Source organism: Staurois parvus, unplaced genomic scaffold, assembly GCF_062004578.1.
Source record: "Staurois parvus isolate SC_StPar_1 unplaced genomic scaffold, SC_StPar_1.0 ptg000689l, whole genome shotgun sequence".
Classification (NCBI taxonomy): Eukaryota; Metazoa; Chordata; class Amphibia; order Anura; family Ranidae; genus Staurois; species Staurois parvus.
Genome location: NW_028318485.1, coordinates 82,574 through 154,662, shown reverse-complemented (window position 1 = coordinate 154,662; position 72,089 = coordinate 82,574). Strand labels below are relative to the sequence as shown.

General features: G+C 42.2%; 2 pseudogenes; one reads left to right on the top strand and one right to left on the bottom strand.

The window, feature by feature from the left end:
• Positions 1–25,452: 25,452 nt before the first annotated feature.
• On the top strand, positions 25,453–40,660 carry LOC149446792 (uncharacterized; annotated as a pseudogene).
• A 21,549-nt stretch (positions 40,661–62,209) lies between these two features.
• On the bottom strand, positions 62,210–63,307 carry LOC149446791 (uncharacterized; annotated as a pseudogene).
• Positions 63,308–72,089: the final 8,782 nt, after the last annotated feature.

Here is a 72,089-nt window from a genome sequence, read left to right as displayed (position 1 = left end):
AGAAACAAGCCATTGGAGACTTAGGGGTTTGTACTTGGATTTATTCACTGTCTTATATGACTACTTCGCCTTAATGTTATTGTGTATTGCTGTTGTGGTCATGTTTTATATTTTGATTATGAAGGTCTAGAGTAGCGTGGTTTATTTATGAAATTAGCTTTTATTTAAAGTTAGGGTTGGCACATCCCACTGGTTGTGTTTTTTTTTTTTTTAACCACTTGAGCTCCTGAGGATTTACCCCCCTTAATGACCAGGCCTTTTTTTTGCTGTTTGGCGCTGCACTAATTCAAATGATAATTGCGTGGTCATGCAATGCTGTACCCAAACAAAATTTACGTCCTTTTTTTCACACAAATAGAGCTTTCTTTTGATGGTATTTTATCACCTGTGTGCTTTTTATTTTTTGCGCTATAAACAAAAAAAAAAAAAAAATTTTTAAAAAACTATATTTTCTACTTTCAGCTATAAAAAATATATCGTAAACTCAAAGTTAGTCATAAATTTAAGTCAAAATGTATTCTGCTACATGTTTTTGGTTAAAAAAATCCCAATAAGTGTATATTGATTGCTTTGTGTGAAAGTTATAGAGTCTACAAACTATGGTATAGATACTGCAATTTATGCCTTTTTTTGCTATACAGCACTGCACTAATTCAAATGATAATTGCGCGGTCATGCAATGCTGCACCCAAACAAAATTTACGTCCTTTTTTCACACAAATAGAGCTTTCTTTTGGTGGTATTTTATCACCTGTGCGCTTTTTATTTTTTGCGCTATAAACAAAAAAACCACAAAATTTTTTTAAAAAAACAATATATTCTACTTTCAGCTATAAAAAATATATCGTAAACTCAAAGTTAGTCATTAATTTAAGCTAAAATGTATTCTGCTACATGTTTTTGGTAAAAAAAATCCCGTGCATTAGCGGGCAAACTGGCGCTATATGGGAGGGGCGCTAACACTATCGGATGTCACCAGTGACACTGATACAGTGATCAGTAAAAATCTGTTCACTGTAATCAATGACACTGGTGACAAGGCAGTGAAGGGGTTAACTGGGTGGGGGGCGATCAAGGGGTTAAATTGGATTACTGGTGTACTGGAGGGCAAACTGGCGCTATCTGGGAGGGGCGCTAACACTATTGGAAGTCGCCAGCGACACTGATATAGTGATCAGTAAAAATCTGTTCACTGATCAATGACACTGGTGACAGGGCAGTGAAGGGGTTTACTTGGGGGGGAGGGGGCGATCAAGGGGTTAGACGGAATTACTGGTGTATTAGCGGGAAATCTGGCGCTATCTGGGAGGGACGCTAACACTATCGGAAGTCGCCAGCGACACTGATACAGTGATCAGTAAAAATCGGTTCACTGAACAGTGACACTGGTGACAGGGCAGTGAAGGGGTTAACTGGGGGGGATTAAGGGGTTAAACGGGATTACTGGTGTACTGGCGGGCAAACTGGCGCTATCTGGGAGGGGCGCTAACACTATCCGAAGTCGCCAGCGACACTGATACAGTGATCAGTAAAAATCGATTCACTGATCAGTGACACTGGTGACAGGGCAGTGAAGGGGTTAACTGGGGGGGGGGCAATCAGGGGGTTAAATGTGTCCTAGGTGTGTTCTAACTGTGGGTATGTGCTGTTTTACTCACTGTTTGTATGTCTTCTTCTCTGTCTGGAACGGAATGTGTCCAGGCAGAGAAGAATGACATCATATCCTGTCCTGTGTAAATGTCAACACAGGACAGGATAGGACAGGGACCGATCATCTGATTTCAGCCAGACATCACTGGCTGAAATCGAATGATTGATCCCTCCTGGATCAAATGGTGTCACCCGCGGGTCGGCGGGAGCACGCGCGTGCGCCCCCTGCCTGCGAAAACGTCCGGAGCGCGGAACCCGTTTTAAAATGTGGTTTTGCGCCCCAGTGCCGCCCTGCACGCGTATATATACAGTGGCAGGGCGGCAAGCGGTTAAGAGGGACATGCTCAGCTGATGTTGGCAGCAGTAAACCAAGCATGAGAAAGGAACATCCAGAACAGTCCAAGCAGGTTTTGCCTGGATGGTAATTCAGCAAGGAAGAAAACAAAAACCAGTTGTAGTGCGGTGTACAGCAAGTCCGTTGTATAGCACGGAACAAAATATCTGCCTGATCTGAGCCACTCATCAAACTCTAGCCAGTTTCTGATACTTTCTCTCCCTGATGGGTTCCCCAATACAGACAGGTAGCTCTTGTAAATTTCATCAAGTGTTCTGTCAGCACTAAGCCTTTTTCCATATTAGTTGGGACTCACAACAAACAGAATGAGGGCCCATTCACACCAAACATTATATCTGTGCAGGTTTCCCGCACCGCAAGGGAACATGCTACCCTTGTTAGACATGCGCAGGTGCCATTAATTGTTAATGGCACCCAAAATGTATCTAGGAAAGTCGAACCTGCCATTGTTTTTGCTCATTCTCGTGTGTTTGACAGCCCATTGGTATGAATGGGCTGTCACCCATGCATGGGAATGTGCAAGAACACGCATGTTCTAAGGTGAACCAGGTCTGAAGGACAGCACTGGACATCAATCAACTCACATGTATAAATTCCTGTGGACAAAAGACCACAAAGTCATTGTGGGATTTTGAAGGTATCACACAAGCTAACAATTAAAATTATAAAGTTTATTTTACATCCAAATAATTGTAAAATCAGTATCTCTTTACATATTCAGTAAAATGTTTTTCCACATTATAGTGGGTTTACTCATTGTGGAAAAAATAGGGATGTGGCATTAATAGGACAAACCTCCTTTTGTTTCTCTATAAATTCCTGTGGACAGCTGAGACTAATAATGAGATCAGGTTAACCACTTCCAGTCTGGACACTTTTACCCCCTTCCTGACCAGGGCAATTTTCAGCTTTCAGCGCTATCACACTTTAAATGACAATTGCGCGGTAATGCAACACTGTAGCCAAATGAATTTTTTATCATTTTTTTGAGACAGATAAAGCTTTATTTTGTTGGTATTTATTCACCGCTGGAATTTTTATTTTTTTTGCTATGTAAAAGGAAAAGTCCCAAAAGTTTGAAAAAAAGTGTTTTTTTTTATAAAATTTTGCAAATAAATAATATTCCATTATAAATCTTGGCCAAAATGTTTTCCGTTATCTTTTTAGTAAAAAAAAAAAAATCCAAATTAGTTTATAACCAAAAATTATAATTTTTAAACATTTTTTTTTTACATTTTTATTTTATTTTTTTATATCACTATTTTTTTTTTTTTTTTACATACTGTCACCCTAGCAGTACAGTGTCACCATGGTGACACTGTACTACTTGTGGGGGGTGATGAGGAATTTTTTTTTTTACACTGATTGCTTTTACACCCATATAGGCTGTAAAAGCAATCATTTCTCTTTCTCTCTGTCTGCATTCTTGCACTCATTGAGAAGCACTGAGTGAGCTGTGATTGGTCACAGCTTGTCACATGGTACAAGGCTGTTGTGAATAGTCTTGTACCATGTGACCTCTGTGATCATTCACAGATTTCACACGTAGTAAGCAATGATGTCACAAGTGACATCTTGCTTACTACTTTGCATGTGATCACTGATTGGCCAATCAGTGATCACATGATCGAGACCTCGTACAGAGGTCCCGTCCGACGATCGGTGTTTCACTGTGTCCGGAGGACACAGCGGGCACCGGATCGCGGTGCTGCGCGCTCCCAGGGAGCGCGCACAAGCAGGGTGCAGGGAGGCTGTTTATAAATGGCCACCCGACCCTGCACTGCCACCGTCCTGCCGTTTATATGCAACGGCCGGTCGGGAAGTGGTTAAAGCCCCATACACGATCAGAAAATCGCATGAAAAATTCTGCTTTCAAAGCGATCGTACGATAATCTGATAGTTAGTAGACAGCAATCGTCTGACATTTTTGAAGTGATAAGTATGAAAATGTTTCTCGTGCAATACCAGATCATAGGATTTTCATTTAACCAGTACAGTTTTCATCTGAAAACACAATACAAATACATTACAATACATGACATCACTTCTGAATTTTTATTCTGTCGTACAAGAATTTTCGTAACTTTACTAACCTCTTCACTTTCGATATAAGGCTAGCATGCAAAAAAAGGACAAATCATTTGTTCAATATTCTCAACATGTATACGGGCTTAACAGGTAAGATGTGGAAGAAGAGGGGAGAGAGAGAGGGAAGGGGAAAGGGGTAGTAAGAAAGAGAGGAATAGGCAATGACAGAGGAAGGGGCAGTGAGAGAGTAAAATACAGGAGAGATGCCGCACAATTTTATTGATAAAAAAATTTACTCAACAAAGCATATAAGCAATCTCAAAACGCATACACAAGAGCAAGTGAGCAATGGTTTTGGCCATGTCCACCATGTTTCAAGTTGAGCAGTTTAACACCAATACATGTAATCGGATATCGTATGTACTTTCCAGCGCCTCAGGATATGCACAGCCAAAAGGGAAGCCAAGGGTACCAGGACAGCGACAACCAGAGGAAATGTTCCAGGGGTGCAGCCCTCCTCAGACGAGGAAATCAGCCACTGGATAGAGAGAAAACAGGTGGCGCACACACCTAGTGCATTATCCAAGGTTTATTGTAGGAATGGAATAATAAAAACATACTCACAGACGAAGCATGTATCTAAAAAGCATAGAAAAATGACAATGGCCACAACAGCGGGCAAGGTGTTCTCACTGTCATTGCGGTCAAATGTCTGACGCGTTTCGGGGACGAATTCCTTTCCTCAGAGCTGATGACCAACCTCTGATGCTGATGTATGGTGTATGGACAGAGAGAGCCTCACTGTTGATGCCTCTTGTTGATGTTTTCTCTCTAACCAATACATGTAAGTATTCTCATCACCTATAACTGCACGGAACAGGGAAAACATCCACAACATTGCCAAGTAACCAGCATAAAAAACAATGTCCATTAGAATGCTATAAGCTCAATTCAGAAAGCTTTAACAAAAAGGTTAGGCACTCTAGTTTAACCCACACAACTGTAATTTTCACATCTCTCTCACTTTTTTGGAAAAAAATATACTTATTCTAGTGAGCTTTGTGAATTGAGACTACTGGAACCAAAAAGAAACACAATATAAAAATCAAGAGGTTTCTACAGTCCCTCAGTGTGATCAAGAGAGAAATAAACAAAAAGATCTGACAGGTCTTGCAGAGGCTATGTAATCTGTAATAAACATAAAATAGAACAATCGTAATGTCTTAGATCAGTGGTTCTCAACCTTCCTAATGCCGTGACCCTTTAATAAAGTTCACCCAACCATAAAATTATTTACCCAGTAATTATAATTCATGAGTGTCGTTTTACCTCCAATACTGCTGCTTTCAACACAGTAGCTGCTTTTAACAGCTGCTTTCAACACAGCAGCTGCTTTCTACACAGTAGCTGCTCTTTACACATCAGAAATATGTGTTTTCTGATGGTCTTAGGGGACCCCTGTGAAAGGGTCGTTCGACCCCCAAAGGGGTCGCGACCCACAGGTTGAGAACCACTGTCCTAGATTGTAAGCTCGAAAGAGCAGGCCCTCTCGAACCCCTCATGTATTGTATTGTTACTGTATTGTCTCATGTTCTGTCCCCCACTATACTGTACAGCGCTGAGCAAACCTTTCTGGCGCTATATAAATACTGTATAATAATAATAATGTAGAAAAATCACATATCCGGTCATCTACCCACCCTTAATCTACCCTCATCCATTCATAGAACACATGAAAGATTACAAGGTTTTTTTGTAAATAGATGAGGGGAGAGGAAGGGAAGTCAATGAAACATACAGTATATTTATATCATACTGAGTTTCAGGCTGAGATGCATGGGGGTGCCATTCAGAATGAATGGCAGCCCCAAGCATCTCGCAAGAGCAGTGCGATTCAGCTGCGGGTGTGATACCTTCAGAATTCAACCATTTATATCATACACATATATAAATAAAAGCTTTCCATGACCATATTGGGTCAATGACATCACCCAGGCTTGCCAGCATTGTATTCACATTACCACAGCGCCCTGGATCCTTCATTTAGCTACATGGTCCTATGGACATAATGCATCAAACCACACAGCACTGAACACATATAACCATTTTTTGAGGGGAAGGGGGGTTCTATTTTTTTATTTTACCCAAAGGAAAATTATTATGAACAGAAGGGAAATTATGAACAGAAGTTTCCTTTTCATTCACGTTATCTGTATTTATGGCCCTGGTCTGTGTATTGTGACCATTGGAACAGACAGCTTGTCTGCTCACACTTGTTTCTGATTTGATTGATTAGTATATTGTGCATACATATATAGTCCAACATTCTGAATATTTGCTCATTTTGGGGGTGATTGACTAAAGGCAAACAGATTGTTCACTTTACAATAGAAGTTGTAAGAGAATTATCACAAATGTTTAGTGAATGAGGTGAAGCGGTTTTTATTTTTCTTGCTCATGACTGCGTATTCTTTACAAAGTTCAAATACACCACATTCATTTTGCTCTGGAAAAAATCCCCTTGCACAGTACAGCTTCTCTGGGAAAGTAAACAGACTATTTGCATTCAGTAATGCCTGATTCATACTGTGGGGTTGATTTACTAAAGGCAAATAGACTGTGCAGTTACATTCTGCAAGTGACGTGGCTCCAGAGCCTAGTAAATGAGGTAAAGATTCACTTTGCAATGAATATCCAATCATGTACAAGGAAAATAAAAAAAAACAGGATTTTTGCTTGCAAACGATTGGATGATGGAAGTCAGCAGAGCTTCTGCTCATTTACTAGGCCCTGGAGCAATTGCTCTTGCAGGTTGAAATTAAACTTTGCAAAGTGCACAGTCTATTTGCCTTTAGTAAATCAACCCCTGTGTGTTACTATTGCGGGAATCACAGCCATGATTACCCGCAGCTGAATCGCACTGATCTTGCGAGATGCTTGGGGCTGCCATTCATTCTGAATGACTCCCCCATGCATCTCAGCCTGCAACGCAATCAGTTGAGGGAACTGTGGGGAAACTGCACGGTCAAAAAGACCCTGCAGAGGTACGGAATTTTTAAAAAGGTACATGCACCTTTTTTTGGGTTTCACAAGGCACAGCAGCCCATTCAAATGAATGAACTGCTGTGCCTGAGCAAATGTGGGCCGCAAGGCCTACTCTAGTATGAACCAGACCCTAATCAACATTGATTCTGTCTCAGTTGTGTCATCAATGAGGGCTGCAGCCCGGAATTGGCAGCTGCCAACCCTTAATCCACTATTAGGAGCTTTGGCAAAGACCAGGTATACTCAGGTCCTCACAATGGGTCATTCTCACTTACTGGACACAATCTCCTCTGTGTTTCCTCTGTATCTGTATATTATAGTTGGCTAGCCTCTGCCTATTTCCATGGTTCTGACTCCTACTCTTGGTTGACTTCTTCTTTTGACATTTTTCCATCAGCACCTTGGATTATCTATTGGCTTTTAAATGTGAACAGACGTATGTTTTCTCTCAATATTACAGCAGCAATTGCACAACCCTATAACCAGTGCTGTAACATGGGGCAAATAAAGCATTGCACCCATAAATCCCTGCTTCTCTTCCACCAGTACAATATTGAACCCCCCAAGTGCATAAATAAGAAAATACTAATGTAATGAAACTAAAATGCATTTAATTCTACTGTAATCAAATTTATTTAACTATTTGCCAACCGCAGATAGCCGAATGACGGCTACACTGCAGCCGGCCAGTTTTGGGAGGGCGTCATATGACGTCCTCCCAGAACGCGCTCTCCAGTGCACCCCCGGGGCACGCCTCCTGGCGATCTCTGTGAACGCTGTGTCCTACGGACACAGCTGATCACGTGATGTGGTAAAAGGCCAATCACAGCGGCCTTTTCCCACGTGATCAGCCATGTCCAATGACACGCTGATCATCGGGAAATGCAATTGCCGGTTCTCGGCTGCACTTTCCTCACGCTGTCAGAGCATGAGGCAAGTACTGCCAAGAACCGGCAGTTGTCAGAGTGGGGATCGGCACCGATCATCAGGGCACTGATGATCGGTGCCCAGCAGTGCCACCCACCAGTTCCGCCCACCTGTGCCCAGCAGTGCGCCCACCTGTGCCACCCACCTGTGGCCACACACCTGTGCCCAGAAGTGCCACCCACCTGTGGCCACCCACCTGTGCCCAGAAGTGCCACCCACCTGTGCCCACCTGTGGCCACCCACCTGTGCCCAGAAGTGCCACCCACCTGTGGCCACCCACCTGTGCCCACCAGTGCCACCCACCAGTGCTCATCAGTGCAGCTCAGCAGTGCTGCCAGTCAGTTCCACCAGTCAGTGTCAGTTGTGTCAGTCAGTGCCCAGAAGTTGCGCCAGTCAATGCCTAGCATTGCTGCCAGTCAGTGCCCAGCAGTGATGCCAGTCAGTGCCGCCTATCAGTGCTGCCTATCAGTGCCCATCAGTGCTGCCTATCAGTGCCCATCAGTGCTGCCTATTAGTGCCCATCAGTGCTGTCTCATCAACGCACATCAGTGAAGGAGAAAAATTACCTGCTTGAAAAATTTTATAATAGAAACAAAGAAACTTTTTTTTTTTCAACTTTTTGCAATTTTTTTGTTTATAGCGCAAAAAGTAAAGTGCCCAGCGGTGATTAAATACCACCAAAAGAAAGCTCTATTTGTGAAAAAAAAATGATAAAAATTTCATATGGGTACAATCTTGCATGACCACACAATTGTCAATCATTTTTTTTTACTGGATATGTTTTATAGCAAAAAGTCAAAAATATGATTTTTATTTTTTTTCAAAATTGTCAGTCTTTTTTTGTTTATAGCGCAAAAAATAAAGACCTCACAGGTGATCAAATACCACCAAAAGAAAGCTGTGGGGAAAAGAGGATGGAAATTTAATTTGGAGGCAGCGTTGCATAACCGTGCAATTGTCAGTTAACCTCCCTAGCGGTATTCCCGAGTGTAGCTCGGGGTAAAGTTTCTGTACCAAAAGCGGTAACCCCGAGCTACACTCGGGCTTACCATGTGGCGCTGCATAGGGAGTCCCTGCAGAGCTTATCTTGTCCTTTGCTCCCGCGATGTGTCGCCTGCAGTGTCCCCGGCCATCTCCTCCGGCCGATGCCGGCATCCGGCTTCTGTGTTCCGGTCCCTGTGATGTCGGTACGTACGGGCGCCGCCGGCGGGAAATTTGAAAATGTAAAAAAAAATTCATTTTTTTCAAAATGAATTTTACATAGTAAAACATTGCTCTTTCAAACCATTTCACATACATTTTTTCCCGAGTGCTTTGTCCTGTCCCCTGCCTGCATTTTTACTGTTCTTTCTGCCTAGAAACTGAGAAACGTCCATGGCGTCCAAAAAGCGTCCCTTTAGGTCAAAAGCGGGTTTAGATCAGCTAGAGAACAGCGATAGTAAATCAGAACCACTTGCAGAATTGAGTGATAATGATTTGTGGGGGAAATTCGTCATCAGACACTGAAAACAATTTTGCGACTTTGCTTAGTGATGTGCGAACTTGGCGCTCTATTTCAAATTTCAATGTTTTTGGTTTGATTATATTATTGAATTAAATGTATTATTATTATATTATTATTTTTTATGATTATTTATTAAATTATAATTTATGATTTTGTGTTTCAAATTTTATCCTACCCGGGATGTTTAATAGACTCTTGTTCGGACAGATTTCAGTGAGTTATTCCTAAAAATTACAGCCTACAATAAAAAAACTACATATTTCCATCCAAAATAATGGTACCGCTTTCAGCACCAAAAATCTGAAATAATCATACCGCCAGGGAGGTTAAAGTGACACAGCGTCGTATCGCCAAAAATGGTCTGGTCAGGAAGGAGAATAAATCCTCTGGAGGGCAAGTGGTTAAAGAAAAAATGTGATTGTTAATATTTGACTATAAACAAGTTCCTTGTACTAATACCCCTTTATCTAGGAGGAAGCTGTATGCAGAGACCATGAAACATGTCAGCATAAAAAGTGAAGCTCTTTCAGCCTTCATTATCACTGGAGAAATCCCATGTAAGATCCAGAATGCAATGAAAAATGCTTGTGTATAGGAACATATATAGAATAATGGAGGAAATAAGTGCTGTACAAATGAGGGATAGATTTTTTTTTAAATGTCTTATATTGTTTACATTTTTGGATAATAAAATACATTTGCTGTTAACCTCTATGTATACAAGAAGCAAGTGACTCTTACAAATCCCAGTACAAAATATTTTGGATAATGACAAGTTGAACTTTATTTAGGAGTGACTGAGGAGTGCATAAAAATACTGTTAGCCTCCTAGCGCTGAAATAAACTTTTAATAACCACTTGAAATATTCACAACATAGGAATAACATTTTATTCATTCCAGAAACATGTTCAAGAAAACAACTGTGTTCCAAGGAACAAATTGAAATACCACCAAAAGAAAGCTCTATTTGTGAGAAAAAAATGATCAAAATTTCATATGGGTACAATGTTGCATGACCGTGCAATTGTCAATCAAAGTGCGGCAGCGCTGAAAGCTGAAAATTGGCCTGGTAAATAAGGGGGTATAAGTGCCTGGTAGGCAAGTGGTTAACATGTATTATTAAATTCTCACACTGATTGCTTGGCTGGACAATTTTGATCAGTGTATGGCAAGCTAAAGAAACCAATGAGCAGGAGAGCAGGCATCTGAACTCCCAAGATTAAAGATCAGTGGCACAGACAACTGAATAGTAATGGTGTCTTTACACAAACATTTGTGTTGAGTTTTATAAAATTACAGAACTATTTTAAGGTAGTAGGAAAAAGAATTCCAAGTACGCACCTAAAATTTGTTAAAACGTGAAATTAGAAATCTGTTTTCTTTTTGCAATAACCAGAAACTAGGGTCATTATCAGCTGCTTAACATCTCATCACAAAATAATATTTTCTCTGGTCTTTCAGGGCAGTAAGTTTCCAGTGACCATCACTAAGGACTATATTATAGCCAAACTAAAACATACTTGTCATAGCAAACACATATACACATCTAATCAAGTTTACAATGATAAAAAGTATATAGATACTGTACCTGGAATTGTTTAGTGTAGATATATCAGCAGTCCCTTGTTCTTCTGACCTGTCTGTGATTCTTCCAACTGACTGAGCTCTGTCTCACTTTAAATACAATTTACCCCTACTCACCAACATGGGGTGGATTTAGATTTGCTAAGACGTACGACCATCTGTCCACCAACTGAAGCTCCGCAGAGGATGGGTGATGCAACAGGACAATGACCCAAAGCATACAAGTAATTCAACAAAACAATGGCTGCAACAGCACAGAATACGCCTTCTGGAGTGGCCCAGTCAGAGTCCTGACCTCAACCCCATTGAAATGCTGTGGCATGACCTTAAGAGAGCGATTCACACCAGACATCCCAAGAATATTGCTACACTGAAACAGTTTTGTGAAGAGGAGTGGTCCAAAATGACTCCAGATCGTTGTGCAGGTCTGATCTGCAACTACAGGAAACGTTTGGTTGAGGAGGGTCAACCAGTTATTAAGTCCAAAGGTTCACATACTTTTTCCTCCCTGCACTGTGAATGTTTACATGTTATGTGCAATTAAACCATGGCAACATCTAATGTTTGTGTAGTATTATGTTCAGCAGACTGTGTTCTTCTATTGTTGTGACTTAGATGAGGTTCAGAGTACATTTTATGCCCAATTCATGCAAAACTCCACGTAATCCCAAGGGGTTCACATACTTTTTCTTGCAACTGTATAAGTACAGTTCTAGATTAGTTTCTAACAGATACCCCCAAAATTAAAGAACAAAATCAAATGAGACAAACTACTTTATACAATTCAGCAAGCTTCAGCTCTTACCTTGATATTACAGTTGTATCTTACACCATTACTAATCAAGATTTTCAAGTTTTATTTTTTGCAACGATTGCTTGGGGACAGCATGCCAAGTGTCCCTTTAACAACCAAATACACATCTTCTGGTTATTACACACAGTTACTCTTACGTTGGCCATAGAAGGATAGAAATTCAACCCGTTCAGCAAGGAGCAGCCAAATTTCCATCCATCTATGTCCAATCCCACTTGAGAGAAGTTGATCTAATGACCGATTTATCTCAAATGGGACTGTTGGAAAACTTTAATTCATTCATGGCCACCAGCCAATCAGCTGCAATATTGATTCATGTATTCTAACTGTGGAGAATTCACAGCTATCCAAATACAATAGTACAGTGGGGAGGATTCCCCTATCCACTTCACTTGTGTGGATAGAGGAATCCCTTTGTTTTTGTTTTTTTCAATCAGCCTACCAACTGATAAAAAAAGGTCTGTGTATGGCCAGACTTAATATTTTCAGTGATTACCGAGCATCTCCGATAGGGAGGAGGACTGTTTTGTTTACTGTCTTCCCTGTCAGCTCAGGCACGCTGCTCTGGATGGCTGTCTTACAGAGATACACCAACACATCGCCCCCTAGTAAAACACTCCCTGTACACAGTTAATCCTTTGATTACTGCTCATGGTAACTAATTCCTTCCCAGTGCCATTAGTAAAGTGTCAGTACTTTTTTCTTTTTTAGCACTGAGCACTGTTTTGGTGTCACTGGGGATGTCAGTGACACTAAGTCAGTTCCCCCCAGTGTCAGAATGTCCGCTACATTCCCGCTATACGTCGCTGATTGCTGCCATTACTGTCAGGGATGCGGGTGTGACCAGAAGTGTGTGGACTGACACAGGGAAACGTAGGCTTCAGATATAGTAAATAATATAATTTATTGAGACTAACAATACAAACATAAACGCAGTGCACCAAACCCCAAGCTAACACAAATACATACAACAAGGTGAAACAAACCCAAACCTAAACTGATACAGATACACAGGTACATACACATATAGAGCACAACGTAGTCAGGCAGGCCGGGTCGATAACTATCGGGCAGGTAAGTACAGGAGGAGCAGGCGGAGAGAATAATCAGGGTCACAAGCCAGGGATCAAACAGGAGAAGTCAGCAGAGGTCAGGATCAGGCAGGGTCGGCAACAAGTCAGGCAGAAACAGGAACAGGAATGCAGGTTACAAGATACAGGGGCCCATGGAAAAACACACACCAAGGCCCTGACTGTGAGTCTGGCCATTCCTTAAATACAACCCCTGCAATCAGCTTCAGGTGTTTTGGCTGACTGCAGGGGTGAGTCTCTGATTGCTGAAAGCACCCGCTGGCCAGCCCTGGTACTGCAGCCCACAAGGCAGGTGAGTCCCACCGTTATTGGCAAGTCCATTCCTGACAATTACTAGTAGAAAAAAAAATTCCAGTATCTATACCGCCATTTGTAAATGCTATAACTTTCACGTAAACCAATTAATTTACACATATTGAGATTTTTTTAGCAAAGACATTTAGCAGAATACATTTTGACCTAAATTTATGACGAAATTTGATATTTGACATTTTTTTACTGGACATGTTTAGTAGCAAAAAGTCCAAAATAATAAAAATACACAGGTGATCAAATACCACTGAAAGAAAGCTCAATTCGTGGAAAAAAAAGGACTTAAATTTAATTTGGGTGCAGCGTTACATGACCGCGCAATTGTCAGTTAAAGTAAAGCAGCGCCGTAACGCAAAAAATGGCCTGGTCTGGAAGGGGAGTAAATCTTCAGAAGGGTAAGTGGTCAATTTAACTTAGTTGTTTTTAATACGCCACATGTGTGTTGTGAAAGCATTCCAGTCACCTTTTTTCTTTTCTTTTGCTATATATGCTGTAGGCACCACAGTGATTTGGCATATTTCTATGGTTTAAATCAGGAGTCTCCAAACTTTCAAAACATAGGGCCATTTTACTATCTCTCACACTTTAGGAGGGCCGGACTGTCATGGTCATGATTAGAAAATGTCATGGTGTCAGTAGACATAATTCCCTCATCTTTGGAGTCAGTGGACGGAACTGTGCCCCCTTCATTGGTGTCTGTGGAAGGAATAGTGCCCCCTTCATTGGTGTCAGTGGGAGGAATAGTGCCCCATCATTGGTGTCAATAGAAGGACTTGTGCCCCATCGTTGTTGTCAATGAAAGGAATTGTGCCCCATCGTTGTTCTCAATGGAAGGCATTGTGCCCCATCGTTGTTGTCAATGGAAGGAATTGTGCCCCATTGTTGTCAATGGAAGGAATTGTGTCCCATCGTTGTTGTCAATGGAAGGAATTGTGCCCCATCATTGGTATCAGTGGGAGGAATCGTTCCCCATCATTGGTGTCTGTGGGAGGAATTGTGCCCCATTGTTGTCAATGGAAGGAATTGTGCCCCATCGTTGTTATCAATGGAAGGAATTGTGCCCCATCATTTGTATCAGTGGGAGGAATCGTTCCCCATCATTGGTGTCTGTGGGAGGAATTGAGCCCCATCGTTGGTGTCAGTGGGAGGAATTGTTCCCCATTGTTGTGGTTAGTGGCAAGAATTATGCCCCATTGCTGTCGTCGGTTGGAGGAATAGTGCTCCAAGGGTCAGAAAAAGGCAAAGGGCAGCATCAGTCCCAGGGCCACAGTTTGGAAACCACTGGTTTAAACGCTTTTGTCTCTTCATTAGTAATTAAAATGGACAGGGGTTCTAATCCTTCTTCATTATATATATCCATCCCCCTGGATATCACATCATGAGATAAAATATCGAATGATTTCATGAGATAAACAGCTAAAAAAAAACCTCATGCTTTATTTCAGTAGTGTTTTTTTGTGAATTGCAAAAAAGGTTTTGAAAAACGCTATGAGCTATTTTATCTCAGATTTTAGAGGACAAAACCTCTTCGTGCATTGAGCCCATAGTGGCTGATTTACCAAAGAAACAGAAACACAATAGATTGTGTGCATATCCGCGTCACTTATCTAATCATGTGCAGATGAAATAAGTAAAGATGAATTCATTTTTCACACGATTGGATTACTGAAATGAATTTTCATTAAATGTATTGTGTGAAGATTCTCAACTGCTTTAGCAAATCGGCTTCCTCCTCATCTTCTACTGTGACGAAACTCAAGACTTCAGCATTAAAATCAAGAGTGTTGACTCTTAATCAGCTGGTCTGTTGGTTTTATTTACTTGCTTACTTTTTCATAATACAAATGAACAGTTTGCTTTTAACAGGAGAGAAAAATACAAAGTAGAATATTACATCTGAAAAAAAATCAGAGTAAACAAGATCACCACATGGAGTGAGAGAACAATGAAAATTCCATCTTTTTGTTATATTGACCTTTTATTGTTACATTTTCTTTGCTTAAAGCAGGGCTCTCCAAACTTTCTGAACACAGTTTTCTGGTCTTCTAACTTTAGGGGGGCTGGACTGTAATCAGTGGGAGTGGAAAATATAGCAGAAATAGTGCTCAATCATTGGTAGAAGGAATAGCACCCTATTATTGGTATCAGTGAGAGGAATAGTGCCCCAGCATTGGTGTCAGTGGAAGGAATGGTTCCCCAAGATTGGTATCAATGAAAGAAAATTTTCCCCAATACTGGTGTTAGTGGAAGGACCAGGCTCCAACATTGGTGTCAGTGGAAGGATTGGTGCCCCAATATTGGTGTCAGTGGAAGGATTGGTGCCCCAACATTGGTGTCAGTGAAAGGATTGGTGCCCCAACATTGGTATTAGTGAAAGGATTGGTGCCCCAACATTGGTGTGAGTGGCAGAAATAGAGCACCATCGATGGTATCAGTGGGAGGACAAGTGCCCCATCTTTAGTGTTAGCGGGAGTAATGGTGCTCTATATTTTATATAAGTGGATGGAATTTTGCCCCACTGTTTTTGTCAGTGGCAGGAATAGTGCCCCATTGATGGTACCAGTGGGAGGAAAAGTACACCATCTTTACTGTTAGTGGAAGTATATCCAGTGGTAGTTTATATCAGTGAGAGAAATTATATCCCAATGTTGGTGTCAGTGGAAGGACTAGTGCTCCAACATTGGTGTCAGTGGAAGGACTTATGCTCCAACATTGGTGTCAGTGCACCATCGATGGTATCAGTGGGAGGACAAGTGCCCCATCTTTAGTGTTAGAGGGGGTAATAGTGCTCTATATTTTATATCAGTGGATGAAATTATGCCCCATTGTTGATGTCAGTGGCAGGAATAGTACCCCATTGATGGTACCAGTGGGAGGAAAAGTGCACCATCTTTAGTGTTAGTGGAAGTAATAGTGTTCTGTAGTTTTTATCAGTGGGAGGAATTATGTCCCAATGTTGGTGTAAGTGAAAGGAATGTTGCCTCATATCAGTGGGGGGAATAGGGCCCAATGTTGGTGTTAGTGGAAGGAATGTTTCCTCATATCAGTGGGTGGAATAGGGCCCAAGGGCCAGATAAAGGCAAACAAAGGGCTGCAGTTTGGAGACCACTGGCTTAGAGGAGCTGCAGTGATGCAGCTCACAAGCCCATTTCAGTGAGACCTAACAAAGACCACAAAACATTTCTTTACCAACTCCAGTACCTTTTGTCATGGTAATACAGTTATAACCTGTTAATGTTAATGATGAGAGACAATTGTTTTCAATGAAGGTTCCCTCCTATTGTCTTCCCTTCACATATTAGAATGTCATTGAATTGTCCCGACTTTATCTGCGATGCAGGATTGAGACAAAGAGTAGCTGAAACCTTTTAAAAATAGATGAAACTGTCTAATTTGTTAAGCAGAACTTCCCTTTTCAGCCAATCAGAGGTTACCTCATATTAGTCAATAGTAATGAGATAAAAAAAGGAAAGGAAGGGTTCAGTACAGGGGCTGACTGACCATTTGGAAACTCGGGCACTGCCCGAGGGCCCGGGGTCAGTAGGGGGTCCCATGAGATGCCCCTGGTACATTTTTCATAGGCTTTTTTGAGTTTGGGCAAGGACACAGGGGCCCCATGATCCCCTATTGCCCGGGGGCCCCATGAGTTGTCAGTCCGCCCCTGGTTCAGTACAGTACAAAAACTGCTGGTCAAGAGAACGAGAAGCTTTTATAGGATCCTGATACTACATTACACCAGGTAGGTACACTTTTTTATGATTGTACACATGCACAATTTAAGATGTTTCTTATTTAACCCCTTGGTGCCGGCACCTCCCGACCCTTAAAGGGTTTCAGAAGCCAGGAGGTGGGGGCGGGGTTTAGGGTCATGTGACCACCTTGACACGCCGTCACATGATCGGGAAAGGTCCAGATTGAAAGAGGAGATAGGGAACCTTTCCGTGAGTACCGGACATGTGTGCTCTCAGCACATATGTTTTTCTTAATTGCACGCAAATGTGCGGCCGCTCGGTGTCTAGGCCCAGTGCCGGGAGACCACACATATGCGTGCGGTCGGCGCCAAGAGGTTAAACACTAAGATGGGATATTTAAAGGTGGACTTTATCTCACTGGTATTTTTCTGGTGGTTTTAAAATGTTAAATTCAACTTTAGAGAACAAATAAAGTTAGCTGACTGCTAATCAGGAAATATTACCACTTATAAAAAAAAATGTACTCAACTTTATTATTTTAAAATCTAGTGCATCAACATATATCTTTCCAATTCAAGGAGTGATATATCTATATACTGTATATGAACATTGCTATCACACCAGTCTCCAGTACCAGAGACTCGTAGCCCTCCCTAATATCATCGACTTTATGAAAAAAGTCACAATCATAAGTCCAATGGGGCAACCAAAATTATGTGGCTGTGGCCCAGGTTTGACACTATTAACCTCTTATTAACACACAAATGTACGGCCTCCTGGCATCTGGGCCTAGACGCTGAACGTTTTAATAAAAAAAACATATGTGCTGAGAGCCCACGCCCTGCGCGCTGCCAGCACACGTCCTGTACTCCCGGTCTTCTCTTTCGATCGGGACCTTTCCCGATCATGTGACCAGGGGCGGACTGACCATTTGGAAACTCGGGCACTGCCCGAGGACCCGGGGTCAGTAGGGGGCCCCATGAGATGCCCCTGGTACCTTTATCATAGGCTTTTTTGAGTTTGGGCAAGGACACAGGGGCCCCATGATCCCCTATTGCCCAGGTGTCAGTCCGCCCCTGCATGTGACCACCGTGACCACACGTCATGGGGGTCACATATCCCTAAACCCCGCCCCGCCTGTCTCGCCTCCCGGCTTCTGAAACTCTTAAAGGGCCGGGAGGCACTGGCGTGAAGGGGTTAAGCTTGTTACATGATACTGAGAAATACAGTGAGTGATATTTACATTTGTTTTACATACTGCTACTCTGCTCTATCAATCACCATTTGGCAGCCATTTTTTGATACTATACCCCTGATGAGCTTGCTACATATCTTTGATGAACTGTTTAAACCCTTCAAGCCTAAGGGTAAAACAAATCCTAATGCCTAAGCACTATTTTGCAACTTTGACACATGTTAGTAAAACCATATATCGTCACAACTACTTTGTGCATCCTGGTGTTTTTTTTTCAGAACAAATAGGGCTTTCATTTGGTGGTGAATGGTAATGGATATCTCCTGAATTTTTTATCATCACAGGAAAACTGGCCCAAAATAGTAAAAAAAAGGTTTTTTTTTTAAACTTAGCTGTATATTTCTTGCTACTACCATAACCTACCACCACATGACTCAAAACAAAATTTCCAGCTCATGATGATTGCAGCGATACCACGAATGTGTATGTTAGTTGTTGTTTGTACCCATAGCATAGCAACTGGATGTCGCTCCACTTCCTTAAACTGAACCTCTCCAAGACCGAGTTTCTTGTCTTCCCCCCAGCCCACACACCACCCCCCACTGACTTCTCCCTCATGTCCAACAATGCCACATCAAACCCGCCCCGCAGGCCAGAGTACTTGGTGTCATTCTGGACTCCAACCTATCCTTCCAGCCCCAAGTCTAATCTTTACCAAACTCATGCAGACTCCACCTCCGCAACATCGCCAAAATCCGCACGTTCCTAACCCCAGAAACCACTAAACAGCTCATCCACTCCCTCATCATATCACGACTCGACTACTACAACTCCCTCCTCACTGGCTTGCCTCGCCGCTGACTATCCCCGCTTCAGTCCATCCTGAATCCGGCTGCCAGACTCATTCACCTTTCCAACCGCTCCATCTCCGCCACCCCCCTCTGCCAATCCCTTCACTGGCTTCCGATTGCGCAACGGATCAAATTCAAAATCCTAACGCTGACATACAAAGCTGTCCACCATACTGCCCCGAACTACATCTCTGACCTAATATCCAAGTACCGCCCAACACGCACACTCCGCTCCTCACAAGACCTCCTTCTCTCTAGTTCTCTGGTCTCCTCCTCCCATGCCCGCATCCAGGACTTCTCCAGGGTGTCACCCATCCTCTGGAACTCCCTTCCCCAACCAATCAGATTATCACCTACTCTCCTCTCCTTTAGGCGCACCCTGAAAACCCAGGGAAGCCTACCCCACCCCCTGCTAACTTGCCGACCTCCTCCACTCTTCCTACTACTCCATCCCCCACAGCTATCTCCTCCTGTGCCACCATCCCCTCCCTCCTAGATTGTAAGCTCGAAAGAGCAGGGCCCTCGATCCCCTCATGTTTTGCATTGTATTGTTATTGTTCTGTCACATGTTCTGTCCCCCTTTGTAATGTACAGCGCTGAGCGAACTATTGGCGCTTTATAAATACTGTATAATAAAAATAATAATAATAATAGCATGGCCCAGAAACAATAGTGCACATTTTACTTTTTTTTTATCCTGCCTAAAATACTTTGACACTGATACTAATTTAAAAATTAAAGAAAAAATCAGGGAAAAAAAAAAATACTGATCCTGACCTTTGACCCTGACTTTGACCCAAACACTAACCCTGGCACTGACCTAGATCAAACCTTGATCTAGGTATTTATTTTTTATTATAATAATATTTTTGTAATTTTTTTTTTATATTACTCTTATACATGGGGACGAGCTTCACAGTGACTGATCACAGTGATAGCCAATCAGAGGCCATCACAGGCATCAGGTGACCAGAATCGGGAGGTCCAGGGTTCTGATCATTACCATTGGACCCTGGGCTCTCGGTGAGACCCAGGTCTCTGTGCTGGGAGTGCAGGTATGCAAATATGCGCCCCATGGAAAAAAAGGCCAGTGCAGTGGAGCCGCATATTTGCGTACAGTCGACGTAAAGGGGTTAAGGGATCGAGCTATGTTCTACATATTGTCTGCTCCTATATTGCTGATTAGTCTTTTAAATCATTAGTGGAATATGCAAGGGAGTTCTGCTGCATGCTGTAAATGCTCTACGTCTAAACTTTTGACAAGTCTCTTAGACATCATTGATTGTAACAAGTCCTGACAATTTTGAAGAAAAAAACAATATTTTGGACTTTTTGCAATTAACATGTCCAGTAAAAAAAATTTTTAAAAATCAAATTTCACCATAAATTTAGGCCAAAATGTATTCTGCTCCATGTCTTTGCTAAAAAAAATCCCAATACATGTAAATTACCGTATTTTTCGCTTCATAAGACGCACTTTTTTCCCCCCAAAAAAGGGGGGAAAATGTTATTGCATCTTAGGGAGTGAATATGGAGCGGCCGGTCCGGTATTTCCACCGCCGCCGTGTCAGAATACCGGGCCAGCCGCTCAGCTCTGCAGCGGGACCTTATCGAGATGACTGCTGACCTTTGGGGAGGGGGGGGAGCGGGTACCTGAATTTGACAGGTACCCGCTCTTACTTCCGCGGAGTTGTTCTTTGACCTTACCTGTTCCTCTATCCAGAGGCGCGCTGTCTACCCGGCTTCTGTAGTGTGGGCGCTGGGCATGACAGCCGGGTGCCAAGTGCGCATGCGCAAGAAGCGGTGCTTTTTGTGAATGGTAAGGTGGTACCTGGGACACATGACAGATCCCAGAAGCCGTCGGACCAATCACAAAGCGCAAGTGCTTCTCGCTCATGCGCACTGGGCACCCGGCTGTCATGCCGAGCGCCGACACTACAGAAGCCGGGAAGACAGCGCGCGGCTGGATAGAGGAACAGGTAAGATCAAAGAACAACTCCGCGGAAGTGGGAGCGGGTACCTGTCAAATTCAGGTACCCACTCCCCCCCCCCTCCCCAAAGGTCAGCAGTCATCTCCTGTACTGTCAGCAGTCTCTGGTCATCCCTGTGCTGTCCGCAGTCTCTGGTCATCCCTGTACTGTCTGCAGTCTCTGGTCATCCCTGTGCTGTCCGCAGTCTCTGGTCATCCCTGTGCTGTCCGCAGTCTCTGGTCATCCCTGTGCCGTCCGCAGTCTCTGGTCATCTCCTGTACTGCGTCTGCAGTCTCTGGTCATCTCCTGTACTATGTCCGCAGTCTCTGGTCATCTCCTGTGCTGTCCGCAGTCTCTGGTCATCCCCTGTACTATGTCTGCAGTCCATTAGTTCAGAATTTTTTTTTCCTGTTTTCTGCCTCTAAAACCTAGGTGCGTCTTATGGTCAGGTGCATCTTATGGAGCGAAAAATACAGTAATTGGTTTACAGGAAAGTTATAGCGTCTAAAAATGGCGGTATATATACTGGAATTATTTTTTTTTAATATATACTCGTAATAGGGGCGATCAGCGACTTATAGCGAGACTTCAGCGGGCATTCTAACACTAACTGACACTGACATCCCCAGTGACACTAATACAGTGATCAGTGCTAATAAAAAGCACTGACACTGTATTAATGACACTGGGCAGGAAGAGGTTAACATGTGGGATGATGAAAGGGTTAACTGTGTGCTATTTTACTATGTGTGCTGTGTGTGTAATTTACTGTAAGCATGCTGCTTTGTATTGCTCTGCTATGGAGAGCAAAACAAAGCAGCATGCTGGAGCTGACAGGGGAGAGATCTGTATTGTTTACGTACAGACCTCTCCCCCGTCAGTGTTCTTTGACAATTGCCAGGTGTCGGTGGGGAATCTCTGGCTGGGTCCCAGTGATTGACAGTCGTAGCTGACCAATGGCGCATGTCCCCTACCCGGAAATGCAAAATCAGGTACATATTTTGTGCAGCCCTGCCGCCCTGTAGAAGTTTTGTGCTATACGGCGGCGGGGAAGTGGTTAATGGTCAGGGTCTATCTGTATGCTATATGGATGATTCAAGTGTGCGACTATGCTGTTTAGGATGTTTTAGGATTGTTTCCTGGACATACAAATACACAATCTATGAGTACAATTTATTTTTTTAACTAAAATTAAGACATTTTGTACAAATATTTTCAATGTATGTAGATGATGTTTGAAATTTTCTGTAAAATTGCCCCCAATGTGAATAGAAGAGATAAAACTTGGAAGGGTATCTAACCTTTCTCCCTGGAAGGGAGGAAGGGTGGGTGGAAGGAAGAGAGGGAAGGGTGAGGGGTGGGAGGAAGGAAGAGAGGGGTTGGTGGAAAAGGAGGGGTGGGGGGAAGGAAGGAAGGGAGGGGTGGGTTCACGGAAGAGGTGGGTGGGTGGAAGGAAGATAGGGATGGATGGGTGGAAGGAAGGGGTTGATGCAAGGAAGATAGGGGTGGGTGAAAGGAAGGGGTGAGTGGAACGAAGAAGGAAGGGAGGGGTGGGTGGAAGGAGGGGAGTAGGTGGAAGGAAGTGAGGGAGGGGTGAAAGGAAGGAAGGGTTGAAATGAAGGAAGAGGTGAGTGGAAGAAAGAAAGGGAAGGAAGGGGTGAGAGGAAGGAAGGGTGGGTGAGTGGAAGGGAGGAGTGGGTGGAAGGGAGCGAGTGGTGGAAGGAAGGGAGGAAAGGGGTTGGTGGAAGGGTGGGTGGACGGAAGGGAGGGGTGGGTGACAGAAGGGAGGGAGGGATGGGTGGAAGGGAGGGAGGGGTGGCTGAAAGGAAGAAAGTGGTGTAAGGAAGGGAGGGAGGGGTGGCAGGGAGGAATGAAGGGAGGAGTGAGTGGAATAAAGGGAGGGGTGGGTGGAAGAAAGGGAGGGGAGGGTGGAAAGAAGGCAAGGAGGGGGGTGGGTGGAAGGAGGGGAGTGTGTGGAAGGAAGTGAGGGAGAGGTGAAAGGAAGGAAGAGGTGAGTGGGAAGGAAGGAAAAGGTGAAAGGAAGGAAAGGTGGGTGAGGGGAAGGGTGGGTGGAAGGAAGTAAAGGAGGGGTGACTGGAAGGAAGGGGTGAGTGGAAAGAAGGGAGAGGTAGGTGAAAGGTAGGAAGGGTGGGCGGAAGGAAGGGAGAGGTGGGTGGAAGGGAAAGAGGGGTGGGTGGAAGGAAGGGAATGGTGGCTTCATGGAAGAAGTGGGTGGAAAGAAGGAAGAGGTTGATGGAAGGAAGATGTGGTGGGTGGAATGAAGGAAGGGGTGAGTGGAAGGAAGGAAGATAGGGTTGGGTGGAAGGAAGGAAGGGAGGGGTGGGTAGAAGGAAGGAAGGGAGGGTGGGTAGAAAGAAGGAAGGGAGGGGTGGCTGGAAGGAAGGAAGGGAGGGGTGGCTAGAAAGAAGGAAGGGAGGGGTGGCTGGAAGGAAGGAAGGGAGGGGTGGCTGGAAGGAAGGAAGGGAGGGGTGGCTAGAAAGAAGGAAGGGAGGAGTGGCTGGAAGGATGGGAGGGGTGGAAGGAAGGGAGGGAAGTGTGGAAGGAAGGAAAGGGTGGGTGGAAGGAAGGGAATGGAGGGGTGGTTGGAAGGAAGGGAGGGAAGTGTGGAAGGAAGGGGTGGGTGGAAGGAAGGGAGGGGAGGGGTGGGTGGAAGGAAGGGAGGGAAGTGTGGAAAAAGGGTGGGTGAGTGGAAGGGAGGGAGGGAGGGGTGGGTGGAAGGACGTAAGGGAGGGGTGGCTGGAAGGAAGAAAGGGGTGGAAGGAGGGGAGGGTGGAAGGAAGGGAGGGTGGAAGGAAGGGAGGGAAGTGTGGAAGGAAGGAAAGGGTGGGTGGAAGGAAGGGTGGGTGAGTGGAAGGGAAGGAGGGGTGGGTGGAAGGAAGTAAGGGAGGGGTGGCTGGAAGGAAGAAAGGGGTGGAAGGAAGGGAGGGGTGGGTGGAAGGAAGGGAAGGGTGGGTGGGTGGAAGGAAGTAAGGGAGGGGTGGCTGGAAGGAAGAAAGGGGTGGAAGGGAGGGAGGGAGGGGTGGTTAGAAGGGAGGGATGGGCGGAAGGAAGGAAGGATGGAAGGAAGGGAGGGGTGGGTGGGTAGAAGGGAGGGATGGGCGGAAGGAAGGCAGGATGGAAGGAAGGGAGGGGTGGGTGGAAGGAACAGGTCAGACTCAACATGACTCAATCAGAAGCATCAGAGCTGTCAGCTTCTGTATTCAGTTTCCCGCTCACACCTCCTCTGAAGCTGCACGGACTGGAGCGTGGGCGGTCACAGGGGAAGGCAGAGCAGATCATGCCTCTCTCCCCTCCTATCCTATTGGTGTGGATGATGGTGGGAGGGGCTTGGCTGTGAGAAGAACGCGGTGGTTGGAAGGAGGGGGGGGGCCCAGAAAGAAAACTGAACCGTCGGGTATGTTCTGTGCAGTGGTGGGGGCAGTGACACAAGCAGCGATCTCCTGTATGGCTTTCAGCTGGAAGCTGCTTCTCCTGGTTCCCGGCCAGTATGGCTGGGAAAGAATCTAATGCAGTGTGATTTGCACTGCAATAGATTCAGTGGAGTACAGGGGAGACATCCAGAGTCTTATTAAGAAGAAATTGTCACCAAATAATCATCACAAAAAAGTTGAGTTCAAATTTTTATTTTTAATTGTTAAACATTTTAATTACACCCACGCACTTAAAATCCCCCCAAATACAAACGTAACGCATACAAACATAAACACATAGGGTTCCTATGCATGAAAACATCTTTTGCGATACACATGTTACATATCGCCACGCACGCCTGTATTGAGAGCAATATTTCTAGCAGACCTTCTCCGTAATGCCAAACTGATGAACTACAGTGGGCTGAAGTTTGTCGCCATTTCATGAGCACACCCAAATTTAAGGTTTGACATGTTGGGTATCTACGTACTTGGTACAACCTCATCTTTTATATTTTTTGCCAAAAATTGGGTAAATTATTGCATTTGTGTGCCCTACAATTAACTTTAGTATATTTTTTACTGAAGTTTTGCATTTCCTAGACCTTGGCAATAATTTTATGTGACATAAAAAATTGCAGGTCCACTATTTTATTCTCTAGGGTGTCTGCTTTCAGAAAATATATAATGTTTTGGGGGTTTAAAATATAATTTTAGGCATGAAGATTGCATAAATGCAAAAAAGGCTCTGGCAGCGAAAAAGGTTAATACTGCTTTAGAAAACACTTTTAAATACAAACCTGTCTTCAGTGATCTAAAGGTAAATGTCCTTTGTTCCTGAAAACAATCATTTCAAGCCTAGAATTGCAGTGTGTTTTTAAATCTCTGGGTTGATCTGTTGTAGAAATGATATGATTTTCATTTGCATTGCAGCTATACACTATATTTGCTGAATTTCTATTATAGAGGTTCTAAAGCTGAGAAGGTCTTCATCGGCACAAGATGAGCTTTGGAAAAGAGAAGCCATATAAGTGCACAGATTGTGAGAAAAGTTTTCTTTGTAAGACACATCTTACGGTTCACCAGAGGGTTCATACTGGAGAGAAACCATTTTCATGTTCTGAGTGAGAAAAGTGCTTTAGTGTTTGTATCACATCTCATTAATCATAAGAGAATTCATACAGGGAAGAGACCTTTTAGATGTTCAGAATGTGACAAGTGCTTCACAGAAAAGGGTCATCTTATTAACCATTAGCGGATTCACACAGGAGTGAAGCCATTTCAATGTTCAGAATGTGACAAATGCTTTTTACAGAAGGCACATCTTACTCAGCACCAGATTACCCACACAGGAGACAAACCCTTTAGATCAGTGGTTCTCAACCTTCCTAATGCCGCGACCCTTTAATACAGTTCCTCATGTTGTGGTGACCCCCAACCATAAAATTATTTTCGTTGCTACTTCATAACTGTAATTTTGCAGTGGGAGGAGTAGTGCCATGTCACTGATGTCAGTGGGAGGAATAGTGCCCCATCATTGGTGTCAGTGGGAGGAATAGTGCCCCATCATTGGTGTCAGTGGGAGGAATAGTGCCCCATCACTGGTGTCAGTGGGAGGAATAGTGCCCCATCATTGGTATCAGTGGGAGGAATAGTGCCCCATCATTGGTGTCAGTGGGAGGAATAGTGCCCCATCATTGGTATCAGGGGGAGGAATAGTGCCCCATCATTGGTGTCAGTGGGAGGAATAGTGCCCCATCATTGGTGTCAGTGGGAGGAATAGTGCCCCATCATTGGTATCAGTGGGAGTAATAGTGCCACATTGTTGGTGTCAGTGGGAGGAATAGTGCCCCATCATTGGTGTCAGTGGGAGGAATAGTGCCCCATCATTGGTATCAGTGGGAGGAATAGTGCCACATTGTTGGTGTCTGTGGGAGGAATAGTGCCCCATCATTGGTGTCAGTGTGGGAGGAATAGTGCCCCATCATTGGTGTCAGTGGGGGGGGGGAAATAGTGCCCCATCATTGATACTAGTGTGGGGGGGAATTGTGCCCCATCGTTGGTGTCAGTGGGGGGAGGAATAGTGCCCCATCGTTGGTGTCAGTGGGGGGATGAATAGTGCCCCATCGTTGGTGTCAGTGGGGGGAGGAATTGTTCCCCATTGTTGGTGTCAGTGGGGGGGGGAGGAAATAGTGCCCCATCATTGGTGTCAGTGGGAGGAATAGTGCCCCATCATTGGTATTAGTGACACCAATGATGGGGCACTATTCCACCTACTGACACCAATGATACTTACCTTGCTGACTCCTGCTCCAGCCTGGGCTCGCTCCCTCCCTCTCCCATCTACAGCCAGCATACCTGGCTGCTGCAGCAGCACCATCTGCACGCTACAGACACTTACCTGTCAGCTGTCTTCTTTCTCCGGCCGCTCCCTTGCTCGATCTTCTTTGATCTTCGCGCTGCTGCTCGGATTCTCCTCCTCACTGGTGATTGGCCGCCTGTGTGCCTCTCCTGAGCTACAGTTCCGGCGGCCAATCACTGGTGAGGAGGCGGAGCTGTTGAGTGATCCCGGGGATGTGGCCAGATGACAGGGGCAGCATGTCATCCCGCACACACATCGCGCCCAGGGAAATGTGGACGTATCTGCATGTGGGCGGACCCGCCTGAAAACTGATAGAGGAGCGGTGTCTCGGTTCCTAAGACCATCGGAAATATGTGTTTTCCGATGGTCTTAGGAGACCCCTGTGAAAGGGTCGTTCGACCCCCAAAGGGGTCGCGACCCACAGGTTGAAAACCGCTGCTTTAGATGTACAAAATGTGACAATTACTTTTCACTGAAGAAACATCTTTCTCGACACCTGAAAAGTCACACAGGACAAAAGCAATTCAGATGTTCAGAATGCAACACGTTTTATGCGGAAGGCACAGCTTACCCTGCACCAGATGGCTCACACAGGAGAGAAACCTTTTAGCTGTTCAGAATGTGATAAATGCTTCACGGAAAAGAGTAATCTTACTCAACACCAGATGATTCACACAGGAGAGAAGCCATACACATGCCTGAAATGTGACAAATGCTTCTCCAATAAAAGAAGTTTTGCTCAACATCAGAAATCTCACGCAGGAGAGAAGCCATATAGATGTTCGGAATGTGGCAAATGCTTCTCACAAAAAACAAATCTTACTCGACACCAAAAAATTCACATAGGAGAGAAGCTATTTATATGAAATTGAATTTTTTTAGCTGGAATATACACACGCCGGTCATTTTATTAGTTACCCCTTGCTAGTAGCTGGACCCCCTATTGCTTTCTGAACTGCCTTAATTATTCATGGCATAGATTTAACAAGGTGTTGGAAACATTCCTCAGAGATTTTGGTCCATACTGACAGGAATTACTGTTGCCTCTCTATCATCTCGTATCAGTCTGCCCATTCTCCTCTGACCTCTGACACCAACAAGGCATTTTCATCCACACAACTGCCACTCACTGGATGTTTTCTCTTTTTTGACCCATTCTCTGTAAACTCTAGAGATGGTTGTGTGTGAAAATCCCAGTAGATCAGCAGTTTTAGAAATACTCAGATCAGCCCGTCTGGCACCAACAATCCTGCCACCTTTAAAGTCACTTATATCCCATTTCTTCACCATTCTGATGCTCAGTTTGAAGTTCAGCAAGTCGTCTTCACCATGTCTAGATGCCTAAAATGCATTGAGTTGCTGCCATGTGATTGGCTGATTAGCAATTTGTGTTACCAAACAATTGAACGAGTGTACCTAATAAAGTGACCGGAGAGTGTATTGTGACAAGTGCTTTTTCACTTAAGATTATGGATGAGTCAATGATTCAGGCTGAACCTTCCAGATTCTTACAGTCTTCCTGCCCTAAGATCCCTACACCCACCAGCCAGGCTTGTGGGGAAGAGGCCTTGGTCTTTATTGATATAGGCACCCCACCATATTGAAGGCATGTGGGCTGGTATGGTTTGGGGGGATATGCTGCAAGCTTAGATTAAACGTTTCGTATAGTATTTTAGGGGGGGCTCATGTTTTTTTCTTTTTGGTGAGGTACTTCTAAAAAATACATAACATACTCAAAGAGTCCGGTATGCATTTAGGTTTAAATTGCTGGCAAATGATATTTCATTGCCCGGGTCTTTAAAAAAAGAAAAAAGAAATAGTCTTCAAATATTTTGATGACCTTCTGAAGCCAGAAGGGAAATGTCATTTTTGGCAATTTAAGACCATTGTTGGGGGGCGGAGTCACAAAGTGCAAGTGCTGGCAGCGAACGGAGCTGATCCTACTAGCACTGCATTTTTGGGGACACTAATACTAGGTAGGCACTAGTATAGTTCTGTTCATGATCAATATATTGATCTGTACAAACACTATACTAGTAATGACGGTGATCAGTGACCTATGGCATGAGTGAGATAGTGCGCGGGCAATCTAACGCTAGCTGACCCTGGCCGGGAGGAGCGCTAACTGACCCTGATGCTATCTGACATCGCTATTGGCACTAATACAGTGATCAGTAAGAAATCCTCCACACTGGCATTGTACTAATGCCACTGGCAGGGTTAATGTGTCAATCAAGGGGTTAAATGTCTATCCAATGTGTGTGGGTGCAGTGTGCTGCTTTTACTCACAGGTAATTTGTCTTTCTTCTCTCCCTGGTACAAAATTGTTCCAGAAAGAGAAGATCCAGCTCGATCCTGTGGCTATATTTACAAATACAGGCACAGCTCTGCTTCTCCATTTGCTGTAAGAGATGAGCAGAGTTCCAGCCAAAAATCACTGACCGAGACCTGCTGACATACACTTACAGCCAATGACAGCGTGGGACAGAGGGAGGGCATTCTCGCTCTAAACCCAAAAGAGTGACCCGAAGTATGGGTACATTGCTTTGCCTGTAGCTACCGCCCATCCACAGTACATTGCGGGCGGCAAGCGGTTAATTGCTATTAGCACAATTGATTACTAAGGAGATGGATCAAAAGACTCCCTGTGGAGAAAGGCAAATGATCCCAGCAGAACTCCACTGCATCTAAGCACAACAAACCAAAAGCTCTGTTTGTTCACTTCTAATATTCAAAGCAAACGCCCCCTTTCATCCATGTCTCCAGGCTTTATTTTGCTGAGAAATCACTCTGAAAAACACTGCCTAACAGTTCTAGCCATGGCCATCTTGAGTAAGGGCAGATGATTCATGTAGCATTTACTTCCTGAATGCCAACAGGCAGGAGGGTGTGATTAGCTGAGAGCCTCCCACTCGAAGACTCCCGGGATGTATGACATCATTTGCTTATGCCAGAAACCAGGAAGTAACTGAAGAAACATAAAAAAAAGTTTAAAAAAAGTAAATATGATATACAGTCAGGTCCATAAATCTTGGGACATCGACACAATTCTAAAATTTTTGGCTCTATACACCATCACAATGGATTTGAAATGAAACGAACAAGATGTGCTTTAACTGCAGACTGTCAGCTTTAATTTGAGGGTATTTACATCCAAATCAGGTGAACGGTGTAGGAATTACAACAGTTTGCATATGTATCTCCCACTTGTTAAGGGACCAAAAGTAATAGGACAATTGGCTTCTCAGCTGTTCCATGGCCAGCTGTTCCATGGCCTCATTATCCCAATTACAATGAGCAGGTAAAAGGTCCAGAGTTCATTTCAAGTGTGCTATTTGCATTTGGAATCTGTTGCTGTCAACTCTCAAGATGAGATCCAAAGAGCTGTCACTATCAGTAAAGCAAGCCATCATTAGGCTGAAAAAACATAACAAACCCATCAGAGAGATAGCAAAAACATTAGGCGTGGCCAAAACAACTGTTTGGAACATTCTTAAAAAGAAGGAACACACCGGTGAGCTCAGCAACACCAAAAGACCCGGAAGACCACGGAAAACAACTGTGGTGGATGACCGAAGAATTATTTCCCTGGTGAAGAAAACACCCTTCACAACAGTTGGCCAGATCAAGAACACTCTCCAGGAGGTAGGTGTATGTGTGTCAAAGTCAACAATCAAGAGAAGACTTTACCAGAGTGAATACAGAGGGTTCACCACAAGATGTAAACCATTGGTGAGCCTCAAAAACAGGAAGGCCAGATTAGAGTTTGCCAAACGACATCTAAAAAAGCCTTCACAGTTCTGGAACAACATCCTATGGACAGATGAGACCAACATCAACTTGTACCAGAGTGATGGGAAGAGAAGAGTGTGGAGAAGGAAAGGAACTGCTCATGATCCTAAGCATACCACCTCATCAGTGAAGCATGGTGGTGGTAGTGTCATGGCGTGGGCATGTATGGCTGCCAATGGAACTGGTTCTCTTGTATTTATTGATGATGTGACTGCTGACAAAAGCAGCAGGATGAATTCTGAAGTGTTTCGGGCAATATTATCTGCTCATATTCAGCCAAATGCTTCACAAATCATTGGACGCCGCTTCACAGTGCAGATGGACAATGACCCAAAGCATACTGCAAAAGCAACCAAAGAGTTTTTTAAGGGAAAGAAGTGGAATGTTATGCAATGGCCAAGTCAATCACCTGATCTGAATCCGATTGAGCATGCATTTCACTTGCTGAAGACAAAACTGAAGGGAAAATGCCCCAAGAACAAGCAGGAACTGAAGACAGTTGCAGTAGAGGCCTGGCAGAGCATCACCAGGGATGAAACCCAGCGTCTGGTGATGTCTATGCGTTCCAGACTTCAAGCTGTAATTGACTGCAAAGGATTTGCAACCAAGTATTAAAAAGTGAAAGTTTGATTTATGATTATTATTCTGTCCCATTACTTTTGGTCCCTTAACAAGTGGGAGGCACATATGCAAACTGTTGTAATTCCTACACCGTTCACCTGATTTGGATGTAAATACCCTCAAATTAAAGCTGACAGTCTGCAGTTAAAGCACATCTTGGTCGTTTCATTTCAAATCCATTGTGGTGGTGTATAGAGCCACAAATGTTAGAATTGTGTCGCTGTCCCAATATTTATGAACCTGACTGTACTTTCCTATCTATTTACTGGTAGCATTAGGATTCAAAATAGTCAATGTTGATTGAGAGAGTGAAGTTCCACTTTAAGTATCTCAGCAGCGGTTTTCTATGTAGCTGAGCCCTTATTTAACTTTAGATGATTCTAATGGGAGAGAAGCTATTTTCATATTCTAAACCTTTTTTATGTGGACCTTTTTTACTTTATAAATGTGATTAATATTTGCATATGATTAAATACAAAATTAAAGTTGCAAAATTATATTTTTTTATATGTAATTTCTATGGAACCAACATACTGTATAGCAGAGTATACTAACTACAAAGAACCAAACATGCCAGTTCCTGCCATCCAGGAGTGATCTAAAGACCCCACAGACACAACTGAGAAAATCAGTTGATAGAACTGAGCGAGAAAGTGAAGCACTTAGTTGGAACCACACAAATCCTGTATAAGAACAAACTCCATACAAATATTGTGATTTATTTACTAAAATAGTTTAGAATCTTAACACAATGAAGTTTATGAATATTCCCTTCAGTTATCCACTTGTGCACAGATGAAATACAAAACTAAAAAGAAATGTGCTTTTGACATGATTGGGTTATTGAAATGAATTTGTCTGAAGATTCTCAACTGCTTTAGTAAATCACACTTTGTTCTCGGCTGTGACTGAACCGAGGAATTAAATCCTGAGTATTAACTCTTAATCAATTGGTTTGATGGTTCTATTTTATTTTTTATTTATTCATTTACTAAAAATTAACAGTTTTAACAGTAGAGGAGAACAAAAACATAAAACACACCTTTTTACATCTAAGTAAAAATCAGAGTTAATGTAAATTCCATCCATTTGTCACGTTGATTTTATTTTTGCATTTTTGTTTGCTAAATGTATCTGCAGTGACACAGCTCACAGGCTTATTATCATGAGACTTAGCCAAGAACACAAGACATTCCTTTCCCATTCCCAATATCTTTTGTCTTGGTAATATAACTATAGTATCACCTGTGTATGCTAATGATGAGAGGAAATGTGTTCAATGAACACCCCCCCCCCCCCCCACATGGACTTCCCCTCACATATTAGAATGCTAATGAACTTGTCCTGGCTGTGACTGTGATAGAGAGTATCTGAAACTTTCTAAACAATAGATGAAACTGATAATATGTTAAGTAGATCACACTTTTTCAGGCAATCATAAGCCACCACCTATTAGTTGCTGGTGGTAAAATAAATAAAAGGTGAGGAAGTGTTCCTTCAGCTACAAGAACTGCTGGCCAAGAGAGTAAGAAGCTTCTACGGGACCCTGTACTACATTACACCAGGTAGGTGCACTTTTATGATTGTAAATATGCTCAATTATGATATTCTTCAATCAAAGAGGTAATGGGAAATTTGAAAGTGGACGATATCTCAGTGGTATTTTTCTGGTGGGGTTAAATGCTAAAATCATCTTATGCTATCAGTTAGGCGATTGTGAACCAGGAATTAGTGCCAGTATTACAAAATGTACTCAGTGGGGTTGATTTACTAAAATTGGAGAGTGTAAAATCTGGTGCCGCTCTGCATGATAGACAATCAGCGTCTAACTTCAACTTGTTCAATTAAGCTTCGGCATAAGAAAAAAAAAACGGAAACTGGATTCTCTGCAGAGTTGCACCAGATTTCTCACTCTCCAGCTTTAGTAACTCAACCCCAATGCGTGCATTATAAAATCTAGGGCATCAGTATTCGTCTTTCCATTTCTAGGAGGGTATCCCATATATCTCTTCTCTTTATATATTGTATATATTCTTGCCTGCTCCAGGGGTCCAGAAAAGGTCACAGCAGCGTCTCAGCAAACAGCCCACAACCCTCTCATACTGTGTTCTGCTCCACACAACACCTCATTGACCTGCTGGCAATTCCTGGCCTCATCAAGCCTCTCTTGGAGGTGTATTAATCCCGAGTATTTAAAATTGTTTCACTAGTCACTTCCCTTAACCACTTGCCCTCCTGAGGATTTACCCCCCTTAATGACCACGCCTCTTTTTGCTACTCGGCGCTGCACTAGTTCAACTGATAATTGCGAGGTCATGCAATGCTGCTTCCAAACAAAATTTATGTCCTTTTTTTCACACAAATAGAGCTTTCTTTCGGTGGTATTTGATCACCTGTGCGCTTTTTATTTTTCATGCTATAAACAAAAAATATCAAAAATGTGGAAGAAAAACGATATTTTTTACTTTCAGCTATAAAAAATATATAGTAAACTCAAAGTCGGTTATAAATTTAAGCCAAAATGTATTCTGCTCCATGTTTTTGGTAAAAAAATCCCAATAAGTGTATATTGATTGCTTTGTGTGGAAGTTATAGCGTCTACAAACTATGGTATAGATATTGCAATTTACACCATTTTTTTGCTGTACAGCGCTGCGCTAGTTTAACGGACAATTGCGCGGTCATGCAATATGGTACATAAATGAAATTTACATCCTTTTTTTTCCCACAAATTGAGCTTTCTTTTGGTGGTATTTGATCGCCTGTGCGTTTTTTATTTTTTGCGCTATAAAAAAAAAGGCTGACAATTTTGAGGAAAAAAAACAATATTTTGGACTTTTTGCTATGAAACATGTCCAGTAAAAAAAAATTAAAAATCAAATTTAGTCATAAATTTCTGCCAAAATGTATTCTGCGACATGTCTTTGCTACAAAAAACCCAATACGTGTAAATTAATTGGTTTATGTGAAAGTTATAGCATTTACAAATGGCAGGAAAGATACTGGGATTTTTAATTTTTTTTTTATACTAATAATGGCGGCGATCAGTGACTTATGGCGGCGATCAGCGACTTATGGCGGGACTGCGGGAGACATTCTGACATTGGGGGGTACTGACTTGGGGTCACTGACATCCCCAGTGACACCAATACAGGTATCATGCAAAAAAAAAAAAACACTGACACTGTACTAATGGCACTGGGGAGGAAGGGGTTAACTTTATTATTCAGTGAAAGGGTTAACTGTGTGAGGGGAGTGTTTTACTAGGGGGCGGGGGTGTGTACTGCAGGGAACACTGCTGATCGAGACAGATAAACTCTTCTGTCCCGATCAGCGTGTCAGGAGCTGTCAGGGAACTGACAGAGAGCAGAGCTACTGCAGCTGTGCTCTCTGTCACTGATTGCCGCTAATCGCCGGGACATAGCCGGTAACAACCGGTCGTTGGTTTGAATCCCAACCACAGCACCACCTGCCTGGAGTTTGCATGTTCTCCCTGTGTCTGTGTGTGTTTCCTCCGGGTACTCCGGTTTCCTCCAACACTCCAAAGACATGCTGGTAGGTTAATTGGATCCTGTCTAAATTGGCTCTAGTATGTGTATGTATGAATGTGAGTTAGGGGCCTTAGATTGTACATACAAAAGTATGAAGTAGCCCAACTCCTAAACATTTAACGTTTTGTTAAGAAAGACAGTGTCCAAATATAGTACAATTGGTGAGATATCTATCTCTAGACAAGGTTAATTCATGTAAATACATCTTCCCAGCCCTCCTTATAACAAAAAGAACTAAGCAGAACGTTTTCTTACTGAAAGCTAAGGAAAACAACACCTAAAAAAGGCAAGCTACACTTACATTTATTTTTTTTAGGTTTAGCTATGTGCTTTTGCTTAGGATTAGCTATTTTTTAAAATCTTTTTAACCTTTTATGTGATTCTGATGAGAAGGTGTCATGGCTGACTGCCACCATTTCTCAGCCAGCTCAGCATGATCCGTCCCAGTAACTGGGCTGGGGACTGGCTGAGTCCAGTTCTCCTTACCATAAAATGAAGAAGCCCAGCTCCTGAACATTTAACCTTTTGTTAAACCCCATAAATATAATCAGAAAATTGTATGAAAAATGCCGTTTTCAAAGCGATCGTATAATAATCCGCTTGTTAGTAGACAGCAATTGTCTGAAATTACTCGAAGGGACAAGTATGAAAATGTTTCTCGTACGATACCAGATTATACGATTTTCAATTAACCAGCAAAGTTTTCGTCTGGAAATACAATACAAATAGATTACAATACACCACTTCCGAATTTTTATTCTGTCGTACAAGAAATTTCATAACTTTAGCAACCTCTTTACTTTCGATATGAGACTAGCATGTAAAACAAATGGACGATAATTTGTTCAACATTCTTAGCGTGTATATGGGGCTTTAAGAAAGACCGTGTCCAAATATAATACAATTGATGAGATATCTATCTCCAGACATAATCAATGTAATTACAGCTTCCCTGCCCCCTCATAACAAAAAGAGCTAATTAACCACTTACTGTCCTGAGGATTTAATTATCAAATTTCATTATAAATTTAGGCCAAAATGTATTCTGCTCCATGTCTTTGCTAAAAAAAATCCCAATACGTGTAAATTAATAGGTTTACTTGAACGTTATAGCGTTCACAAACGGCGGTATAGATGCTGGATTTTCTTTAAAATACTAGCAATGGTGGCAATCAGCGACATTTAGCGGGATTGCGGCAGGCATTCTGACACTGACTAACTGTCATTGACATCAGCTGTGACACCAGTACAGTGATCAGTGCTAATAAAAAGCACTGACACTACACTAATGACACTGGGCAGGAAGGGGTTAACATCTGAGTTGATCAAAGGGTTAACTGTGTGCTTTTGTTTTACTGTGTGCTGTGTGCGTGTTTTACTATGTAAGCAATACAAAGCAATGTGCAGGAGCCGACAGGGGTATTGTTTACATAAAGGTCTCTCCCCCATCGGTGATACATGGAGATCACCGGGTGCTGGCGGGGAAACATTGGCTGGGACCTGGTGATCGACAGGTGAGGCCGCCAATGGCCGTGTGGGTAGGGCACGTGCACAGCTTGCATGCGCCCCTACCCAGAAATGTATATACACATATATATATATATATATATATGTGTGTGTGTGTGTGTGATTTTGTGAACCCTTGCCGCCCTGTAGCAGTATTTCTGCTATCGGGTGGTAAGAAAGCAGTTAAGAAAGACAGTATCCAAATATAGTACAATTGATGAGATTTCTGTCTCCAGACAGTCAATTAATAATTCATGTAAATACAACTTCCTTGTCCCCTCATAGAAAAAATAACTAATTAAACTTTGACTTTTTTTTTCTAGTTTTGCTGTGTGAATGGGGGCATGAAACAAAAATAAAGAAGGTTTTATCCCAATTTCGCTGCAAATGTGGAAATACCCTTTAAATCTCTAGGTTGGTCTAATGGAGAAATGATGTAATTTTTATAACACATTTATTTTCTTTTACCTTGCAGGTTTCCAATATAATTGCTGAATTTCCAGTTTAGAAGTCTTACCTGTGAGAAGGTCTTCAACATCGCACAATGAGCTCCAGAGAGGAAAAGCCGTACAACTGCACTGAGTGTGAGAAACGTTTTCAAAGTAAAGCAAAACTCACAATTCACCAGAGAATTCATACCGGAGAGAAACCATTTTTATGTTCTGAATGTGCAAAGTCCTTTAGAGCTTTATCCCACCTCATTAATCATAAGAGGGATCACACAGGAGAGAAGCCATTTTCATGTTCAGAATGTGACAAGTGCTTCAAAGACCAGAATACTCTTGTTAACCATCAGAAGATTCACACAGGGGAGAAGCCATTTCAGTGTTCAGAATGTGACACATGCTTCTCACAGAAGGGCTCTCTTACTAAACACCAGAAGATTCACACTGGAGAGAAACCATTTCAATGTTCAGAATGTTACAAATGCTTCGCTCTCAAGCAAAATCTTACTAAACACCAGAAGGCTCACACAGGAGAGAAACCATTTAGGTGTTCAGAATGCGACAAGTGCTTCAATGACCAGAGTCTTCTTATGAATCATCAGTGGATTCACACAGGAGTGAAGCCATTTCAGTGTTCAGAATGTGACAAATGCTTCTCACTGAAGGGCTCTCTTATTAAACACCAGAGGGTTCACACAGGAGAGAAACCATTTCAATGTTCAGAATGTGACAAATGCTTCTTACAAAGTTCTAGTCTTACTCAGCACAAAAGGAGTCACACAGGAGAGAAACCCTTTAGATGTCCAGAATGTGACAAGTGCTTCTCACAAAGTTCTAGTCTTGTTCAGCATCAGAGGAATCACACCGGAGAGAAGCCATTTAAATGTTCAGATTGTGATAAGTGCTTTACAGTAAAGAAAGGTCTTACACAACACCAGGTGATTCACGCAGGAGAGAATCCATTTAAATGTCTGGAATGTGACAAGTGCTTCTCTCGTAAAACATATTTTACTGCACATCAGAAAACTCATAGAGGAGAGAGGCTACTTACAGTAGATGTTCAGAATGTGGCAAGTGCTTTGTGCAAAACATAACTTTTGCTACACACCAGAGAATTCACATTAACCCCTTGATGCCAACGTAACACAAATATGCGGCCTCACAGAACTGGGTTTTTTTCCGTGGGGCCACATATTTGCGTACCTGTCTATGTGCTGGGAGCTCACCGCTCGGCGCGCTCTCAGCACAAAGACCACTGTGTCACTGAAAGCATCGGTTCCCTTTCTAACGATCGGGACCCGGGACTCCCAATTACGGGTCACATGATCACTGTGATAGCCTCTGATTGGCGATCACTGTGATAGCCTCTGATTGGCGATCACTGTGATAGCCTCTGATTGGCGATCACTGTGATAGCCTCTGATTGGCGATCACTGTGATAGCCTCTGATTGGCGATCACTGTGATAGCCTCTGATTGGCGATCACTGTGATAGCCGCTGATTGGCGATCACTGTGATAGCCTCTGATTGGCGATCACTGTGATAGCCTCTGATTGGCGATCACTGTGATCAGTCACTGTACAGCCCGGCCCCCTTGTTTTTTTTTCTCTTTATGAATGGAGGGTGAGAGATACATTGTATTTCTCTAACTCCTGGCATAGAGAGAAAAAAATGTTTGTAAAAAAGAAAAGAAAAAAAAGATAAATAAATATTAAAAAATAAAGAAAAAAATACCTAGATCAAGGTTTGATCTAGTTCAGTGCCATAGTTAGTGTTTGGGTCAAGGGTCAAAGGTCAAAGTTCAGGATTTAGAAAAAATGGTATTAGTGTCAGTGTCAGTGTGTTTTAGGTTAAAAAAAAAAGACAAAAACAAAATGCGCACTATTGTTTCTGGTCTGTACTCCGGGTACAAACAACAAATAACATACACATATGTGGTATCGCTGAGATCGTCAAGAGCTGGAGAATTTATTTTGGGTTGTTCTTTGGTGGTAGGTTATGGTCGTAACAAGAAACACACAGCTAAATTTAAAAAAATGTTTATTTTTTACTATTTTGGGCCAGTTTTCCTTTGACAATAAAAAAAAATCATTACCATTTACCACCAAATGAAAGCCCAATTTGTCCAGAAAAAAACACGGTATAATTCACCTGGATGTACAAAGTAGTTGTGATGATATGGACGGTTTTACTAACACATGTCAACTTTGCAAAATTGTGCTTCGGCATTTAGATTTGTTTTACCCTTAGGCGTGAAGGGGTTAAAGTGGAATGTTTGAGGTCAAATGTAACGTAAAAGTGCATCTTACTTAAGATTTATTTTATTAAACAGCAGATAATTTACTTTGAAGGAAAATCATTTAGATTTTTTCCAGGCAAAAAAAATGTGCATTTATTATTTTATTCCTAACTTAGAGCATAGAAAGCAGATCATGGGTGCCATGCAGGCTCCTCAGTGTACCTGTGTGCTCATACCTCATATGGGCAGGCAGCTACACAATGACAGATGGAGATGGTGAACTACCACATCGCTGAACAGCACTGTGGTAGCTCATTGAGAACTACAAGCTGACAGCGGCAAAAGCTGTCGGGATTGTAGTTTTACATTCACAGAATTCTGTGAATGGATGACATGGCCTGGCCAGGATCTTTTTTGTTTTAAATAGTGACAACAAGTTGGGGGAGAAGATCCTCATTTAGCTGTCACTAGATGCCGTGGATCGGGCAGTGGTTTCAGCATTGTAAACATGTTACATGTTCCACCCAAAAAATGGGCGCAATATGTAACATGTTCCCAAAGGTGAATGTATCCTTTAATCAATGCCAGATGATTTCCAGGAAGAAAGGACATTTAACCTAAATGTGACAAGCGTTACATCTTAGGCCTGGTTCACACCTAAGCATTTTTTAGTGCTTTTTATGTTTTGCAAAACCCACTACAGTCCATTTTTCATGGTTTCCTATGGGACACGTTCACATCTATGTGTTTTCAGCTGCTGCATTTTCGGATAGAGTCAGGGACTTTTTACCTGCAACAGATTGCAACACACATAGGTGTGAACCAGGCCTTGGGGTCAGCTACATGGAGGATTTTAATCTCTTACTATTGAAAGGTTGAACCAATTGCAATTGCTTCATAATGCTAGAGTCCCAAAAGAGATATTTAATCACTCAGTTGTGCTACTATGATTAAATGTTACTAGTACAAAGGACTGGTAGAGTGATAGAACAAAAGGCTCCTTATGGAGTAAAGCTGGCCATACATGGATCAAAATTTGGTCAGTCCATGCTGAGCCAGCTGAATTTTGATCCATGTATTTTTGTATAGAGGTTGATCTACTGGTTGACGTCTTACAACCAGCCTGCCGGATAGGAACCACTATATCAGTGCTGAATGGAAGTGATTCCCCCATCCACCTCAAATGTATGGATGGGGGAGTTAGGTCAGTTTTTTTTTTTGTAATTCAACCTGTTGGTTGAATGAAAAAATGAAATCATCTATGGGCTGCTTAAGTCACATATGTGGCATGTTGTAGCAATTATTCTTGTATGATGCACAATATTTTAATTATGTGTAATTGATTGTTGCCAAATGTGACTGTAAAAGAAATACAAGAATGGGTACATTTAGAAAATCAGAATGTCAAGTATTTTCTTATGCAAATGGGCCACCAGAGCTCAGGTGGTGTCATAGAGAGTGATATGTGTCCTCCCATCGGTTCCCCATTCAGGAGTTGAGGACCACCATGGCAATGTCTCAGTATAAAATGATGGATTGCTGTGATAAACACATGTAGTGCATGTCACAGTCAGCCCCAGCAAGGGGTTAACTCTCTCAGTTGCAAGAGATTAAAGAATCCATCCAGCTTTGCCCTTATTTGGGTTCAGTTAGAGAGAAGTTAGAGCCATATTCTGAATCTTTGAAAATTTAGAATTTCATAAAAATGTACACATTAACCACTTGCCGCCCTGCCACTGTAGAAATACGGCGGCAGGGCGGCACTGGCAGGCAAAACCACGTTTTAAAACGTGTGTTTTGTAAACAGATAGGGGGCGCATGCGAGGCTCGCCGCCGCCCTATCTGTCCCGCCGATCACCGCCGCGGATGTCAGTTGCCGGGTCACAGCCGGTCCTTAGCGGCTATCTCCCGGCGATCGGCGGCAAACAGTGACAGACAGCACAGCTGCAGTAGCTGTGCTGTCTGTCACTTCCCTGACAGCTCGAGGACGAGCTGATCGAGAAAGAAGAGTTTCTCTCTCTCGATCAGCCTTTTCCCGTCCAGCACACACCCCCGCCCCCTAGTAAAACACTCCCCCTCACTCAGATAACCCTTCTCTGCAAAATACAGTTAACCCCTTCCTCCCCAGTGCCATTAGTACAGTGTCAGTGTTTTTTTTTTTTTGCACTGATCACTGTATTAGTGTTTTTGGGGATGTCAGTGACCCCAAGTCAGTACCCCCCAATGTCAGAATGTCCGCCGCAGTCCCGCAGCCCTGCCATAAGTCGCTGGTCACTGCCATAAGTCACTGATCGCCGCCATAATTCGCTGATCGCGAATAAAAAAAAAACTAAAAATCCCAGTATCCCGCCATTTGTAAACGCTATAACTTTCACGTAAACCAATTAATTTACACTTATTGGGGTTTTTTTTTTACCAAAAACATGGAGCAGAATGCATTTTGGCCTAAATTTATAACCAACTTTGAGTTTACTATATATTTTTTATAGCTGAAAGTAAAAAATATTGTTTTTCTTCAAAATGTTTGGCGTTTTTTTGTTTATAGCGTGAAAAATAAAAAGCGCACAGGTGATCAAATTACACAGAAAGAAAGCTCTATTTGTGTGAAAAAAAGGACGTAAATTTCGTTTGGGTGCAGCATTGCATGACCGCGCAATTATCAGTTGAATTAGGGCAGCGCCGAGTAGCAAAAAGAGGCCTGGTCATTAAGGGGGGTAAATCCTCTGGAGGTCAAGTGGGTAATATACTCAGTAAAGAAGCATCTGAGTTATGGGGTTTTACACTTTATGTTTGATATTTTTTTCTGCTGCAAAATGTATTGCTGAAGTAATTTGGTTATATCCCCGTACAATTTACATTGAGGAGAATTCAACATAACTGGAGCAAACAGGGCTGTACATGGCAGCCAATCAGCTTTTATCTTTCATTATAACTGAACAAGCTAAAGCTAAAAGCTGATTGGTTGCCATGCACATTACTACATTCTCTCTGCTTCAGTTTTAATAAACTCCCCCATTATATGTTTGCATGGAAAAGGTCTTTTTAGCATTTTTTTTATTATAGCAAAAATGCATCTTGATCTGTAACAGAGCCAGATTAAGGCCAAAGAGGGCCACAGGGATTAAAAGCACAACCCAATTTATTATGCCTCATTTTTTTCTTGTATTGTATTATTGCAAAGAAGAATAACATACTAATGTTTTCAACTCAAATATACATTTTCTATATTACTGTTTTGGTGAACTGTATTGTATTGATGCAAAGAAAAATAACATACTAATTTTTGGACTCAAATATATCTTCTATATTACTGTTTTGGTGAATTTTAAACTATTTCCTGTTTTGTATTACTCTTTTCTACCTTAAGGTAGGTGTAAACTCTACTGTATCAATAAAATATACAATCTTTGACATCTTCATGTTGTTTTATTTTAAATCTACAACTTTCATTAAGGTGGGGTTAACACTTATGCTTTTGAGTAAATAGTGCTAATATGTGCATTGCCGTAACACACAGCCCTCTGTATATTGAATTTTGGTTCCATTCATTCAGAAGGGCTCCCTAAAACTGCCCATAGCTGACTCAGTGGGTTTTTTTTTCGTTCAATCAGCAGGTTGAACAAAACCTGCTTTTTATTAGCACAGCCATCTAGAGCAGTGTGCTTACAGAGAAGCTCCAACACACCGCCCCCTAGTAAAACACTCCCTGTACACAGTTAACCCTTTGATCGCTGCTCATGGTAACTCCTTCCTGCCCAGTGCCATTAGTACAGTGTCAGTACTTCTTTTTTTAGCACTGATCACTGTATTGGTGTCACTGGGGATGTCAGTGACACCAAGTCAGTCCCCCCCCCCCCCCCCAAGTGTCAGAATTCCTGCCACTTTCCCACTATAAGTGATGGATGGGAAATCCTTCTCACTGTGTCATTGTACTCTGACCTTGGGAATACTTCCCCACCATGAGAATACACAGATCAGTGCTGCATTCTTTAGCCTCTGGTGCTGATTGAGTGGAAATTTTCCAACAGGGTGGTTGAACAGAAGTCAAACAGGCTGAATTTTGATCCATGTATAGACAGCTTAAAGCAGTGTTTCTCAACTCCAGTCCTCATGGACCCCCAACAGGTCATGTTTTCAGGATTTCCCTCAGATGAAACAGCTGTGGTAATTACTAAGGCAGTGAAACTGATCAAATCACCTGTGCAAAATAATGGAAATCCTGAAAACATGACCTGTTGGGGGTCCATGAGGACTGGAGTTGAGAAACACTGGCTTAAAGGCACATGCACGTAATTCCAAATTGTATGCACAGCGCACAGATGGGAGCCTCCTGTACTGCATTGAAAAAAAAGTGCAGGTGCCTTAAATGTTAGCTAAGTCTAATGCACCTTCTAGTTCCCTTCACCCAAAAAAAAAATACATATTGCAGCTTCCTAGTCCTTAAATGTTGTGACTGCATTTATTTTGTATTCTTCAAGCTGAGAACATTGTCAAGTAAAAAAAAAAATATACCCCCTGGAGAAGTCCTGGAGGCGGGCATAGGAGGAGGAGACCAGGGAACTAGAGAGAAGGAGGTCTTGTGAGGAGCGGAGTGTGCGTGCTGGGCGGTACTTGGATATTAGGTCAGTGATGTAGTTCGGGGCAGTATGGTGGACAGCTTTGTACGTCAGTGTTAGGATTTTGAATTTGATCCGTTGCGCAATCGGAAGCCAGTGGAGGGATTGGCAGAGGGGGGTGGCGGAGATGGAGTGGTTGGAAAGGTGAATGAGTCTGGCAGCCGTATTCAGGATCGACTGAAGCAGGGATAGCCAGCGGCGAGGCAGGCCAGTGAGGAGGGAGTTGCAGTAATTGAGTCGTGATATGATGAGGGATAGATCTGATAGAAAGCCAGCCTGGGTGGCAACCATGATATAACTGAGAAATAATGGAGAAATGGGCGTAGCTGCCCCAAAACATGTAATGTGCCCATTGGATTTCCAGGTGAAAATAAAGCCAAAAAGTATAAAAAATAAAATGAATGCAGCCTCCATATCTATGGACTGGTACTCTGAAATACCTATATACTTATTAGGTACACCTGATCAATTGCTTGGTAACACAAATTGCTAGTCAGTCAATCACATGGCAGCAAGTCAATGCATTTAGGCATCTAGATGTGGTGAAGATGACTTGATGAAGTTCAAACTGAGCATCAGAATGGGGAAGAAAGGGGATTTAAAATGTTACTAAACCCCTGCATTCACTATATCTGGTCTCCCCGGACCCTGCATTCACTATATCTGGTCTCCCCGGACCCTGCATTCACAATATCTGGTCTCCCCAGGACCCTGCATTCCCTACATCTGTTGTCCCCGGACCCTGCATTCACTATATCTGGTCTCCCCGCACCCTGCATTCACTATATCTGGTCTCCCAGGACCCTGCATTTACTATATCTGGTCTCCCCGGACCCTGCATTCACAATATCTGGTCTCCCCAGGACCCTGCATTCACTATAACTGGTCTCCCCGGACCCTGCATTCACTATATCTGCTCTCCCCGGACCCTGCATTCACTATATCTGGTCTCCCCGGACCCTGCATTCACTATATCTGGTCTCCCAGGACCCTGCATTCACTATATCTGGTCTCCCAGGACCCTACATTCCCTATATCTGGTCTCCCCAGACCCTGCATTCACTATATCTGGTCTCCCCGGACCCTGCATTCACTACATCTGGTCTCCCCGGACCCTGCATTCACTACATCTGGTCTCCCCGGACCCTGCATTCACTACATCTGGTCTCCCCGGACCTCGCATTCACTATATCTGTTGTCCCCGGACCCTGCATTCACTATATCTGGTCTCCCCAGGACCCTGCATTCACTATATCCGGTCTCCCTGGACCCTGCATTCACTATATCTGGTCTCCCAGGACCCTGCATTCGCTATATCTGGTCTCCCAGGACCCTACATTCCCTATATCTGGTCTCCCCAGACCCTGCATTCACTACATCTGGTCTCCCCGGACCCTGCATTCACTACATCTGGTCACCCCGGACCCTGCATTCACTATATCTAGTCTCCCCGGACCCTGCATTCACTATATCTGGTCTCCCGGGACCCTGCATTTACTATATCTGGTCTCCCCGGACCCTGCATTCACTATATCTGCTCTCCCCGGACCCTGCATTCACTATATCCGGTCTCCCCAGGACCCTGCATTCACTATATCCGATCTCCCGGACCCTGCATTCACTATATCTGTTGTCCCCGGACCCTGCATTCACTATATCTGGTCTCCCCAGGACCCTGCATTCACTATATTTGGTCTCCCTGGACCCTGCATTCACTATATCTGCTCTCCCCGGACCCTGCATTCACTATATCCGCTCTTCCCGGACCCTGCATTCACTATATCCGATCTCCCCGGACCCTGCATTCACTATATCAGCTCTCCCCGGACCCTGCATTCACTATATCTGGTCTCACACAGTACACACAACATGGAAATGCAATTATTTTAGTAAATATAAACTGCTAAATACCTTTTCTCATCAGCAGCTGGAGCAGTCTTGTGATTTCTATTTGTGTCCAGCAGAACACTGGTTAAAGCTTGTAGGAGGAGTTTTCATCCACTCCTGAATGACCTATGAGGCTACTTAACCCCTGACCTCTGTCTGGACAGTGCTGATTGGCCCTGTGCTGATCACATGCACTCTCCCATAAAAAAAACCTCTCTAACAATACACACTGAACTGTACATGTGCAGCTTGCCCCCATGGCTATGTTCTGTCAGCAGATGGATTAGGGACAGTAGAAGAAGGGGAAATACCACAGAAGCCAGGATCAAACAGCCTTTTTTTTCTTTACACAATGCAGAGGATTAACCCCTTAGGTTCCACAGTGAGTATAACAAGCATGCTTTATTGCATATACAGACTGATTGTACTGTTGTGGGTTTAGTAACACTTGCATTTTTGTACACATTTGCACATGACATTTTTAACATGCATGTGAAAAATGTCAGAAATGGCCCAGAGTGGAAGTGGTTAAAGAAGGGATGTGAAGCTTCATGAGAATATCTGATTGTGGGTGGAGAACTTTGTTGAAAAAAAAAAAACTTTTAAGCTGTAAAATCACATTATTATTTGAGTCTTTCTGTCACATTGATTAGATATGGACATTTATTTAGCTAGGATTTCAATTTTTAATGTTCAGTTTTTGGTGTAGCACTACCCGCTTAGGAGCTGCAAAATATATGGGACACTCAATAGTACTGCACAGCCAGGCAACACGCATTTTCCACATGGACTTTCATTTAGGAGTCAGCAACCAGTCCTTGAGCTTGTTCTGAAGTTTTATTAGGGGATTTAAAATTGGATAGGGTAAGGTGTGTATGGGATGCCCAATGGAATTGAGAAACCGAGGACAACTTCCTGAATTAGGTACAAGTGGTTTCAGCAAACAGTCTCATTTGGACTGTTCTCCTGTAGTACCACCCCAGACCCCAGATGCTCCTCTATCTGGCTGCCTGGAGGAATCCCTGAGCAGAGGATCCAGTACCTGCTGCTTAAAAAAAAGACAGTCCCGGGTAGTTGCTAAACTGGTTTACCACCAGAGTGCTCTTTCCCCTATCTGACCCACGGGGTGCAGGTTTGCTCACTTGGTCCATCTCCTGTGCTGCAGATGGGTCAGTGGCTGCTACCAGGCCTTTTAGCTGGTCCGCTTCTTCCCTGCTACACAGGTGGTGCTCTCTCAGGGGGCCGGAGAAGGTCCAAGCTTTCCTCCTTCCAAGGTCCCTGCCTGGAGGTGAGCCCCATCTCATATGGGCCCCCTCCCTGGTTCTTGCTTTCCAGCCTTCACATCCTCTTTCACCCAAACTCTCCTCCAGCTCTCCTCCTGCTGAGCAGGCTCTGTCACTTTTAAGGGTTGTCTTGGCATCTTGCCAAGCCTCCTGTTGGGGATGGCCAGGATCCCTCAAAAATGCAGATCAGCCACTCCTAAGATCTGCCCATTGCTTCTAGATCTTTCTCCAAAGTCCTAGAGCAGGAGGAAATTCCAGAGGGTTGGTCTGCAGAGCCTCTTAGCTCTGACCTGAATTTGACCCTAAGACTATTGCACAGGCTGACTAACAATTAGGACTCTAGCTCCCTCTAGCTGACTAGGAGGGTGCTACTTTATTACACTGTGGAGTGCACACAAGACACTTGGATGGGGAGGTTTGAGTGATTTGAGAGTATTGATTTAACACTAGTGCCACACATTTTAAAATATTGCCTATTAGAAATTAATAGCTGATGGTTACCTGTGGGGTTCCGGCTAGTTTTTTTTCACAACGTAACAAAAATTGGAGCGCAGCAGACTTTTCTGCTATGAAATCAGAAATAGTGTCGCGCTCCACTACCAAGTGCAAGATGTAAATAAATAAATATTAGATAAATAATAATCCAGCATCAAAGGAATACAAATCGATATCTCTGCAGTTAAATTACTGCTGCAAACTTGTCCTTATTAAGTCCTTGCCCTTGACACTTCTTCCAGTTCTGTGATACAAAATAATAACCGTGCAGTCCACCAATCATGAAAAATATATGATACACCTTCCCCGGTTGTGCTCTCACCTGGTGTATAGGACTAAACCATATACTGGTTTAGTCATATATATACCAGTCCATATACCATATGGACTGGTACTCTGAAATACCTATACACTTTATTAGGTACACCTGTTCAATTGCTGGTAACACAAATTGCCTTAAATTGGATTTAGTGGTACATAGATGGGATTATCCCTCTTTCCCTGGGATGGATGGATGGGTGGAGTGTTCCCTCTTTCCAGCAGGGGGTGTCCTCGCTTCCTTATGGATTTTCCTGGAGCTGGATGGATGGACGTCACTTCCGGGTGACGCCGGCGCATGCGCAGTCCTCCGGACCGGCGTTTTCAAGATTGGACAGGCTGAATCACAGGCAACCACAGCACCATACCTGATTCCTTCAGCCATCGAGTCAGGCTCAGCCACTCTGCTGCACACTCTGCCTACCCTTCACCAGCCAGCGCTGTTTAACCACTTCCATACCGGGCACTTTCACCCCCTTCCTGCCCAGGCCATTTTCAGGTTTCAGCGCTCTCACACTTTAAATGACAATTGCGCAGTCATACAACATTGTACCCAAACTAAAACTTTATCATTTTCTTCACACAACTAGAGCTTTCTTTTGGTGGTGTTTAATCACCGCTGGGGTTTTTATTTTTTGCTAAATTAACAAAAAAAGACCAAAAATTTTGAAAAAAAAACACGTTTTTCTTTGTTTCTGTTATAAAAGTTTACAAATAAATAATTGTTCTTCATAAATTTAGGCCAAGATGTATTCTGCTACATGTCTTTGGTGAAAATAACCCAAATTAGGATGTATTTTTCAGTTTGTAGGAAAGTTATAGAGTTCACAAACTATGGGATAGATCTGAATATTGATCAATCCTGAAGTACTGACAGCCAATCTAATTTCTTGAGGTCCAAGAATGTCAGAAAGGTACAGATATCCCCCAAATGTCAGAACAGTACAGATATCCCCCAAATGTCAGGACAGTACAGATATCCCCCAAATGTCAGGACAGTACAGATATCCCCCAAATGTCAGAACAGTACAGATATCCCCCAAATGTCAGGACAGTACAGATATCCCCCAAATGTCAGAACAGTACAGATATCCCCCAAATGTCAGAACAGTACAGATATCCATATTTTGCAAAGTAGACAGTCCGACGTACTTCATAAGAGGAATGGCGAGTTTTTTTAAGTTTTATTTTTTTTTGTCATAATTTTTTCGGAAAATGAAAAAATGTAAAAAATTATTTTCACTATTTTTTTTTTACATACTGTCACCAGTGCAGTACAGCGTCATCATATAATTGGCATGGCGGTGAACAGGGACACTGACTGGTGACAGTATGGAAAAAAAATATATATATTTTTAATTTTTTTAAATTTTTTTATTATTTTTAATTTTTTATTACATTTTTTTAAATTTTTTTAAAGATTTTTTTGTCATATTTTACTATGACCAAAGTAGTACAATGTTACCATAGCAACGTTGTACTACTTTGGGGAAGTGATCAGTATTTTTTTTTTTTTTTTACACAATTTGCTTATAGCAAAGAATTACTTTGCTATAAGCAAGCATTTACCTGAATGACATCGATTCATTCAGGTTTTTTTTTTTTTTGTGCTTAGCTGTGATTTGGCCACAGCTAATCACATGACATGTGCATGTGACCTGCTGTGACCATTCACAGCTAGGCACTAGTATACAATGGATGGCATGAATGAAGCCATCCATTGTATACAACTGTCATGTGACCTGCTGTGATTGGTCACAGCAGGTCACATGGTACCGGCAACGGGAGCCGGTACTCAGATCTGTCATCGGCCGGGTACCTCGGACACGGCCGGTGACAGATCGCGCCGCTGCGCGGCTCTGCAACCGCGTGAACTGCGCATGTGCGGGAGCACGCCAAATGGCGTGCACCCAGAAAGCTAAAGCGCTTTTGATGCCGCCAAATGGCTATAGGCCGGGCGGCTAATGGTTAAGCGGTCCTGCAGGTTCTCAACCAGGCCCAGCCGCTCTGCTGCACACTCGGCTGAAGCCTTGACTATTTAGTCACTGTACATATCAGTGACATGGCTGTACACTTAACCTAATCAACAGGACCATATGCTTTGCATCACATGAGAAAACGCTCACCTGTGCAATACCTCTGATTTACCTGATGGACAGTCACCTATACCTGATAACTACAGTAGCAAGAAAAAGTATGTGAACCCCTTGGGATTACGTGGAGTTTTGCATGAATTGGGTATAAAATGTGCTCTGAATGTCATCTAAGTCACAACAATAGAAGAACACAGTCTGCTGAACATAATACTACACAAACATTAGATGTTGCCATGGTTTAATTGCACATAACATGTAAACATTCACAGTGCAGGGAGGAAAAAGTATGTGAACCTCTTGGGATTACATGGAGTTTTGCATGAATTGGGCATAAAATGTGCTCTGAACGTCATCTAAGTCACAACAATAGAAGAACACAGTCTGCTGAACATAATACTACACAAACAGTATGTGCAATTAAACCATGGCAACATCTAATGTTTGTGTAGTATTATGTTCAGCAGACTGTGTTCTTCTATTGTTGTGACTTAGATGACGTTCAGAGCACATTTTATGCCCAATTCATGCAAAACTCCATGTAATCCCAAGAGGTTCACATACTTTTTCCTCCCTGCACTGTGAATGTTTACATGTTATGTGCAATTAAACCATGGCAACATCTAATTACATACTGTACTTCAAAGCATCACAGGACCCCATCCATCCCAGATCCATGTTCGGTTGGTGGCAGGTTTGGAGCTGTTTCTCTATACCTCTTTAGATCTGCATAAATGCTGATTTATTAATAGGTCATTGTTGAGCCTGTACATATGGCATAACCTTCGGAGGAATGCACATAGCATATGTTAAGGCTGAAGATGTTGGGATTCATGTTACCACTTTATGATCTATGATGCACTGATCTTTTGCTGAAATGTGCGTTTATATGGTTGCCTGAATGTTCTAGTATGGGTGCATAAAGCAATCTACATGGCATCAAATCCATGATCTATTCTGCCATTATCTCCTCTGCACAGAATATTATAATTATATCGTACAACTTAGTGTGAAATCCACCTTGAAAGCGCAAATTGAGTCCGGGCTCTATGGGACATGTACAGGCATACGTGAATAAGCACTAACATCCACGCCTGCATCATCATTACTTCTGAGGACTTTCCAGAGAAACTATCCTTATTTTACATTATAAGTGGTCATATATATTGTTATTATAATGATAATCAATAGCTATTTTCCTACATGTAATTTAGGTTACGGTTCTCAGATTAAGTGGATATAGTTCTACAGCAGGGGCGGACTGACCATTCGAGTAATCAGGCACTGCCCGAGGGCCCGGGGTCAGTAGGGGGCAGGGGCGGACTGACCATTCGAGCACTCGGGCAGTGCCCGAGGGCCTGGGGTCAGTTGAGGGCAGGGGCGGACTGACCATTTGGAAACTCGGGCACTGCCCGAGGGCCCGGGGTCAGTTGGGGGCAGGGGTGGACTGACCATTTGGAAACTCGGGCACAGCCCGAGGGCCCGGGGTCAGTAGGGGGCCCCATGAGATGCCCCTGGTACCTTTTTCATAGGCTTTTTTGAGTTTGGGCAAGGACACAGGGGCCCCATTATCCCCTATTGCTCGGGGGCCCCATGAGTTGTCAGTCTGCCCCTGGTAGGGGGCCCCATAAGATGCCCCTGGTACCTTTCATTGGCTTTTTTGGGTGTGGGCAAGGACACAAAGGGCCCCATGATCCCCTATTTCCCGGGGGCCCCATGAGTTGTCAGTCCGCCCCTCTTCTACAGTGTATTTTATGATCTAGATGTCCTTTTGATTTCTCTCCAACAGCTTTCTCTGGTATTGTCTCTCCCCTCCATCACCTTACACCCACATGTTTCGGGTTTCAGCATTCATTTGTTTGGTGTTGGGACTGCTGCATGCGCGGCGTCACCCTGGACGACCACAACAATCTCTTCTCTATCTTTGTCTCTTCGGTAATGGTGAAGTTCTCTCCTTTCATCATTTGTCTTGTCCTACGATGTGCATTGATTCATGTTTTTTACTGCAATAAAAGGTTTATATAATTCTTATTATAAGCTGCAGTTTGACCTCTTTTGGACCCGCTTGACTTGGGCGTTCTTTGCCTTTGTCACTATTCCCTCTTATTACTCAGTTATGTTTGGGCCCTGAGGACACCACATGGCTATTTCCATGTGAGTTGGCTATATATACGGGGGCTATAACTTAGTCTATTGACCCCCTTCAGAGGGATTTCCCTTGTCTAGAACATTATAATCCGAATTAGGAGTGTCCTGGTTACTCTACTTTCTATATGGATGGGAATATCCCTCTTCCCACTAGGGGGGGGGTCTCCTTGCTTCCTATTTATCTCCATAGGTGTAATGGCCATGGAATGTAATAAAAGAATATAGTGCCATATCCTCTTTAACCCCTCGCCTACAGGGCACTTCTACCCCCTTCCTGCCCAGGCCAATTTCCAGCTTTCAGCACTGAAGCACTTTGAATGACAATAAAACGTGAGTTTATCAGCTGCAGTGTACATGGAGCCTAAAGTGGATTCACTTTATTTCACTGTGCAAATTCAAATCTTGGGTGAAAATGTGTGAATGTTGTGTTGAAAACTGAGTGAAAACAGTAATAAATAGACCCATAAATCTCCTTTTTTAAACATCCCTAAAAGCCACAACCATTTCTGTATAACAATGAGAGGAAGTCTCCCAAACTCCAACTAATGGTGTTCTCTGCCAGACAAAGCGGATACTGTATAGGACCATAAGGAAGCTGGCAGGGTTGGTACTGAATGTCACAAAGATGGATATCTGTTGGATTCTTTTAGTCCTCGGTCGCAGCTATTGTCCGCAATTACAGCGGTCGTATCGGTGCGGTTCCACCTGCACTACCTTTGGTGCGATTTGCATAGACATCTATGTCAGATGTCTTGTAAATCGCACCTCAAATTGGCATGTCCCTCGACTCTGAAATTGTGCGACTTCACTGTTCAACAGTGTCCCATCTAGTAGAGATAGGAGTCAGGTCGGGGACCGGTTGTCCTATAGTCATATATAATGAATAATTATAGGACACCCAAGATTCCAATTGCATTTTGCAAATGAGGCTTGTTGGTCACAATCTGGATAGGAGTGTCCCATAAGTTGGCCAGTTTAGGCCATATAATGTACCACCATCCGCTCCATTAACCACTTCCCGACCGGCTGTTGTATATAAACGGCCGGACGGTGGCAGTGCAGAGTCGGGTGGCCGTTTATAAATGGCCTCCCCGCACCCTGCTTGTGTGCGCTCCCTGGGAGCGAGCAGCACCGCGATCCGGTGCCCGCTGTGTCCTCCGGATACAGTGAAACACCGATCGTCGGATGGGACCTCTGTACGAGGTCCCCATCATGTGATCACTGATTGGCCAATCAGTGATCACATGCAAAGTAGCAAGCAAGATGTCACTTGTGACATCATTGCTTACTACTGGGAAATCTGTGAATGATCACAGAGGTCACATGGTACAAGGCTAATCACAACAGCCTTGTACTATGTGACAAGCTGTGACCAATCACAGCTCACTCTGTATTTCTCAATGACTGCAAGAATGCAGCCAGAGAGAAGGAGAAATGATTGATTTTACATCCTATATGGGTGTAAAAGCAATCAGTGTAAAAAAAAAAAATCTTCATCACCCCCCACAAGTAGTACAGTGTCACCATGGTGACACTGTACTGCTAGGGTGACAGTATGTAGAAAAAATTAAATAAAATAAAAAATAATAATATAAAAAAATAAAATAAAAATGTAAAAAAAAATATTTAAAATTTATAATTTTTGGTTATAAACTAATTTAGATTTTTTTTTTTTTTTACTAAAAAGATAACGGAATAAATTTTGGCCAAGATTTATGATGAAATATTATTTATTTGCAAAATTAAAAAAAAAAACAACTTTTTTTAAAATTTTTGGACTTTATTATTTACATAGCAAAAAAAATAAAATCCCAGCAGAGAATAAATACCACCAAAATAAAGCTTTATCTGTCTCAAAAAAATGGTAAAAAATTCATTTGGGTACAGTGTGGCATGACCGCGCAATTGTCATTCAAAGTGTGATAGCGCTGAAAGCTGAAAATTGCCCTGGACAGGAAGGGGGGGAAAGTGTCCGGTCTGGAAGTGGTTAACACCGTTACCAGGTGACCCAATTCATGAATAGCAGTGCAATGCACATTTGTTTTGTATTTTCTAATAAAGCTCTTTGATAAAGCTGCATGGTCCTACATGAAACTACCTTTTTTGGGGGAATTCTTCTCCCCATGCACATATACTTTTATGTTCTCACACTTCTGTAAATCCATGTTTGTATCCATTTTTTTTTTATTATAAAATTTAAGACAACAAGTGATATTTAAAAAGCACTTCTTATGGAATCAAAATGTATAATGGCTTATCAATACACAGCACTCTACAGTATATCTACAGTTATAACAAAAACTGAGAATATGAAAAAATACATATGCAAAAAACTTTACAGTTGCTTAACCACTTCCAGTCCGGACACTTTCACCCCCTTCCTGACCAGGGCAATTTGCAGCTTTCAGCGCTATCACACTTTGAATGACAATTGCGCAGTCATGCAACACTGTACCCAAATGAATTTTTTACCATTTTTTTGACACAGATAAAGCTTTATTTTGGTGGTATTTATTCACCGCTGGGATTTTTATTTTTTTTTATGTAAATGAAAATGTCCAAAAATTTTGAAAAAAAGTGTTTTTTTTATAAAATTTTGCAAATAAATAATATTTCATCATAAATCTTTACCAAAATTTATTCCGTTATCTTTTCATTAAAAAAAAAAATCCAAATTAGTTTATAACCAAAAATTATAATTTTTAAACTTTTTTTTAAAATTTTTATATATTATTTTTTATTTATTTATTTTTTTACCTACTGTCACCCTAGCAGTACAGAGTCACCATGGTGACGCTGTACTACTTGTGGGGGGTGATGAAGATTTTTTTTTTTTTTTTTTTTTTTTTACACTGATTGCTTTTACACCCATATAGGATGTAAAAGCAATCATTTCTCTTTCTCTCTGTCTGCATTCTTGCACTCATTGAGAAGTACTGAGTGAGCTGTGATTGGTCACAGCTTGTCACATGGTACAAGGCTGTTGTGAATAGCATTGTACCATGTGACCTCTGTGATCATTCACAGATTTCACACGTAGTAAGCAATGATGTCACAAGTGACATCTTGCCTACTATTTTGCATGTGATCACTGATTGGCCAATCAGTGATCACATGATCGGGACCTCGTGCAGAGGTCCCGTCCGACGATCGGTGTTTCACTGTGTCCGGAAGACACAGCGGACATCGGATCGCGGTGCTGCTCGCTCCCAGGGAGCGCGCACAAGCAGGGTGCGGGGAAGTTGTTTATAAACATCCACCCGACCCTGCACTGCCACCGTCCGGCCGTTTATATGCAACGGCCGGTCAGGAAGTGGTTAAGACAATGTAGATTCCTACCAATAGGTACCTAATTTAAAAACAATGAAAATAACAATCACGCATGGAGAAACACAAAGAAAAAAAAAGAAATTCTGGTAAGATTTCTGAAACAAAAATATATGCATAAAATCTAGAAGGCTAGGTTCACACCTATGCACTTTGCATTTGACCCATTTCTACATTGCGTTTCGCGTTGCGTTTTTGCACTTTTTTTTTTTCCTTTTCTTGTTGCTAGGCAGATTTAAAACACATCGCAAAAGTGGCAAAAATGCAGTACAGTACATGCTTTTCTGCAGATTTCCATTGAAGTCTATAGAACCAAAAACGCTTTTTGCGTTCAAAAATGTCCCTGGCCCTTTCCAAAAAGCGCACTGGGTGAAAACGCTGAGATGTGAACGTGTCCCATAGGAAATTATGTTACAGTAGTGCGCTTCTGCAAAATGGAAACTACTTAGGTGTGAACCTAGGGTTGTAGACATTCCTTCAAACATATGGGTATGTAATATTCCAAATGGACCAATGATATAATGTAAATATTGATCCCCATAAAATATATATTATGTCCACTCCAACAGAGTTTTATAAATCCACAAATGCCACTTCACAACTAAAATAAAGTCACTAAACATCACTAATTGCATCCATGCTTCACACAGGCCAACAGTCCATCAAGGCTGTCAAGCAAACTTGCAATCCGATTATAAGTTACTTCGTTATTATATCAATATGGTTTCATCTCACAATATGCTGCAGTATGTGATCAAGCTGCAGTCTTGGCAAGAATGAGATCATAGCCTCTGATCCCCAACAGTACATGATGTTCATTAGGTAGTTCTATGTGTAGAACATCTTGTATGGCTCAATGTCCACAATGGGCCACAATGACCAAGCAAACAGTCCTACTGATAATATTGATTTATGTCATTCAGAGATCCCAGTAATGCCGATGCAAATATATAATAAATTCACTGTTATTGAAAAGTCATCAAAAGAAAATACATGAAGTTACACTTCACCCATAGAGGCCTGTGGAGGTTAAGGTGGGTAAATCCGTAATGATTGTACCTTCTTCCGAAAATGCAGCTGTGGTATATATAACAAAAGTGGAATCCAAAGTAGTTCTATATTCCCCTAGTCAAATGTAGTATTATAAGACATCATCCAGCTCAGTGTAGGAACATGTTTAGGATTCCATGAGATCATAAACCAAAAAAAAGGTATGTTGACTCCACTAGGGGGAATTTCATTCATGTGTGGTTGGGAAGAGACACTGCATAGAGCGCAACATGTTTCGTCATCATATGTGGTGACTTTTCAAGCAATGCTGGGTTTAACCCATTGCCTTCCAGAGGATTTCCCCCCCTTCCTGACCAGGTGGTTTTTTGCGTTACGGCACTGCGTTACTTTAACTGACAATTGTGTGGTCATGCAACGCTGCACCCAAAAGAAATTTATGTCCTTTTTCCCACTAATTGAGCTTTCTTTTGGTGGTATTTGATCGCCTGTGGTGTTTTTATTTTTTGCGCTATAAAAAAAGAGACCAACAATTTTGATTAAAAATCGATATTTTGGACTTTTTGCTATTAAACAATTCCAGTAAAAAAAAAAATATAAAAATAAAAAAATAAAATTTCATCATAAATTTAGGCTGAAATGTATTCTGCTCCATGTCTTTGCTAAAAAAAATCCCAATACGTGTAAACTAATTGGTTTACGTGAAAGTTATAGCATTTATAAATGGAGGTATAGATACTGGCATTTTTTTTCATCTAGTAATGGCGGTGATCAGCAACTTTTTGTGGGATTGCGAGGGGGGGAACAAACTTGGTGTCAAAGACATCCCCAGTCACACCAATACAGTGATCAGTGCTAAAAAAAAAAAAAAGCACTGACACTGTACTAATGGCATTGGGCAGAAAGGGGTTAATGTGAGGGGCAAGCAAAGGGTTAACTATAGGTAGGGAGTATTTTACTAAAGGGCAGGGGGTGTGTACTGTGCACAGCCATCCCAAGCAGTATGCCCCAAGCTGACAGGGAGGAAGACTGTAAACAAAACAGCCTTCCTCCCTGTCAGCTTGGGCATACTGCTTGGTAATCACCGGGTGCTGGTGGGTAATTGCAGGCCGGGACCCGGTGATTGACAGCCACGGCTGCCAATAGCGGTGCGGGTAGGGAGCGCGCGCCCCCTACCTGGAAATGCAAAATCACGTATATACATTTGTGTTCAAAATAATAGCAGTCAGACATCACTAACCGGATCAATAACTGTTTTTGGTAGAAATGATATTTCTACATGGCAAATAATTTACTAGCAGGTGTAGTAGAGTAATAGAAATCCAACAGACCCAACAGTCATGACATGCATGCTGCTGATTCTGTGTAATTGAATCACTAATTGAAAGGGGCATGTTCAAAATAATAGCAGTGTGGAGTTCTATTAGTGAGGTCATTCATTCTTTGAAAAACAGGTGGCAGTTATTGCCCTTATTTAACCTCCTTGGCGGTATGATTCCTTCCGATTTTTTGTGCTGAAAGCGGTACCATTTTTTCGCATGGAAATAGTTTTTTATTGCAGGCTGTAATTTTTAGGAAAATTTCCCCACAAATCATTATCACTCAATTCTGCAAGTGGTTCTGATTTACTATCGCTGTTCTCTAGCCGGTCTAAAACCGCTTTTGACGTAAAGGGACGCTTTTTGGACGCCATGGACTTTTCTAAGTTTCCAGGCAGAAAGAACAGACAAAATGCAAGCAGGGCGCAGGACAAAGCACTCGGGACAAAATGTATGTGAAATGGGATGAAACAGCAATGTTTTACTATTTAAAATTGAAAAAAAAAATGACATTTTTTTAATTTTTTAAATTTCCCGCCGCCGGCGGCGCCCGTACGTCCCGACGTCACAGGGACCGGAACACAGAAGCCGGATGCCGGCATCGGCCGGAGGAGATGGCCGGGGACGCTGCAGGGGACACATCGTGGGAGCAAAGGACAAGGTAAGTGCTGCAGGGACCCCCAGAGCAGTGCCGCATGGTAAGCCCGAGTGTAGCTCGGGGTTACCGCTTGTGGTATAGAAATTTTACCCCGAGCTACACTCGGGAAAACCGCCAGGGATGTTAAGGAAGGAAGGCAGCAAATGTTGTACATGCTGGTTACAGTGCATTTCTCTCTGAAATTCTGAGGAAAATGGGTCGTTCCAGACATTGTTCAGAAGAACAGCGTACCTTGATTAAAAAGTTGATTGGAGAGGGGAAAAGATATAAAGAAGTGCAGAAAATGATCGGCTGCTCAGCTAAAATGATGGCAAATGCTTTAACATGGCAACCAAAACCTGAAAGACGTGGAAGAAAGGAAAACTACCATTGGAATGGATAGAAGAATAGCCAAAATGGCGCAGACTCAGCCAACAATCAGCTCCAGGAAGATGAAAGAAGGTGTGACGTTCCCTGTGAGGACTGTTACAATTAGAAGACACCTATGTGAAGCCAAGCTATCTGCAAGAAGCCCCCGCAAAGTCCCACTGTTGGAAAAAAGACTTGCTGAAGAGGTTACAATTTGCCAAAGAGCACATTGACTGGCCTAAAGAGAAATGACGCAACATTTTGTGGACTGATGAAAGTAAGATTGTTCTTTTTGGGTCTAGTGGCCGGAGACAGTTTGTCAGACGACCCCCAAACACTGAATTCAAGCCACAGTACACTGTGAAGACAGTGAAGCATGGTGGTGCAAGCATCATGATATGGGGATGTTTCTCATACTATGGTGTTGGGCCTATTTATCGCATACCAGGGATCATGGATCAGTTTGAATACATCAGAATACTTGAAGAGGTCATGCTGCCTTATGCTGAAGAGGAAATGCCCTTGAAATGGGTGTTCCAACAAGACAACGACCCCAAACACACCAGTAAACGTGCAACATCTTGGTTCCAGACCAACAAGATTGACGTTATGGAGTGGCCAGCCCAATCCCCGGATCTTAATCCAATAGAAAACTTGTGGGGTGACATCAAAAATGCAGTTTCTGAGGCAAAACCAAGAAATAGAGAACTGTGGAATGTCGTCCAATCATCCTGGGCTGGAATACCTGATCACAGGGGCCAGAGGTTGGGTGACTCCATGCAACACAGATGTCCAGCAGTTCTCAGAAACAGTGCGACTACAACCAAATATTCATGAAGTCATTCAAAGGAAAGCAAAATCTTCAAACATTTTTCAGTTTATATAGTGAATGTTTGAGTTTGTAAAGAAGAATACAAACACTGCTATTTTTTTGAACAGTCTAATATTCACTTTTCTTCAATTTTTTTTTAGAGGAACAACACAAATTTGATCTATTTTTCTTCATGTTTTGATTTGGAATAGAATGTGTCGTGTTCCCAATGCATTTGTGTGGATGGAAATAAAAGCTATTAGAAGGATTTTGAGCTTTGTTCACTTTTTTCAACACACTGCTATTATTTTGAACACAACTGTATATATATACACACACACACATGTGATTTTGCACACCCCTGCAGCCGTGTAATGGTATATCTGCTATAGGACGGTGGGGAAGCGGTTATAAAGTAAACACGTGCTCCATTACCCCCTTCCTGCCTAAGGGTAAAACTAATTTTAATGCACAAGCTCAGTTTTGCAACATTGACATGTTTTAGTAAAAAAACTGTACCTATCATACTTTGTTTATCCAAGTGGATTACACCTTTTTTATTACCATTTTTTTTTTCAGGACAAATTGGGAATTCTTTTGGTGGTAAATGGTAGCGGATATCTCCTGATTTTTTTTTTTGTTATATTATCAAAGGGAAACTGGCCCAAAAAGGTAAAAACATCATTTTCTTTTATTTTGTTGTATATTTCTTGCTAATACCATATTTTACCACCAAATATCAACCCAAAATAGATTCTTCCGCTGCTTACAATCGCAGCGGTACCACATATGTGTATGTTAGTTGTTGATTATACCCATATTACGACGCAGAATCAATGGTATGCATTCTGCATTTTTTTTTTTTTTAAAAATGCACTGACACTAATACTAATTTTAAAAAAATAGTTTTTTAAATTCTACTGCTTATAAAAACTGCTTATGTGACTTTTGACCCCCAGCTTAACCTTTTGAACCCAACCTTGACCCTAACACTAACCCTGGCAAAACATTGACCTTTCTTTATATTTAATTACTTTAATATTTTCACAATTTGTGTTTAAATTTACACAGCAGCTTTATCTCCTGCAAGGAGAGGAAGATGCAATATATCTTCCTCTTGATTCAGAAGATGAAGGAAACACAGGGATGGGCCCCCAGTGGCTGATCAATGTGATAGTCAATCAGAGGCTATCACAGCAATCAGGTGACTCAATACCAGGAGTCCCGGGTCCCAATAGTTAGTACGAGAGCCCAATCCCTGTGCTGGGAGCACACTCCCAACACAAGGGGAGACACACATATGCGACCCCACGGAAATATACGTACGTATATATGTGTACGGTCTGTGGGAAGGGGTTAAAGTATGAAATAGGGCAGCACAGTGGCTAAATGGTTAGCACTTCCGCCTAGCAGTACTCGGGTCATTGGTTCGAATCCCAACCACGGCACCACCTGCCTGGAGTTTGCATGTTCTCCCTGTGACTGAGTGGGTTTCCTCCGGGTACTCCGGTTTCCTCCCACACTCCAAAGACATGCTGGTAGGTTAATTGGCTCCTGTCTACAAAAATTGTCCCTAGTATATGTATGTATGAATGTGAGTTTGGGACTTTAGATTTTACGCCCCTTGAGGGTTAGGGACTGATGTGAATGTGCAATATGTATGTAAAGCGCTGTGTAAAATTGATGGCGCTATATAAGTACCTGAAATAAATAAAAATATATACTTTTATATTCTTTATCTAATCGGAGCACAAAACGTTAATACAAACTTTGAAAAGAGTCATTCAGGTCCTTCAAATAGCTTCTCTCCTAAGTGGGATGTGTTGGTTTTAAGCAGATACTGTAATGACCACATCTGAAATATTTATAATATTTAACTAATTGAACTGACTTAGTTTCCTATGTGAATCCCGTGGTGTTGAGTAAGACTTGACTTTCGTTTAAAGCACTTGCCACATTCCACACATCAAAATGTGTGAATCATCTTGTGTTGAGTAAGAATAGTCTTTTGTATAAAAGACTTGCCACATTCCAAAAACAAAACAAAAAAAAAAATTCTGGTAAGATTTCTGAAAGTATATATGCATAAAATCTATAAGGATAGGTTCACACCTATGCAGTTTGCGTTTGACCCATTTCTGCATTACGTTTTGCATTGAGTTTTTTGCACTTGCATATTTGACAGGTTTTTGCTGTGTTTTGCTTTTTCTTTTTTTCTTGTTGCTAGGCAGATTTAAAATACATCAAAAACATGGCAAAAATGCAGTACATGTTTTTCTGCAGATTTGCATAGAAGTCTATAGAACCAAAAACTCAGCTTTTTGCGTTCAACAATGTTCCTGATCCTTTCCAAAAAGCTGGAAAAAAAAAAAGCTTTCACCGGGTGAAAACGCTGAGATGTGAATGTGTCCCATAGGAAATCATGTTAAATGGACTGTAGTGCGCTTCTGCAAAATGCTTAGGTGTGAACCTAGAGTTGATGAAATTCCTTCAAACATATGGGTATGTAATATTCCAAATGGGCCAATGATATAATGTAAATATTGATCCCCATAAAACATTATGTCCACTCCAACAGAGTTTTATAAATCCACAAAGGCCACTTCACAACTAAAATAAAGTCACTAAACAAACATCGCTAATTGCATCCATGCTTCACACAGGCCAACTGTCCATCAAGCAAGTCTGCAATCCAATTATAAGTTACTATATCAATATGGTGGTATCTCACAATATTCAAAGATATGCCGCAGTATGTAATCAAGCTGCAGTCTTGGCAAGAATGAGATCATAGCCTCTGATCCCCAACAGTACATGGAAATCCGTGATGTTCATTAGGTAGTTCTATGTGTAGAACATCTTGTATGGCTAAATGTCCACAATGGGCCACAATGACCAAGACAACATTTATATTTAACTAAATGAATGGACTTAGTTTCCTATGTAAATCCCGTGGTGTTGAGTAACATCCGATTTTCGTTTAAAGCACTTGCCACATTCCAAACATCAAAATGGTATCTCTCCAGTGTGAATCCTTTGGTGTCGAGTAAGATGTGTCTTTTGTAGAAAAGACTTGCCACATTCCAAACATCAAAATGGTTTCTCTCCAGTGTGAACCCTCTGGTGCATAGTAAGACACTTCCTTTCTGCAAAGCTCTTGTCGCATTCGGAACATCTATACGGCTTCTCTCCTGTGTGAACTTTTTGGTGTTGAGTAAGATGAGTTTTTTGCACAAAGCACTTGCCACATTCTGGACATCTAAATGGCTTCTCTCCGGTGTGAATCTTCTTATGTTGCATAAGTTGAGTCATTTGGTTAAAGCACTGGTCACATTCTGAACACCTAAATGGCTTTTCTCCTGTGTGAATCCTTTGGTGCTGCTTAAGACCAGCTTTTCTGGCAAAACATTTGTCACATTCTGAGCATTGGAATGGCTTCTCTCCGGTGTGAATTCTTAGATGACTATTAAGATTGGACTTTATTGCAAAACACATGCCACATTCGGTACATTTGAATGCATTTTTTCCTGGGTGAATCTTCCTCTGGTGGTAAGAAAGAAGTGCTGAAACTGAGAAGCTCTCCTTACATTCGGAACAGTTATATGGTTTCTCTCCTGTGTGAATCCTCTGGTGTCTAGTAAGACTTCCTTTTATATGGTAGCACTTGTCACATTCTGAGCATTGGAATGGCTTCTCTCCTGTGTGAGTTCTTAGATGACTATTAAAATTGGACTTTACTGCAAAACACATGCCACATTCTGTACATTTAAATGCATTTTCTCCTGGGTGAATCTTCCTCTGATGGTAAGAAAGAAGTGCTGAAACTGAGAAGCTCTCATTACATTCGGAACATGTATGTGGTTTCTCTCCTGTGTGAATCCTCTGGTGTCTAGTAAGACTTCCTTTTATATGGTAGCAGTTGTCACATTCTGAGCATTGGAATGGCTTCTCTCCTGTGTGGTTCCTCATATGCATAACAAAATTTGACTTGTTTGAGAATTGCTTATCACATTCTGTACATTTAAACATGTTTATCCCAGTGTGAATCTTCTTCTGGTGGCAAAGATGTCTTCTTTGAGAAGCACTTGTCAAATTCCGAACACGGAAAAGTTTTCTATCCTATGAAAAGTCTCTGATTACTGAGCTTTTCTGAAGGACTTCTCATGGGTCATAAGGTGCTGATTAAGATCTACTTTGGAAATCCAGCCATTACATAATGTATCTGCATAGGAATATAAAAAAAAATGTTATAAAATAAATATTGAACACAAATTATCATCAACTTGAGAATAACATTATGGAATTGGAGACCATAATTGCCTGTTTTTCAATATTAATAGAGTGTGAAATGGTTGGTATATGATTTTCTTGTTTTAGAATTGTATTAAAAAAATATATATTATGCTGGGTTTTAGAACCCAGGGTCTGAGGCTGGTAGTTTGTACCTCACAGCTAAAAACAAGTTAAATTGAAAGTAATCATACAACAATTAACCCTCTGGCTCACCCCAACACTGAACCTCCATCAATGAAATGTAACCCCAATGTTTTTTTTTTTGCAAGTTTGGTCATGTTATTTCCCCCTAACCACCCCTAATCTTAGGTCCATAAAATCAACATCAAAGTTCAAAAGAAACTTATATAAAAGTAAGCAACAATTTAAATGCTCCATACAATAAATACATCATCAGACACTACTGAAAGCCAATCAGAGTAAACAAGGGCAATAGATCATTCATGTACATATCAGACGGAGGTAGCAGAGGAACTGGCTCAGTTAAAGATTAATAAAGCAATGGGCCATGATGGCCACTTCTAACAGGAGAAGTTTTCCATGACTGATTGGCAGCTAATATTGTACCTATCCACAAGAAGGGCAGTAATGTAGAAGCTGGCAATCACAGGCCAGCAAGTTTAACATCGTAGTAGTCACATTAATGGAATCACCCCTGAAAAGAAGGATCATTGATCACCTAAAAACACACAACTTGCTGGATCCAAAGCAGCATGGCTTACTGAGGGCAGATCATGTCAGACTAATGTGATTGCATTTTTTGACTATATTACCAATATTTTGTACCAGGGTGGTGCTGTGGACTTACCATATCTTGATTTCAGCAAGGCATTTGGTACAGCTCCACATAATGATCTAATACAAAAGTTGTACAAGCTAGGACCTAGTCCTTGGGTGGTTCGGTGGATACGCAGCTGGCTAATTGATAGATACCAGAGTGTGGTTGTAAATGGGGTTCACTTGGAACAGAGACCAGTCACTAGTGGTGTACCCCAAGGCTCTACTAGGTCCTGTTCCATTTAATCTATATGCAAGTGATAACTACAGGTTTGTTGGGTAAGGTATGTATTTTTGCTGATGACTAGAGATGAGCGAATCGAACCAGGCGAACCGGAATTCGATACGAATTTCAGGAAAAATTTGATTTGCGTCGAATCCGAATATTTGCCTACTTCGGGTGCGCGAATCGGATTTTTCCCGATCAGCCGGCAAAAGTGTCCCTGCAGAGAGCTCCGCTATTTCTGACAGTTCTCTGACAGAAGGAACACATGTACAGCGGTTGAAACATTATATCTATTAGTTTCCATTTAGGATACAGATGTTTCAACCGCTGTACATGTGAAGAAGCTGTCAGAGAACTGTCAGAAATAGAGGAACTCTGCACATACACTTTTTGCCGGTTTGGAATTCTTATTTTCATTCTACTTCTTCTTCTTCTTCTTCACCCTCATCCTCATCCTCAGAAGAAGAAGAAGATGAGGATGAGGATGAAGAAGAAGAAGAAGAAGAAGTAGGATGAAAATAAGAATAATTCCAAGCCGGCAAAAAGTGTATGTGCAGAGTTCCTCTATTCTGCAGATACATTTAGAGGAGCTCTGCAGATACACTTAGAGGAGCTCTGCACATACACTTTTTGCCGGCTTGGAATTAATCTTATTTTCATCCTACTTCTTCTTCTTCATCCTCATCCTCATCCTCAGAAGAAGAAGAAGAGGATGAGGATGAAGAAGAAGAAGAAGAAGTAGGATGAAAATAAGAATAATTCCAAGCCGGCAAAAAGTGTATCTGCAGAGCTCCTCTAAGTGTATCTGCAGAATGTCATTTATGGAAACAAATAGATACAATGTTTCAACCACTGTATGGAGGGAATGTCCCAGAACTGTCAGAAATGTATGGAGTGAATGTCCCACAACTGTCAGAAATAGACAGAAACTGTCACAGAACTGTCCTTCTCATCCTTCTCCTTCTTCTCATCCTTCTTCTCATCCTTCTTCTCATTCTTCTCATCCTTCTTCTCATCCTTCTCCTTCTTCTCATCCTTCTCCTTCTTCTCATCCTTCTCCTTCTCCTTCTTCTCATCCTTCTCCTTCTTCTCATCCTTCTTCTCATCCTTCTCCTTCTTCTCATCCTTCTTCTCATCCTTCTCCTTCTCCTCCTTCTCCTTCTTCTCATCCTTCTTCTCATCCTTCTCCTTCTTCTCATCCTTCTCCTTCTTCTCATCCTTCTCCTTCTTCTCATCCTTCTCCTTCTCCTTCTTCTCATCCTTCTCATCCTTCTCCTTCTTCTCATCCTTCTCCTTCTCCTTCCTCATCTCCAAGGGCATTTAAATTAAAGGTACAGTGTTCTGCACTAATTTAAAGGCTCTCTGAAGCCTAGAAACCCTTTTTATAAGTTAACTTCGTAGCGAATTAATTCGCATCGAATCGAATTTCTTCCTGGAATTCGCCGAATCGAATTTTTGAAAAATTCGCTCATCTCTACTGATGACACAAAGGTGTGTAATAGGGTTGATATCCCTGTCTGTGTTTGTAGAGTGGAACATGATATGGCATTGCTGGAAGATTGGTCAAAAAAGTAGAAATTTCAGTTCAATGTTTCTAAATGTAAAATAATGCACCTAGGGAAAAAGAATCCCTTGAGAAAGTACAACATTGGGGGTACAGTGTTGGCCAGCACTACAGAGGAAAAAGGACTTGGGGGTACTTATTTCAGATGATTGCAAAATGAGCAAACAGTGTGGCCAGGCAGTGGGGAAAGCAAATAGAATTCTAGGATGTGTCACTAGAGGGGTCACCAGCAGGAGGAAGGAGGTCCCGATTCCCCTATATAGATCTTTATATCACTAGAGGGGTCACCAGCAGGAGGAAGGAGGTCCCGATTCCCTTATATAGATCTTTATATCACTAGAGGGGTCACCAGCAGGAGGAAGGAGGTCCTGGTTCCTCTATACAGATCTTTAGTTAGACCTCATTTAGAATACTCTGTCCAGTTCTGGAGACCTCACTTACAAAAAGATATTGATAAGATAGAATGAGTCCAGAGACAGGGAACAAAAACGGTGAAAGGTCTTGGGGATAAAACATATCAAGAGCGACTTCAGTAACTTAACATGTACAATCTGGAGGAAAGAAAGGAAAGGGGAGACATGATTGAAACCTTTAAACCATCGACAAGAGTCCCACCCGGCCGTTATTTTCCTATTGACCGGGCGGGACTCTCGGTGATCTGGGTGGGCACCATATGACGTCCTTCCTGGTTCGCACCTTGCATGTGCCTGCAGGGAGCACTGTGGCGAGATCTGTCACTGGCTGTGTACCTTGGACACAGCCGATAACAGATCTGTGTACTGGCCTATTGCCAGTACCATGTGACCTGCTGTGACCAATCACAGCAGGTCACATGACAGTTGTAAACAATGGATGGCTTCCTTTCATGCCATCCATTGTATACTAGTGTCTAGCTGTGAATGGTCACAGTGATCACATGCACAGGCTGGGCCAATCACAGCCCATATGTGTCATGTGATTAGCCGTGGCCAATCACAGCTAATCACAACATAAAAACCTGAATGGATCGATTTAATTCAGTTAAACACTTGCTTATAGCAAAGCAATGTAAAAAAAAAAAATTGTCAAAAAAATGTTTTTAATTTCTTAATTTTCCAAAAAATTACGACAGAAAAATTACAACTTCAAAAAACTTGCCATGCCTCTTATGAAATACGTCGGACTGTCTACTTTGCAAAAAGGGATCATTTGGGGGATATCTGTCCTGTTCTGACATTTGGGGGATATCTGTCCTGTTCTGACATTTGGGGGATATCTGTACTGTCCTGACATTTGGGGGATATCTGTACTGTCCTGACATTTGGGGGATATCTGTACTGTCCTGACATTTGGGAGATATCTGTACTGTTCTGACATTTGGGGGATATCTGTACTGTCCTGACATTTGGGGGATATCTGTACTGTCCTGACATTTGGGGGATATCTGTACTGTTCTGACATTTGGGGATATCTGTACTGTTCTGACATTTGGGGGATATCTGTACTGTTCTGACATTTGGGGGATATCTGTACTGTTCTGACATTTGGGGGATATCTGTACTGTCCTGACATTTGGGGATATCTGTACTGTTCTGACATTTGGGGGATATCTGTACTGTTCTGACATTTGGGGGATATCTGTTGTCAGGAATGGACTCAGCACTGGTGGTGGGACTCACCTGCCGTGTGGGCTGCAGTACCAGAGCTGACCAGCGGGTGCTCTCAGCAGCCAGAAGCTCACTTCTGCAATCAGCCAAACCTGGGACTGATTGCAGAAAGGTGTATTTAAGGCATGACCAGGCCTGTGATCTGGGCTTTGGTGTATGTTTTCCCATGAGCCTCTGTACCTGGTATCTTGTGTTCCTGCTTCATTGCTGACCCGGCTTGATCCTGACCTCTGCTGACCGTCTCCTGTTGAACCCCTGGCTTGTCTGACCATCCTTCTGCCTGATCCCCTGTACCGCGCTGCCCGTGAGTTACTGAACCCGGCTTGTGACCTTGACCATTCTCTGCCTGCTCCTTTGGTACCTTGCTGTCCGCACGTTGCTGACTTGGCCCGTCTGACCACGCTAACTACTCTGCCATCCATCCATCCTGCACGGATCCAGCCGTACCTGCACATACCTCTGGCGGATCCCTCTACCACTAGCAGGTGTACTCAGGGGCCGCGACCTGGTTCCTGTCTGCTCCAAGTCCATCCCCACCATCAGGGGCCCTGGTGAATAAGCAGACTGGGACTTAGACTCCGCTCCCTGGGGAATCCTGTCCTGGGGACCACTTGAGGTACCACCAACGGTCATTACAGAACCCTACGGCCGGCCTGACCATTCCACCTCTCCAGCCCTGACTACGCCTGTGTTCCTGCACCTACTAAGATTAGTGGAAGGTTGGTTTGTTCACTGTGCGTTTATATATATATATATATATATATATCTGGGTGGCTAATAATAAACTGTATTATTATACTATACCTGAAACCTGCGTTTCCCTGTGTCAGTCCACACCTTTCTGGTCATTCCTAGATTCCTGACATCTGTACTGTCCTGACATTTGGGGGATATCTGTACTGTACTGACATTTGGGGGATATCTGTACTGTACTGACATTTGGGGGATATCTGTACTGTCCTGACATTTTTGGGCCTCAATAAATTAGATTGGCCGTCAGTACTTCAGGATTGATCAATTTTCAGATATATCCCATAGTTTGTGAACTCTATAACTTTCCTACAAACTAAATAATAAATACTAATTTGGGTTATTTTCACCAAGCAAATGTAGCCGAATAAATCTTGGCCTAAATTTATGAAGAACAAATTATTTATTTGCAAACTTTTATAACAGAAACAAAGAAACGTGGGGTTTTTGGTCTTTTTTTTGTTAATTTAGCAAAAAAATATAAACCCCAGTGGTGATTAAATACCACCAAAAGAAAGACCAAATTCCTGTTCACCTATTACTTTGGCACGATTGGATAATTGAAAGAAATATTCACACAATTTATTGTGTAAACATTCTAACCTAATTTAGAAAACCGGCTTCCTTTGTGGAAGTATTTCTATTACTAAAGATCTTATATGCAGATCTTCTCCAGAGCTTCCCCCATCCTCTGGAACTCTCTACCCCAATTTATCAGACTATCGCCTACTCTGCTCACTTTTAGACGATCTCTGAAAACCTATCTCTTCAGGGAAGCCTATCCTGCCCTCAGCTAATACTGGAATCTTCTACTCTTCCTACCAGTCCATCCCCCACAGTTACTACCTTTTGTACCACTAGCCCCTCCCTCTTAGATTGTAAGCTTAAACCAGTCCATCCCCCACAGTTACTACCTTTTGTACCACTTGCCCCCCCCTCCTAGATTGTAAGCTCCAACCAGTCCATTCCCCAGAGTTACTACCTTTTGTACCACTAGCTCCTCCCTCTTAGATTGTAAGCTCCCAGGATCAGGCCCTCCTATCCCTCTTGTATTGAACTGTACTGTTGCTGTATTGTCTCCCGTTATATTGTAAAGTGCTGAGCAAACTGTTGGCGCGATATAAATCCTGTATTATAATAATAAGCAGTTTAAATGTATACAAAAGCTTGATGAGACTGTTGGTCGTCATGAATTGGAGTTACCGGTAAACTCGTGGAACAAATCTATCACGTGTTCCAGTATGAATATGTCATTATAAAATGATATCTGGATAGGAATATATCTGGTGGTGAAATAGATGAACATGCATTGATGTACAAATGTAAAATAATATACTTTGGGTGTCACACAAACAAGAAATGTATCAAAAGACAGCAGAATCACCAGGGGGAAAGTGTCAAATATGTTTTAAAGAGTCAATACCTTTTAATTTTTTAAATAATTTTTCTAAGAAAATATTGTCGTATACATCTCTTCTGGTATACTAAAAATCCTGCTATGTGGGAGTATATATCATTTTTTGTATATTAATTTCTGGCTTTGGTGTCCATTTATGAAAGAGAGAAAAGCTGAGATCCTGATGATCACAGGTGATATCTCAGGTGTGCCAGTTTATGAAACTGCGGTGAGGAGCGGAGAACATTTTCTTATCACAGGACACACACACTTTTACAGAGATGGTCAGTTTATGAAGGTGAGATCTGAAGATCTCACAGGCCATCTCCTTAAAATATCTCCACCCCAGATTCTCCAGCCCAGAGCTGGAGAATCTTGGTGAGAAGCTGCTTTGACGTGAGGAAGAAGGCTCATTTCCTCCTGAAATCAGCACCAAAGGGATTAAACATTGATACAGATTATAACTATATATATATATATATATATATATATATATATATATATATATATATATATATATATATATATATATAGTTATAATCTGTATATATATATATATATATATATATATATATATATATACACACTGTGTGTATATGTATGTGTGTGTGTATAATTATATATATATATAGTTATAATCTGTATCAATGTTTAATCCCTTTGGTGCTGATTTCAGGAGGAAATGAGCCTTCTTCCTCACGTCAAAGCAGTTTCTCACCAAGATTCTCCAGCTCTGGGGCGGAGATATTTTAAAGAGATTATATATATTTTATGTTTTATATATAGTGTGCATTGTTAGCAACATGCATTTTGCCGCACATTTTGTCATTTGAAAGGTTCAGTTTGGCTTTTTTGGGGCTTTTTTAATGCACATTTTGGTGCAGTTTTTAACAAACATTTTGCTGCTTTTACAACACACGTTTATTTAAACAATGCGAGTTGAAATTTATATGTGCATTTTGGTGCTTTTTTAACATGTATTTTGGCTAATTTTTTAACTTTGTTTTTGTGTGTGTTTTGGAAACGCATGCAAAATGCATGTCATGTTTGCAGTGCCATTATTTGTTAAAGGCACCCAAAAGTAGCCATCAGATGTGCCGTTTGCCACAATATGCATAAAAACCAAATCAAAATGCACTTTAAAAAAGTGCCAAACTACGTGCCAAGAAAAATGGCAAAATGTGCGTTACAAACCACGACAAATAAAATACCCTATGCCTAAATGTGCGTTAAAGCGCCTAAAATGTGTTTAGAAAAATGCCAAAATGCACATTAAAAAAATCCACGTCAAAATGCGTGTTAAAAAAACCCAGCATGTTAAAAACCAGAAAAATGCATGTAAAATAATGCTAAAATGTGCAATTAAAAGGGGCCAAAATACACATTGAGCCGGGGTTCACACTGATGCAGTGCAAAATTCTCAGCATTTTCTGTGCAAATTCCGCACTGCATTAGATTCACACTCTGTTCATGTGAACTGCTGCGGGTGTATATGTTAACAACAGCCCGAAATTGGTCCGCAAAATGCGGTGCGATGTGCAGAATTGGATCGCATAGGTGTGAATATCCATGCGATCTGATTCTAGTGCGGACCCAAAAAAGGGTCCTGCATCTTTTTGGTGCGGGTGCGGTGCGATTTGAGCCATACAAAATGTACAGCTCCGATCGCACCACACACAAAACGCATGTGATTTACACAGGAATGCAGTGAGGTTCCTGTGCGAATCACATTAGATGTACTGCACCGCATTAGTGTGAACCGAGCCTTAGAGCCGGTTCCTACTATAGAAACGCAGTACAGCTGCGTTTCCATATGCACATTTTTGACACATTCTAGTGTGTTTTTTATGCATTCCAGTTCATTTTTTCCCCTCTCTCTTTCTTCAATTTAAATAGGGACATGTGCGTTCCAGTGCATTTTGGTGCATTCCAGTGCGTTCTCATGCGTTTTACCACATTCCAGTACAGTTCTGTGCAGAAAAAATGCAGCCTGTTCTACTTTTTTTTTTTCTGCAACAGGAATACACTGGAACTGCAAGCACTGATGTGAACTATGACATTGTCAACCATATAACCTACTTTCTGTGCGTCTTGGATGCAGAAAAAAAGCAACAGAAATACATATATGTGCCGAAATGTAAGCAAAAAAGTACCAGTGT